The 71,520-nt window shown below is 50.3% G+C and overlaps 1 protein-coding gene across 1 annotated transcript; it reads left to right on the forward strand.

The window, feature by feature from the left end:
* Window positions 1-1,489: 1,489 nt before the first annotated feature.
* Window positions 1,490-24,965, forward strand: LOC140914615 (acyl-CoA desaturase-like). Its single transcript, XM_073352906.1, is given in 8 exon segments — window positions 1,490-1,672; window positions 1,674-1,875; window positions 1,877-2,008; window positions 6,652-6,925; window positions 13,868-13,998; window positions 17,338-17,543; window positions 18,975-19,207; window positions 21,234-24,965. Coding segments are annotated over 8 exon segments (1,518 nt in total). The 5' UTR covers window positions 1,490-1,532; the 3' UTR covers window positions 21,434-24,965.
* Window positions 24,966-71,520: the final 46,555 nt, after the last annotated feature.

Here is a 71,520-nt window from a genome sequence, read left to right on the forward strand (position 1 = left end):
TGCTGCTGGGTGACTGTGGCTCAGATTCCCCACCTGTAAAATGGGGATAATGATACTGACCTCCTGTGTAAAGGACTTTGAGATCTAGGGATGACACCTGCTAGATAAAAGCAGTGCATTGTTATTTATACTAGGACTGGTTGACAGTTTTCCCTGGAAACTGTCTTTCTGGATTAAACAAAACTTTTCATAAAAACGTGTCTCTTTTTCATGGAACACTTTGATTTGTTGTTGAAAAAATGAGAATTTCCAGTTTTCAGGCAAAAGAACTTTCAGGTATTTTTTTGTTTTGCTTGTTGAGGCAAAGTTGGCATTTTCAGCAGACTGCTTCCCAACTCCCTTTCTGCCTCGCTCTATTCCTGGCCCCACAGCGCCTGCTGACAGCAGCTGAGAAACCTGATGAGTGGGAGCTCCTATGTGCGGAGCAGGCTTTGAACATCTCATGATTGCCAACGCTTGTGGTTCCATTGCAAATATCATGATGTTTGGGCTTTTCCCTAAAGCCCTAGCTCCTGGAGTCAGGTGATTTCAAAAGAATCCCAGCCTTCCTCTTTAAAAGAACATGTCCAGCCCTCGTGATTGCTGAGGAAAGCTTAGAAATGGGACCCCCAAGGCTCAAACACCAGAGACGGATGCAAAGAAACTCGAATATACCGTTTAAAAATCTCTCATGATTTTAGAGCCAATCTTGCGATTTGGGGACATGACTCGTGGTTTGGGAAAGGCAGCGATACTGGTATCCAGGTGACTAAATGCAGATGGATTGTCTGGAAAATTTGGTTCCAAATGTCCTAGCCAGCTTTGCACCCTGATCAGCGGCACGTAGAGACCCAAGGCTTCCAGTTACATGCCCACCCATCGCCCATGTCTGAGCTAGCCCCACGCCTCCAGCCGCCCTTGCACTAGGTTGTGTCCATTGCTCCCCAGGTAGGCCCTTCAGGGGCACAGGAAGCCTTTAGCAGCGGCCCTGTTAGCTGGAGGCAGCTCTGTTCAAACCAGCTAGAAAGGATGGTGCATCAGAGAGGATGCAAAGCGGGTCCCCCCTGGCTGGACTTTGCCAGGGAAGGCAGCTGAAGGATGCTGTCCAGGTGCTGGAAGAAGGGCAGTGGGAGATACTGTGAGCCCAGCTCCGTGGCAGGGTTAGCATGAAAATCACCCCCCAGGAAACTCATGGCATTTCACTGGCAGCTGTTTCCTGGGAATCCCCCCAGGGAAGCCCCTTTGGAGGAGCCACTCACCCCCCCCCCCCCCAGCAGCCTCCTCCTCACCAGCCACAAGCAGAGGAATGCAGAGGGCTCAGTTCTAGTCCCAGCGCAGGCGGGACCTCCTGACCCACTTTCCACCGCAAGGTAACTCTAGGTCATCGCCTTCTTGCTCAGCTGAGGCTGGCAGCTGCGCGTTTCTCCTCCCCCTCGGGCAGGGCCCCGGCTCCCAGCCTGCGCGGGGCGCATGGCTGAGATGGCAGCGCAGCTGCGCCTAGGGCAGAGCGCTCCAGTCCAACAGCAAAGCGAACAGCAGATTGCTGACAGCCAATGGCGAGGGCAGCCTTAGGTGGCACCAAATTTCCGCCAGCCAATAGGATCCCCTGGGCAAGTCTAAAGGCATCATTAGCGATTCCCCCATCCTCTTCCACAGCATCGTCCTCCTCACCTGGCACTGGGCTGCCCGAGCCAAGAACCGACAGCAGCAAGCGCAGGGCCCCGGAGAGCTCCCCTACCTCAGCCCTGGCCGCGGCAGCCTGCTCAGCCACGGAGGGGGGGCGCTGCTGACGCGCTGCGAGGGCTCCCTGCGGCGCTGCGCGATCCTTCTCCCGGGGTCACGTTACCACGGGCACCAGCCCAGGCGGCGCGTTCCCTGGAGCGCCGAGCGGACCTGCCCGCAGCCCGCAGCTCTCCCCGAGGGGGCCACAGCCGATCTCCGCAGAGGAGGCCGCCGGCGGCAGCTAGACCTACAGCTCTCCACACACGCGCGCAGTCCCCAGATGCCTGCCGGCGTACTCCAGGAGGAGGTGAGCTCGCCAAAAGAGAGAGCCCTGGGTAGTAACTTCTCGAGACCGGCCTGACTAGACCCTCTCATGCCGCCAGCTCGAAGCTTTTCTTTTTTCACAGGGGGTTTAGTTAACTAGAACTGGTAAATTCGGCGGGAAGGGGGGGGGTTAAAATCTCCTTGCTTTTGTGTTACTTTCACTTTTAAAAATCGCAATTTGGTGCGATTCTGAGAACGACTGAGCCCACATAGGTGGAGCAAGATCTTAAATGGCTAAGTATGCCTCCGAAATCTCCTTGAGGAAGGGGGTGACCGCGTGTGGAGAGAGGAGTGAATCATAAACTGCTGGTTTTGCGGGGAGTTTTTTCTTTTTAACAAAGCCTTCCGAGAGCCATAGAAATGGTTCCATGCGAGTCTCTTGTGCAGATGGCCTATGTTTTTTATTGAAACTCCCAACAGAAATCTTTTCCTGTTTTGAAACCGACGTTCTCCTGCAGTGTTTGTAACCCAAACATTGCGGCACTGTGCTAGCCTAGGACACGCAAGGTGAAATTGACTAGAAACCAAAGTGAAATTGACTATGCTGTGAACAAGGCAAAAGTAAATGAGAGGTTGCAAATGTCTAGTGTTCAGTCATCCTCGGCTCTTAATAATAACCGGGAGTGGGGGTAAATTAGCCTTTTAAAAATGAATGTTCTCCGGGCAGTTTCTGTTCTAGGTAGATTCAGCTGATTTTCCCCATTTAACGCCTCATGTCTACAGCCACATCTGTGCACAGGGGGAGTGAAATGCAACCAGCTCAGAATGGCAGGGGGTTCCCGCCCCTTTTCAGGGGTGTAAAGGACGACAGGAGGTGCGAGGCTATGGAGAGCCCTGCTCTCTCTCCAGCAGAAATGCATGCCAGGGCTGATGTTTTCGTTTCCTTTTTTAATATTTATTTAGGGACTAGATTTAACTGACGCATCTCCTGCCTTCTCACTTTTTCTCAAAGTTCTGAATGACCCTGCGCTAGGTTGCTCGTGGGGTACTGCCATATGCTGGCCTGAGATTCTGTGATTGGGATCTGGCCGTGAGTCCAGCTCTATAGGGCACATAAACTCTAGTAGGCTGTCTATGCTGGCTGTATACCAGGCTCACCTACTAAGTGCTTAATGTTGGCAGTGAGTGGGGGTAAACATTGGGGAATCATGGGAGCTACAGAGTCATTCATGAATGAGGGGGCACTCTTGTAAATGATCTAGCCACTTCCCCACCTCTGGACCCCAAAGCAGCTCTGTTCAATCCCCATCGTTCTCTCAGGGCAGAGGCAAGAGGAGACAGCGTAGCCCTTAGGCCAGGATATAACTCCTCTCTCTCTCCTCCCCACCCCATTGGTCTCCAGCCAAGTGAGCCCCCGTGTCCTATCTCCCAGCTGGATTTCAGAGCTGTCTGTGGGCCATATGGCCTATCGAAGGCCTACGCAGGAAAGATGACCAGCATAGCTGTGCTGCTATAATTATATTGATGTCAGAATTTCCTATGGGGCCAATGTGTGGAGTTTTACCGGTGTAATTATACAGACATAGCTATGCTGGTAATTTTCCGGATGTAGACAAGCCCTGAGCCTCCTTGCCCAACTATCATTCAGCCAAGGAAGTAATCTGACCTGGTAGGAGGTCAGATGGGTATATCTGACGTTTGGGCTGGGCAGAACCCTAACCTGCCTAATATCTGGATTATAATGCATTTCTCAGGCACTTTAGGTCTGTCCCCAAAACCTTTGGATGTATCATTACTATGAACATAAAGGCCATACTGGCTCAGACCAAAGGTCCATCTAGCCCAGTCTTACGACAGTGGCCAATGCTAGGTGCCCCAGAAGGAATGAACAGAACAGGTAATCATCAAGGGAGTCATCCCCTGTCACCCATTCCCAGCTTCTGACAAACATAGGCTAGGGCAGGGGCGGGCAAACTTTTTGGCCTGATATTTTCTGTCTTATTATCTATCCTTCCTTAATGATTCTCAACATTCTGGTCGCTTTTTTGACTGCTTCTGCAGATTGAGCAGACGTTTTCAGAGAACTATCCACAATGACTCCAAGATCTCTTCCTTGAGTGGCAACAGCTAATTTGGACCCCATCATTTATATGTATAGTTGGGATTATGTTTTCCAATGTGCATTACTTTGCATTTATCAACATTCAGTTTCATCTGCCATTTTTTTTGCCCAATCACCAAGTTTTGTGAGATCCTTTTGTAGCTCTTCGCAATCTGCCTGGGACTTGACTATATTGAATAGTTGTATATCATGGGCAAATTTTGCCACCTCACTGTTTACCCCTTTTTCCAGATCATTTATGAATATGTTGAATAGAACTGGTCCCAGTACAGACCACTGGGGGACATCACTATTTACCTCTCTCCATTCTGAAAACTGACCATTTATTTGTATCCTTTGTTTCATGGATTGGTAACTGGTTAAAAGATAGGAGAGAACCTTCCCTCTTACCCCATGAGAGTTTACTTTGCTTAAGAGCCTTTGGTGAGGGACCTTCTTAAAGTGATATTGACTAGAAGAGAGTTGTGGGGAGACAGGGCCCCCAAGCTGAAGGCAAATAAGCCAGCTCTCCAGAAGTAAAGCTGTCTGGCAGCATGGATTTGCCCAGGCTATTCCTTTTAAATGGAAATGGCTGTAAGAGAACCTGTAGGGTGCCTGGGGATCCTCCAAGGGGAATTTCTCAGCCTCTATAACAGTCACTGTGGGGAGGTATTGCTGAGGCTGTGGATTCTGCCCCTGGGAAAGGGAGGTGTTGGGTTGCCACATAAACAGTATGGTTTGCTTTTAATGCCTCCCTCAAGAAACTAGGCCATCAGGAAGAATGTGTGTGTGAGCCAGCTTCTAATGCCCTGTCACCAAAGATACCAAATAGACTTTGGAGAGGCAGAGCTGCTTGTATAGGCTTCCTCAGCGTGTCCAGAAATATCAGGCCTGATTCTGCCATTCCAATTGGGTAATGTCTGTACACCCAGTTTGCACAGGTGGAAATGGCTGAGCAAGGCATAGGACAGCCCAGGCCCATTTGGGCTGATTCTTAGGGGTCAGATGCTCTAACAAGTGGTTGGCCCCTCTGAAAATCAAGCCCATCATGCCCAGATTCAAACCTGAGATGGGAACCCGGTGCGCAGACATGAAGCAACCACACCTGGTTGAGAGGAGGATCAGTTACTCCAGATTTAATGAAAGGATCCTGCCTTGTGAGGTCACTCATGCATGATCCTTTCATTATGCATGTGTGACCTGGCACTCCTGCTAGTACAGAGGGGTAGGACGTGTGACAAATGAATGTTGTGTCATGCTTGCATCCGGGGAACTGGGAGTCAAGACTTCTAAGATCTATTCTAAACTGTGCCACTGACTCACTGGTGACCTCGGGCAAGTTACTTCTCTCTGTGCCTCGACTTCCCCATCTCTGAATGTGGGGGATAATGATACTGACCGGTAGTCATGAGGTGCCAACTTCAGGGTTTTAGCTAGGAGCATTCAACACTATCCTTATCCGTCACTATCACTTAAGTGCACTATCAAAGCACTTAACACAGTTTGGCCAGTATCTCACTGGTGACCTCGGGCAAGTTACTTCTCTCTGTGCCTCGACTTCCCCATCTCTGAATGTGGGGGATAATGATACTGACCGGTAGTCATGAGGTGCCAACTTCAGGGTTTTAGCTAGGAGCATTCAACACTATCCTTATCCGTCACTATCACTTAAGTGCACTATCAAAGCACTTAACACAGTTTGGCCAGTATCTCTCTCCCCACTGGACAGAGAAGGAAAGTAAGGCAGAGACGTGAAAAGGCACCACAAATGGGTTGTGAGGCTTAATCCAGTAATGTCTGAACTGCCCTGAGATCCTCCATGGAAGGGGCTGTGGAAGGGAAAGGATTGGTATTAGGAGAAGCCCTGGGAACAAAGTGTGAATCTCCTTTCCCCTTGTTGCTGGTTTGCACAATGTAATTTATCGGTGGCTGAAAGAAACGAGCCCAGCCCAAGCTCTTAGGGACCCGTGAGTGATCGATGTAAAACACCCATTGAAAAAGCCAAATGAGAGTGATTCCCTGAGCCCTACAAATGACCCTGCAGCTGCTCGAACACCAGCCTCAAGGGGATGTCTGCTGATGTGCGTCTTTTAAACACCTTCGCTTCCACTCTCCATGCCCCTCAAAGCCCCAGGGCTGAGATCAACCCTTGTGCAGGGCACCACAGATCCTGAGTGGTGCCTAGGGATGAAGTGGTGTCTAGGACTCGCACTGACCCTGGGGTGAGGGGTGGGTTGCACCAGAGAAGAACAACGTGCCATTGGCTAAGTGCTGCTGGGCCTGGCCGGAGAACCCCAGATCGAATCCTGCTACCACTCAGAGGCTGCTTTAATGACCTTCTCTTCCCCGCACACCCCTTCTCAGGATATGATGCAGGAGGGGGTGGGGCTCTGATGGAGAGGCAGTGTCTGAGTGAGACAGCCAGCCCTGGCCTGGGGAGACCTGCTCCTAATGCCCTGCCCCATTAGGAGATGGGTGTGATGGTGGATCAGCAGCCCAGAGCCAGCCCCTTTTGATCCTTGTGGTGGGGACCAGATTGTAACCATCACAATGTTGTTTGTTTTTAATGTCCCCTCCAACTCCAGCTCTCCAAGGATCTCCCCTCCTTCACTGCCACCACCAGGGTGATGAGGAATGGGGGAGCAGGTATGGAGAAGGCCCTGTCCAACCAAGAGGACTTGGGAGGAGGCCGGGGCATGACGGACGATATCTTTGATGAGAGCTATTGTGAGAAGAAGGGCCCCAAGCCTGCCAGGAGATACGTCTGGAGGAACATCATCCTCATGAGCCTGCTGCATTTAGGGGCCTTGTACGGGTTGTGGCTGATACGTGCAGCAAAGCCCGTCACTTTGGCATGGGGTAAGTGGAGGGGACTCTCCCATCTTCCCTGTATGAGTGTGAAACTGCAGGGGGCAGAAAAATAGGATCACCCAAAGGGGATGAGGCCAGCGCCTGAGGGTAATAGAGTAGAGATTGCAGAAACTGTCCCAAGGTCTTCCAGGAGCACAAGAGGTCAGGCTTGCAGAGCTAGGTGTCTCCTGTGAGTGAAGGCACAGGAATGAGTTAAAGCTGGAGCTAATTCTTGTATCACTTCCCCAAACACACAGATAAAAATTGAAACATGAAGTTAGACTCTCAGGCCAAGTTGTACAACTTCATTAGGCCGTTTCACACGCAGCCAGTTCGTCAAGGCTGCAATGGATGAGAGATGACTAGGGCGAACCCGCTGTGGTCAGATACTCTCTCCCCGCTCAGACCCCCTGGCCAAGGTTAGAACCAAACTCTTCTTCTGAAATGCATGGCTGAGCTGCACCTGGGATCAGGATGGGAGGTGCCAGCTCTCGCCAGAGACGCTGTCTTTCACAAAACTTTTTTCTGACCCATTTTGAAGACTTGAGCAGTTTCGTTAGTCCAGATGATGTGTGGAGAAACGTGCCTGAAGTTCTGACTGCTTCTCCAATCCCAGCCTCTGACTATTACAGAAATGGAGCATTTTAAACTAAAAGGGGGGGGAGGGGAAGGGGGGGTCTCATTCATGCCCAATTTACACTACTGGGTAAGAAAGCGGAGTCAGGCCCTCCAGTTTAGATAGTTCCAGCCAGATGCTCCCTAGGTAACAATCTGGCAAACCAGGCCGCTGGACAGCCCCTTGTGAGATCTGGCTGGGATCTCCCTTGCTGTCCTTCCATGCCACTGCCAGGCTTGGGATGGTCTACTCTCAGAGGTTACCTTCTGGGATGCTTGGGCCTCTGGACCTGGCTAGAGGCTGGGGCCAGAGTTGGGAAGAGAGCTCTTTCTAGAAGCAGGATGGAGGCAGGAGGCTTAATTGCTACCTCTTGGATTTCCAAGACCTGCTGGTTTGACTCTCTGCTCCCATGACTGTAGCAGGCAGTGGCTGATGGGGTTGCCACAGGCATAGTTCAATCTGCCGAAAAGTGGTGGCGAAGGCACCAGTGTGAAGCCAGCATCACTCAGAATGCTGCCATGCACACAATGGTCCCTTTACAAAAGAATCCTGTTGGGTTTTACCCTGTGAAACTGACATGCTCCAAGGACAGTGTCTTCCCCTGCATCCCCGATAATCTGGGAACTGCACATGCTGTCCCAGGGGCTGGCCTCACTGGGGGGGGAAATATGCAGCATCAGCATGTCCTTGGGGGAAGCTTTCAAGGCCCTTGACACTGTTTTGGGCAGCAGAAAGCCTTGTTTTTCGGGCCCTGCTGCTCTCTGGTGCAGCATTATCTGTTCGGAAAGCCCCAGCTCCAGCCTCACACCCAGAGTTCTGGGAGCCTCAGAGACCACCTCCAATGGAGAATCTGGCTGCACCCTAGAGATGGGCCTGCACCTCAGCATTCAGCATGGCAGCCAGATGCCCTCAGAACTAAGTCCGGGTGGGGTGAGAAGGAAGGGGGTTGGCTTGGTGAGCTTCTTCCAGGGAAATGGGACAACCACGTGGTCCAGAAATGGGATGAGCTGGGGTCTGTGTGGGAGTTAAATGTTATCTGTCCTTCTTACCCTTCCCCACCTAAGAGCACTTCTGATGCATCCTTAAGCATAACTGCCCCCTCTGTTCTCATGCCATTTTGCTCCAGTGCCCCCCAATCTGTGTCTCACCTTCCTCTGGCAGTGCCTCGGATCTCTTCCTTGCCACACACTTGTGTTCTCAGTTCTGTACTGTTGCTTTTCTTTGCTGTTTTCTGTTTCAAGTTGTTCTTTCTGGATTTTAATTTCAGTTTAGCAGTGCAAAGATTGTGGTCACTGCTAACACCTGCTGCTCAATATGCCCTACCACCTGGGACAGATAAGCATCCCTTAGTCAGAATATGTACTACAGTTGTAGCTCCAAAGAGGCTATGCTCGACCACTACTGTAAGCTGCGGAGTCTGGGACCAATATCCTATTCTAGTTCTACTATCCTAAACCACTCCTCTGTCGGCTTGATGTTCACATCCCTCAGAGTCCTGTAGACTCTCTGGTTCTATCCCCTTTAATTTCCATCTTGCCAGCTTCTACATACTAAATTCTCATTGCCTTTCAAGCTCTCCAGCCCTTTCCTGATGTTTGCCCTTCTCAGTTCCTGACGGTGTCCTATCACACAATCTCTTTCTGGCCCAGAGTTCCCCAGGACTACATAGTATTGCTGGTCAGGCAATGTCCCTCCACTGTAGCATCTGTGAGATTCCTTTGGTCTCTTTCAGCATTGCTGCTTTCTGTGCATCTCCGCTATCATTACTGTCCAGCCAGGGATTCTCTTTCGCCAGAGGCACTACCTGCATTTGACAAGGCTGACTCTGGACTCTTATGTCCTGACTGTGGCCCTCTGTTGAAGCCAAAACGCACAGAAGAGAAGTCGGGGAGGGTGATATGCAAAAGTGGATGAAAGCACCTACCCTCACTGCCCTGTGCCTGGGGCCATTCTGGGCATGCTGTCCTCCTTGAGCTGTGGTGGAGCAGCCTGGGGGTTGCTTTGATTACACTGGCCTGTAATGGCCATAAAAGGGCTATACATAGATCAGCCTGGTGAAGGGGTGTTTTAACAATGCCCTCCATTTCCTGCAGTGCCAGCAGGGGGAACACGTGGGGCATTTGCTCTGCAGTGCTGTGGGATTGTCCTTGCACTATGGTGATGCCTCCCTGGGCCAGTTAAGCAGTGCTGGCAGCCAAAGAACCCCAGTGGCACAGTACAAACCAGCTATACTCCACCCAGGGATCTGGCCCATATTATCTAACCTCTCTACAGACGCTCCCTTGTTACTCTTTCCTCAAAGCTGTTGGCAACACTTCCTAATTTAGTATCCTCTGCAGACTTTAATGTGCCTCTCCTCCAGCTCAGAGGAGGCAGGATATTTCTGGACAGAGTTGTTATCCAACTGTATCTGTAATTACTCCTTCTAAACCTTGGACTTTGGAAATGGTGTATATGTGGTACATTTATTGCTGCTCCTGGGAGCCTGTTCCCTAGAGGAGTCAGACTTCTCTTTGTCTTCAAGCCCCAGAGATAAGGGAGTATTTCATCCCCAAGTTGTGCAGAGTGGAAGAACAGAATTTTCCATCAACGCCATTGAAGTCAATGCAGTTTCTAGATTCATAGCTGCTTTTTTTTTTTTCTTCAAGCCATTTGGATCATCTTGTCCACCCCACTGTGTAACACAGGCCAGAAATCCTACCCCAGATTCTGTTTGATCTGTAGTGTATCTTTGAGGCATCCAGTCTTGAGCTGAAGACTTCAGATGATGGGGAATTCACCGTGTCCCTAGATGAGTTATTCCAATGGTTGTTCATGGTCCCCAGGTATAACTGAAATCTGAATCTGGCTTGCAGAGAAGGTAAAGCCACCACTTTCAAAGCAGCCATTGAGTATTGGGTGACCTGTAAGAACAAAAAGATGGTCCCTGCCCCACAGAGTCTAAGATTAGCTACAGCAGTCAGGCACAACCACCAGGCAGGGGAGCCCAAGGTTACAGTCTCACAGTTTTGACTGGTATAAACCGGGGTCTCAGCTGCAACTGAAATCAATCGGAGCTGTAGGTGCTCAACATCTTTGCAAAGCTGATGGCTGTCTCATGCTGGGCTTCCAAAATCAGAGGCTACTTACTAACATTTCAGTCCAAGGGCCATGCCCAAGGCTGTGCAGTGAGTCAGTGGCAGAGCTGGGATCAGAAGGGGAGTTTTGGGCACCCAGCCCTGTTTTCTAACCCACTCCCCGCTGCAATAAAACCTACTCTCTTGTTCTAACTAAATTCTTTCCAGTGCCCTGTCTCCCTTTGCTTCTGTGCCTCCCCTGTATTTGTCCACTACTCCCCTATCAGTTAGCTCTCCCGTAGGAGTTGCTATAAGCCAATCACTGCTTGGCATTTGTCTAGCAAAGGGATAGCTGAAGTTCCTGAGCCCCTCTGGTGGCCTTTTGCAGTACCTTAGCCAAGAAACAACATGACCAAGACTGAAAGCAGTGGCCCAGTGCAGTGTCTCTTGGCCCAGGCTCAGGGCTATAAATAGGGCATCTAGTTCCTAACTCAGTGTTGTTTTTTATGCTATTAAAGTTGGCTAAAGATTCTCCAGTTTAATTCTCCAGGGACCCAGCTAGGGGTGCTCTGAATCTGTCCCCTGTATGTTGCCCTGCTGCACCCTTCAACTACTTGTTCTCTTGTAGAAAGCATATGGCCTGTAGTGGTTAGAGCGCAAGCTGGACTCCTGGGTTCTAGTCACAGCACTGCCATGGACAAGCTGTGTGACCTTGGGCAAGTCACTTTGCCTGCCTGTGCCTCAGCTTGTCTGTACAATGGGTATAAAGTCACACAGAGGTTTCATGAGCTGAGGTTTGTAACATGTTTCCATAGCACCTTATGTCTAGGGAGCACTGTGGTCCTCACCTGAACCTGTGATGCTGTATGTGACTTATTGAACCTTCCCACTCTTCCTTTTCCTGCATCTCCCTGGTTCCAGCAGGATCAGCCATGTGGAAATACTGAGAGCTGCCTTTCCTGCCAGAAATAGGAGACTCATTCCCTCAAGGGCTCCTGACCCAGCTTTGCAGACCTGCAAACATTTACGTGTGGTTTTTTTTTTTTTTTTCTGAAGCAAAACCACGCTCCAAACCTTTTGATGCTCTCCTGTCACTAAACCAAAGCTGGACCTGATCCAAAGCTCCAGGCCCAAGCCCCCTCTTGCTCCTGCAGAGCTGTGGGGCAGGCCAGCTCAGAACTCTGTAGCCCAGAGCCGTCTCTATCAACATTGCTCCTACTCTTGTGTCCTCTTCCCGCTGTTGATGTCGGTGAGAGCTTTGCCATTGACTTCCATGGTGCAGAGTCAAGTGCTTTGTTCTCCACCTTTCTGTTCCTTGCCCCCTTCCCCATGCAACCTCCATCCTCCTCACATCACTTTCACCTGCCCTGGGAATCAGTCGCTCACCCGGTGACCCCTCTGCCCCTGGCAGATTTCAGAGCCTCCTTGGGGAGAGGAAGTTTGACAAGGGAGGATATGTAGGGATAGGTAGAGTTACGGAGAGCATTGGTTGTGGTGGCCAGAAGCTTGTTTGATATAATAGTGGCTGGGGAACCAGCGGGGGGATTGGAAGAGAGGAATGATGACTCTAGCAATTGCACCTTTTACAATGTGTGGGGGGGGCACAATGTGCTTGAGACGCCAGAGAAGGATGGTGCAGCAGCTGAGGCTGGACAGGAGGGCCTGAGGAGAGGTGTGGCCCTGAGGATGGAAAGAAAGCCCTATCAGGAGCTTCGAAAAAGTGGCCGGCGATTACTGGAGAGTAAGCATGGATCAGTTTGAACTAAGGATCTGTGAGGAAAACAAATGGGCACTCCTGGAAACTATGGTGACAAACAACCAAAGGCTTTGTATTTAAAAAGAGATACCTGGAGGATAACTCACACTTGTCCTTGTTTCTCCTGGCAGACACTGTCAGAATCCACATTTCTGGGATTCTAGGTGGGGTGGGTTAAAGGCCACTCAGTGGGCACCAGAGGTATTGCCAAGTTTACCTGTGATTCCTGCTTGTATGCACAGGCTGAAATCAGTGCAGTTGAACCATGGAATATTAGGGGTGGATATTAGGGGATATTAGGAGGTGGATATTAGGAGGGGGATATTTTCCCAGGGGATATTAGGAGGTGGATTTTGCACTGAACAAGGATTGACTGGCAAGCACTATGGGAGCATCCCCCATTCTCAGCTGCCTGAGATTACAGGGATGTGGGGGAGAATGTTAAGGTTTCTTCAGTCGTTGTGCCTGAGCTTTTGGCCCTTCTTTCTGAGCACGTTTTGCTTTTCAGGCGCATATCCAGGCTCCCAGTTCTCCTCTGATATTTGACCCCTTGTGGCACTGTTGGGAAAGTGCCACGGGGCCTTAGCTCTAGGACCAGTCACTATAATCCATTGTAAACTCTGTCCTCCGGACAGTATATGGGGATAGACCTATGCACACGGGGACAGGGTGTCATGGGCTTGGAAGAGAGACGAGCACATGCTTTTTATCCAAACAGGCTTTGGAACTCCACCTGAATGACTCATGACAACACGATGGGGGAGCAAACAAAGCCAACTTGGCACTCTTTCAATCCACCACCAATCGCTTGTGGCCTGCATACGACTTGGCGATGAATCTAGAGGCTAAGCAGAGAAGAGAACTGAGGGGTGGGAAGGGGGAAGCTGAGCAGCCTCCAGTCAATGGTGGAGCTGAAGGCATGGTCTAGGATCTGATGGGACAGCCACTTTCCCCAGCCTGCTCCTGCTTGGGTATTCAAAAGGCTGGGGGAGAGAAGATGACCCTGTGTTCGCTTTTTTTGTAACATCTAAAAACACCTGCCAGTCAGTGTGATGTTTAACATTGTAGTGTGTTGGGGGGGTGGGGAATAAGCGTATCTATAGGGAAATCTTATATCTTAAATCTTAAGGGCTTAAACCTATAGCAGGGCCCCTCGGTAACTATGCAGGATAGCTATCCAGGCTTAAGTCATCTACCATGGAAGGGTATAAATGCCAAAGAAGTCTAACTAGGAGAAATGCGATGAAATTAACTAGGAAGAGGAGAATTGATCCAGACTATCAGGGGAAATGCCAGAAGAGAAAGATCTGTTAGCGTTGTTGCCACAGGGCTGTACTGGAAGCAGCAGGTTTACTCATTATTGAGTGTCCATCATCCTGGTATCCAAGCACAAGTGTCTCTTTTGCCTGTGCCTCTTCAGAAGAGAGTTCTGCTCTTGTGTTGGATCAATGGAAACTTTCCAACTGGACGACTTGCTCTAACTTAGCTGACTCATTGTCTCTCCCACCTTTTCTTATGTCCAGGGTTCCTGTGTTTCCTGCTGAGTGCTCTGGGGGTCACAGCGGGAGCGCATCGTCTCTGGAGCCATCGGTCCTACAAAGCCAGCTTGCCCCTCAGGATCTTTCTGGCCATTGCCAACTCCATGGCTTTTCAGGTAGGAACCCCTCTCACTGGTTGTCAGCTTGCCTGTCCATAGAGGGAAGCAATGAGTCCTAAACTGCAACCACACATACAACGGGAAGTAGGTTGCAGTCACATTCCCTTCTTCTGTACCATTCCCCTCTGACAGCTGTATCTCCAAAGTTATCAGAGATCTTCACCTTTCGCATGAGGGGGAGACTCACTGAGTAAACACCGCTGCTGCGATGGGTGAGGGGTATTTGGAGTGGGAGAATGGCTAAGAAAATACACCAATAGGAAATCACTCCAAACTAGGTGGATTTCACTCTCCCTCCAGGGGCTCTTCTCCTCTTGACAGTCATGTCTGATTCCCATGAAGGACTTGGTAGAATTAGAAAGTGCTGACTTATGGGCCTAACTTTCATCTTGCTTAGAAAGTTGCTAAAAAGAAATACTTTCACCCAGCATGTAATTAGGCTGTGGAACTCACTGCCACAGGAAGTCATTGAGGCAGAGAACTTATCAAGATTCCAAAAGGGATTGGACATTTATACAGATAACAAAAATATCCGGAATTACCATCATAATTAATGACAACCAACCTTCTGGCAGACCTCCCGCTTAAGGGTGTAAGCCAGGCTCTAACTATTGGAGTGGAGACCAGGACGAGCCTTAATGGGGGGAGATCTTCCCACATCTGCTTCTGTGTGGTTTTTACACCTTCCTCTGAAGCAGCTGGTGCTGGCCACTGTCAGACAGAATGTTAGACTTGGGTCTACTCTGGTCTGGCAGTTCCTTGCAGGCAGACTTGCTGTATCTCCCACTCTCCAGAACCTTCCCCATCTCTGGAAAATGGATAGTCACCTCCTTGGCCTTGCCCCTTGCTGCTCAGAGCCACTAGCAAACACAGTGGGATCACAAGTGAAGCTCTTTAGGACTGCTCTGATGGTACACGTGCCAGCTAGCAGCCGTCAGAGGCAACCAGGGTGATGGGTACTTAAAGAACAGTCAGAGGTTCACCCATCACTACTGAGTTTGGGGTTAGAGGTGGGAACAGGAGAACCTACCCCAGCTGTGCACTGCCCCTCCCAAGGTCCATTTCTAGCACTGGCATGGTACACATTCCACTATTGCTTGTATGGGGAGCGAGGTTCTGCTGCCACCTCGAGAGCCTATTCTCGCAAGGTGCTGACTGCCCCAAGCTCCAGCTGACTTCTGGGGGAGCTGAGGATACTTGGCATGGCACAGGACGGGGCCCAGTGGTTGGAACTGAGAATTAAGGCCTGGCACTCGTATCCACCCCATCACTAATATGTTGCGTGACCCATAGGTAAATCACATCCTCACTGCAAGAAGGATGGCCTTGTGGTTAAGGCGCTAGACGGGGATGCAGGAGACCTGGATTCAGGTTTTGGCCCAGATTTTTAAAGGTACACAGGAGTTGTGATGCCTAACTGATTTAGGAGCTTAAACCTCATTTCAAATGTTTAGGCTTCTAAATCACTTAGGTTTTGCAGCCACTAAATACCGTTACAAATCTGGTCCTTAGTCTCTCCAGGCCTCACCCTTCCCACCTGTAAAATGGGGCTGAGAGTGATGCTTCCTACCCCGAAGGGTGCTGAGGAGAAATCCCCTGTGCTTATGAGATGGAGGAGCTCTGATACTTAAGCGACAGGTGCCCATAGAGGAGCTGACTCTCACCACCAGTGCCCTCCTCAAGGCTGGGCATGGCAGTGCTTTCCTGTTTAGCGCCCTCAGCTGATGGGGCCCTCCAGCCATGCAGTGGCCGGCCTCTTCATTTCATTCAGCCCTCTGGCCAGGTCACTTTATGCTGCTCCCCTTCCAGGATAACAAAGTGCAACAAATAGTTTCAAGGCCTCTGTGAGGTTTCCAGCCCGTGGGCCCAGTGGCTCTTACAGCCTCTCTCCAGGCTCTGATTTGTCCTTATCGCCTCATGTGAGGGGTTCACCCCAGCCACTGGGAAGGTGGTGGGGAGAACCCAGGCCCGCCCTCTTCACAGGTCCCAGTCCAGGGACCTGAGGACGAGCAGCCAAGGTCTGTTCTGTCACACACCTTGCTGCTGCCTCCCAGAACCCTTCCCCCCCATTAGTCTTCCTCAGCCCTTCTTGCCAGCCCCTTCCTGGACTGTTTGTAACGAGCCACATCTCCCAGGGTTTCTCCTCTGAGGTCTGGGCCCTGCTCTCATGGCAGGGACAGCCACTGCAGCTCACTCCAGGCCGGTGTCTTCCAGAGACGTCTGAGTGCTGCAGAGTCATTCCCTGCAGCTCCTTAGATGTGTCCAAACACCTTGTGGGCTTCCCTGGCTCAGGGTAACCCACCTCTGGCCCCAGGCTTCCTCGGAGCTCTGGACCTTCCAATTCTGGCTCCAAACTTCCTTCTGCATTTAGTCTAGGAAGCTCCCAGCTACCTATCTCCTGCATCTCCCCCAGGTCTTCTTTTCTTACTGTCCTATGCCCCCTCCTTTAGGAAGACTCAGTTCCTTCCCAAATGGGTGTGATCATCAGTGTGTAATACCCCTCCAAGTGCCACCCACTTGCCTAATGGGGCTCAGGCTCCTGTTAAGCCATGGTTAACCATAACCAGTGTGGGGTTTATCACCCTGTCACAGGGCCATAAATGTGCCTGTATAGTGCTTCAGTTTCCCAGCTATAGGACCAAATGATATTTACCCAGCTTTTCAAAAGTGCTGTAAGATCCCTCTGCATAAGAGGGATCATGTAAATGTGAACTGGTCACATTTACAGCTGGTCAAAATGAACTTTTTACATAAAATCATGCACATTTCAACACTTTGAAATCTGGGTTTGTTCCCACAGGGTTTTGCAATGGACTGATATTTTGGGTTTAAAAAAAGTCAACAGAACTTTCTTTAAATGATTTTTTTGAGGGGGGGAAATGTTGGAAAAACTATTATTATTATTATTTCAAAATGGAAAATTTTTAATTTTTTGAGAACATCCAATTTTTTGGGGGGGAATCTCACCCTGGAGCTAAGCTGACACATCAGTATTGGCAAAGCAGCAGAGACCGGGCAAACCAAATCCTGCAAATGATCAAGTTAAAAAAAGTGAATTAACAAACAATAGAAGCTTTTGAGGAAAATGTAAATGTTCTGAGCAAAAATTTCTGGTTTTGAAAAAATGGCCAATTTTTTTCAAAATGAAAATCTAATAAAACCCATAAATATGGACTTAAAGTCAATGAGATTTAGGCACCTAAACCAGTTAAAGCATTTTGGTAAATTCCACTAGGTGCCATTTTGCTTCTTTAGACACCCAACTACATTGTGTATATATAGCCCTAGCTCTAATCCTTGCTGACCCGGTGAGTCATCCAGCCATGTTCATTCCAGAATGACATCTACGAGTGGGCCCGAGATCACCGCGTCCACCACAAGTTCTCTGAGACCGACGCGGACCCTCATAACGCCACACGGGGCTTCTTCTTTTCCCACGTTGGCTGGCTGCTGGTGCGCAAACACCCCGATGTCATCGAGAAGGGCCAGAAGCTGGATCTGGCTGACTTGAAGGCCGACAAAGTGGTTATGTGCCAGAGGAGGTGAGCCGGGTGCGGCCGAGGTAGGGGAAGAAAATAGGGTGATTGTGATGCAAAGTGAAGGGCAGGTGTTGTGACCAATGTATTACTGGGGAACCAAAGGCATGGCATCCAGCTACAGGAATCTCTTGCAGGGGTAGTCAATAGGTAGACTGTGGGCCAAATCTGGACCACCAGACACATTTGAATGTACCTCAAAATCTTTTATTTACTTATCATTATTTTTATATTTTCTCTGGAGTCTGGACCTTGACTAGACCTTGACCAAGACATTTGGACCTTGACAAAAAATAATTGACTACCCCTGCTCCAGAGCAAAACTAACCCTCTTGGGATGGCTCAGGTGTAAGTGTATGGAGTATTGGGGCCATTGTTTGGGAACCTGGGCAGAAATCCATGAGGAAGAAGTTCTGTCCAGCACAGCAGTGGGATATATTACATGTTTTCATTTGTTTGTGGGAGAGGAGGAAATGGGGTCAGAAAAGGCAGGGCTCCAGCCTCGCTGGGAAAGTTGCTGGCACAGAGGGCCCAGTGCCAACCGGCTGAATCTCTCTTGTATAGAACGTGTCCCGCTGCTGCTGCAGCTTTAGCAGTGGCAGTCTGAGGAACAACAGTTCCTAGGTAGGTGGGTGAGAGGAGAGGCTTCTGCTTGTATCTCGGGGCCTGCCTCTTGCCCAACCCCTGCTCCCACATGGAAATGGAAGAGGCACAAGATTCCCTCTTCTCCTCCTCTTCCCCCCCCCCCCCCCAGCTGCACTTAAACTCCACCATCTGGTTTCTCCCCCTGTGCAATCTCTCACTTGCTGGGATTGGGTTTCCCTCCTTCCGCGCACACACAGCCCGGTTCCCTAGGGCAGCCGAGCACCAGGCTTCCCCCAGTGTGAGTGACAAGCTCCCCTGACAGAGAGAGGAGAGGAGTCTGCTGCTCCCAGGGAGGGAGCCAAAGCTCCAGCTGCAGCAGCGTATGCCCTGAGAGCTGGAGGTCCCTGGTTTAATCCCAGGTGTGTCAGCCAAGATGGCAGCTGTCACGCTCCCCCAGTACAAATGTGACCTGGCAGCAATAATGATAAATGGAGCCCCAGGAAGCCTGGCAGCTCTGCTTCATAGCACCTGTATTCCGTTCCCAGATCATCTGCTGAGTCCTTCTTACCCCCTGCCAGCGGGTGTGTGGCTCTTACTGTGTGCCCAGCCGATCCCCTTTATTCTTCTGTGCCCACTTTGTCACTACCCTTGTTTTCCTTTTTCTCCAGGGGGAAAACCAGCAGAGGTGGGCTGGTTCTGCGCTATTTTCTTTGGATAGTTAAAACTAGCACCTCTCCCCCGCCCCGGAGACTCAGCCCTGGTAGATGACCTGAACTGCCCTCGTCCCTCAACGCCCCTCCATGGGATGCACCCACCCACTAACTCTCTCTCCCCATTTATCTTTCCTGGCAGGTTTTACAAGCTTTCTGTGGTGGTCATGTGCTTCCTGTTCCCCACCCTAGTGCCCTGGTGCTTCTGGGGGGAATCTCTTCGCAACAGCTTCTTCCTCCCCGCCATCCTGCGCTACGTGCTGGTGCTCAACGCCACCTGGCTCGTGAACAGCGCTGCACATATGTTTGGCAACCGGCCCTACGATCGAAACATCAACCCCCGGGAGAACCGCTTGGTCACGTTTGGAGCCTTAGGTACGTTGGTGGCGCCCTTTAATTCCAAACCGCTCCACAAACTGACTGTGAGTGAGACAGGCAGAGATCACTGCACCCGCCACTAAAACACAGCTGTGTCTGGGGAGGAACACAGCAGCTGTTCAGTAGTGCATAGCAACAGGGCACGAGAGTCTGGGAGAGAAGGGAAGAGGAATAACGTCCATTTATAAAACTGGGATGGGGGAGATTTTAGGTACATAATATAAAATGGACCAGATCCTCAGCTGGTGTAAATCTGCATTGCTTTGAAGTCCATACAGCTATCCTGATTTACATCAGGATCTGACCTATGAATTTAGGCAGGCCACTGGGGTTAACACCCCGATGTTTCTGCATTCGCATACGGGAAAGCCAGAAGCATGTAGACTCCAGCTGGGTGATCTCGCCCATGCACCTGCAGACCTGCACGTTTACTGGAGTGTCTCATGCTCTAGTCAATAGGTACATAGGGCAGTGGGGTTATCTTCTCCAGTTTGTTGCATGTAGCACCTTATCTCAGCAATGAGATTTATTTGCTTTGCCTGAAGGTCTCACCGCCTGTTTGTTATGATGACAATTGCACCCCGCACTCTCTCTTCACCTCTGGGAAATGATGCTTCTGAAATAGCTGGACACGTGCAGCCAGAAGTGCCCAGGGGTTTCTGAGTGCTAGAGGCTTGAGACAGCCAAGTCCTGATTTTCAGAGGTACTGAGGATCTGGGAAAAATGAGCCCAGAATCACCATGAGCTTTGTACTGCTTTCCTGAGCCAGATTCTCAGCTCGTGTATTGTAGCTCTGTGGACTTTGGCAGCACTCCACTGATTTACCTGAACTGGGGATCTGGCCCCAAACTTTCATTAGCAAGACTCAGAGCTGCACAGTTCCCATCTCGATCTGAGCTTCTCAGACTCTGGGGATGGAAGATGGATGGACGGAGCCTCTAATAAGTGCCTGGACTCACTTTAGATTTTGCCAGGAGCTCAGCCAAAGCTAGACAGCTTCTTTCTGGGAGACTGAAGAGGAATCAGAACCCCGTACAAGCCTCACTAGGCTCTCTGAGGGGGCCCATTTTAAAGGCTTTAATAAGGGGAGGCCCAGGCACAAGCAGAAGTGCCGGAGATATCCTGAGTTTTCTCACCCAATTTGACCGCTTCATGAGGGTCAGGTAAACAGCCAACCGAGCTCTGGCCAGACCTGTGCTGAGATTAACCAGCCATCACTTGTTCTCCCCTCCAGCCTGCTGTGGCCTCCTCACATGCCCTGTACTAACCTTAGCGCCATCCTGGTCCTCCTCTGGTGTTGGACTCAGTGCAGAGGAGACGGGGCTGGTGGGCGATGTTACACATGGGCAAGTGGAGCAGAGGGAGTCCAAGCTGGTGTAACTTGTACACCAAATGTTGGAAGAGGGGAGAGCAGCAGGACAGCCAGCCACCAGGGGCTGCTCAGCCTCTACTCCCCCCCACCTTTCTCTGCTCTCTCAGGGTGCTGTGTGCCTGGTTCCTAGTGTTGTCCCTTTGTGACTGGCCATTTGTAGACGGGTCCCATTGACAGGGCTGGTATTTTCTGACATTCTCCCCGCCTTGGCCTCTCACCGGTGCATCGTCACCAGCCTGTCGATGGGGGAGTGCGCACGTGGCCAGAGCTTCCACCACTGCCTTGTTGCACCCTGCTCAGAGCAGGGTCGATGGCCCAGTGGTGGCAGGGCTCAGGCTCACCCCACGCTGGCACTTCCACTGGTGGAGCTGGGCCAGGGATAGACCAACGCTGGGAGACTTTCTAGAAACCCTCCATGTAGACACGGCCTCGGCACGCAGAGCCTGAGCAGCTCCCAGCAAAGTCAATGGGCTGCAAGTGGAGGAGGACGTGGGCTGTCCCTGCCCCAAGGGGAGCACAGTCTGCATTCGGCACAGGTGGCCCATTCTGGGGACATGGTGCCCGAGCCTGGGGACGGGGGTTCTAGAGCGTGACCGTTTCAAACCCAGGTTCAGGTGTATTTAGTGTCTTGTCCCTGCTCTTCCGTTCCAGGCGAAGGCTTCCACAATTACCACCACACCTTCCCCTACGATTACTCCACCAGCGAGTTCGGCTGGCACTACAACTTCACCACGGCCTTCATCGATCTCATGTGCCTCCTGGGGCTGGCCAGCGATCGCAAGAAGGTCTCCAAGGAGACCATCCTGGCTCGGAAAACTCGGACTGGCGATGGGAGCCACAAGAGTGGCTGAGGACCTGTGTCAACCCCCCACAACCTCTTCACTCACCCCAAGCGAGCTGGTCACAGGGTTTTATGTTCTATTTACTAACCATTGAATAATGCTACCAGGTTGCTTCAGATGATGATGATGATGATGATGATGATTTTAACCCCCTCCTGCACAGTGTATTTTAAATGATGTATTTAAGACCTATAACTTTTGTCTCTCTAATGCTCGGCAGCTCCCTCCCTCTCTTCTTTTGTTCTTCCTTTTCTCTCTCTGGCAGGATCTCTCCCTTTCCCTCTAACTCCTCCATGCTTCATTCTGTCCTTGTCTCTGACTCTCCTTGGCAGGGAGCTGGTCGAAAGCCCGTCCAGGGCAGATTGTGCCGCTGGCTGAACAGAGGGAGTGGAGGGGGGTCTGTACCAGCTGGCTGAAGAGTTGAGCTAAAGTCGGGGACTCTTTTTCCCTAGAAATCCCCCTTTCCTGCCTCTGGTTCTCCTGCCCTCCCAGGGCTGCTGACTCAGGATATGAATGAGTGTCGCTCTATGACAACAGCAGCAAAGGTCTTTCCCAGAAGGAGTAGCAGCCCTGTCCCCTTCCTTGCTATCAACGAGAGAGCACAATGTTGTCTCCTTGGTGCTGGGCCTCCTTTGGCTCCTGTACACCAAGGAAAGGTGATGCTGGGGATGGGGAGAGGAGACCCCTGAAAGCCTCTTCTGGAGGGGGTAGCATCAGCTGCAGAACATGGCGGCATGCATCCGCTGCCTTCTCACCTTGCTGGAGTGTCACAATGGCTCCTTTGACCACCCTGCAGAGCCTCTGTGCTAGAATTGCTTTGGAACAACTCAGGCTGGGCTCCTAGCTGCCTGCGTGGGAAAGGAGCAGTCAAAGACATCTTGGGAGACGAGGGGCTTGATGCCATTGAAATACACTGGCTTGGGATGGGATGGAGTGGAGCCATGGGCAGTATTTCCCAGGAAGAGACTCTTCCTGAAGAACGACAGCAGGAGAAACCAGAAGGAAGTGACACAAAGCCCCCTCTGTGTTTAAGCTGCTTTGTGTGTCAGAGGAATGAGGTCCCATTTCTATGGAGGAGATCCTAGTGTGTATCTGTGTCATATGGATTCTTCTTACTGAACACAGTTGAAAGGGGGAGACAAAGGGGCAGCTGATGTGGCCACATCTAAGTGAATTGATCCTGTGAGTGACCAGCTAGAAAGCGGGGATGATGCTATGTCAGAGACCCAGGGGAGCCTTGTGTCTGCAGATGGGCTTCCTGAAGCCAATTAACAAGTACCTGATAGAAACCGACACCAAAGCAGGGGACACTGAGAGGGTTAAAGCCTGAGAAAGTTACAGGATCCAGCCCAGTGCTCTGTGTGACCCCCTTCCCAGCATAGCCCCTCTGAAGTCAGGGGGTGGAGCCACATCTACTGGGCAGATCCAGGCTGGAGATGGGACTGAATTGCCCCACTGTGCTGGGGGCAGGAAAGCCTGTTAGGGGGCTCATGACCAGCTCCCCAGCCTCTCCCAAAGCAAATCAGAGTTGCCCTGGGGACAATGGCTGCCTGATGCACACGGTGCCGTGGGAAGTGCTGATGCAGCCGCTGCTGCTGGCGGCCATTCCCATAACTCCCCCAGACACACGGTGCTAGAGCAGGGTGCTGGCTGCTGGGCTGTAAGTAATTCATCCCCTGCAGACAGGGCCTTCCCTCCGGCGAGGGGGGTCCGCTGCACAGTGCCTGGGCACAGAAGGTGCCTGTTTTCACTCCTTGGCAGCACTAACAGCAGAGGCTAATGGGGGGGAGGGTTAAAACCCTTGTGTGTTTCACCCCATAGCACTTGCAGATGCCGCAGACAGGCTTGGCAGGGCGAGGCCCCATTCCCATCAGCCACTCACCAGATAGTGCTGCGGTGCTGGGTGAAAGCTCACGAGGTGTCCAGGCTGCTGGATCCTGGGGTAGAGCTGGGGAAGGCTGGGCTGGGGTGGAGGAATGACGCTGAGATGCTCCTTTCCCTGCCCCAGCTGTGCTGTGTATCCTGAAGAGCAGGCTCCAGCCTTCCCACGCCAAGGTGACCACAGCACTGCTGATGTCCTGCTGCGGTCGCAAAGCTCTTGCTGTCAGCCAAGAGGTCTTCCCTGGCCTTGTTCCTGTGCATTACCGTGACCAGAACTGTCCAGCTTTGCAGCCCAGTGGAGCCGCCTGCCCTCTGACTGGTCTAACGAGATGAACAGGCTCAGGAGCGGGCCATCAGCAGATAAGCCAGTTGGGAAGCTTTTAATTCCTGGGCTCTAAACCTCGGGAGGTGGATGGCTGGGTGAGGATTCCCCAGAGCTGAGATTTATAACTGCCCAGAGGGTGGCTGTGGATAGTTTTATCCAACTGGATACAAAGACACCTGCATGTCATAATCCTGGGCCAGATCCATCCCTGGTCCAAACCCCATTGGCTGGAGTCTACACCGTGGGTGAATTTGGCCTCTCCTAATAGTTCTTCCCTCACCTCATGATCCGGACATGTGTGATGCAACCTACCATTCAGATACATGACACAACATGGTATGGCATCCACCATCGTCTCAGGAGAAAAGCAAGGGGTTGATTCGGGCATTGCCTCTAGATCCCAAGAGTATTGATCAGAGCCAAAAATCCTGACAGCGTGGGGAAGCGGAGTGGAAGTAACCAAACAGCGCCGGTGTTTGCCCAGTCACTTTGTCGGTAGAGTGGCATACGTCTCTGGGTGCCTTAAGTCTTTAATACACATAGGAGTATTGACAGCTATTTGCAGGATGTTTTTTTCTTTCTATGATGAATTATGGAAATTTAATTATTTAATTGCCGTCATCAAATTGTGGGTGCAGGTGATTTTGAATGTATTGAGTTAGAATTTGTTAGATACATCATTTTAAAGGTAACCTTGTTTGCTTTATATTTTTTTCTTTGGTGGCATGTTTGTATCCAAGTGTGTTCTCTGTGAGTTTAGTTAAAGTGAGTCAGAGTGAGAGGTGGACGTAGACAAAGCACCAGCATGTCTAGTGGCTAGAGCAGCAGGCCTCCTGAGCTCGATTCCTAGCTTTGCCACTGACTCACTGTGAGATCTAGGGTCAATCAGTTAACTTCTCCATGCCTCAGTTTCCCTCCCTGTAAAATAGGGATAGCACCCTACCTCACAGGGGTGTTGTGAGGTGTAATTAATACTTCTAAAGCACTGAGAGATCAGGGTGTGGAAGGCCCAATATACCCACTAGTGGTGGCAGTGGTAGTAAATGACTGGATTTCAAACAGTGTTCCCAGCCCCTCTGGTATCCTGGAGACGGGACGTGCGAGTGTTGGATAAGTAGTGAAGGATTGGAAGGTTGAATTTGTGCATTGTCTAAGCTCTGTTGCTATTGAAATGTGAGTGGGATACAACTTTCCCAAGTCAGTTTCTGCATTCTAAGATCTCCATGTTTTGTCTACTGAAAAACTTTTGGAAATAATTTCTACTAATTTGGAATCAGACGGCTGGTTGTACTGAACTGGTATTTGTTCATAATAAAAGTTTACTTTAAAACTTGACTGCCTGACTACAAAGGGCTTGGCAGGCTGGAGCCTTCAGACTGCTGTTCCTCCAGATATCCCCTCCTATGGGAAGTGAGGGGGGAAGGGAACCTGTCTTTTTAAATCTGGTGAATGAGCTGGTTTTGAGGGCGCTCACTCCCAACCACGTACTGTGCAGCCACACCCCTGGAAGTGGGACACTAGCCATCCCTTCTGCTAGGGGTTACTTCAGTTTAAATTCCACCCAGAGCCTCTCACCAAAACACTGCAGCAGCTGACCACTATGCATGCAGCAAAACACATAATGCCAGCAGCTTAGCTCTGGGCACAGCTAACCATGACACAGGACTTCAGTTACCTCATGTTGCAGGGGAGAGAGGAGGAATTTTTCTTCTATGACAGAGCATCACTGGAAAATGCAGTGCCTTGCATAATGAAACCCATCACTGGAGAGTGGTCCTGACCCCTCTCCTCCTGCAGCTGGGCAGAAACTGGTCAGGGCAGGGACGGACCCATTTAATACAGGTCTATAGACTTCCCTACTCCCCCATCACTTCAGTTGTCTCAGAAGCTGTAGGCGGGCTGGACCATCATTAGACAGCACTGTTTGGCTTCTCTAGAAGGGATCTCTGCTGCTGTTCTCGTGGCCACTGTTAATCACCGGATGTGGCTTCTAGATACGCATTGGGAAATCTGGCTCATCAAGAGCTCAATGCTCCTGATTGCTGTCAGATTTTCAAACATGTTGAGCTCTTCTGAAAAATCTGGCTCTGCAGGCGGGCCACTGGTATAGACTGTGTGCATGCAGGGGAAGGGAGCAGTTTCATCTCATTTCTGAGGTTCTCATTGTTCTCCCCCTTGTACATGACAACCAGGCCCATGTGCCACAAGGCTGTTCTGAGCTATCAGACAGCTTCTGTTCTTCAGCCATGGGGCTATGCATGCCAGTCCCCAAACAAGCTTTGAAGTGGAAGAGACATGGCAACGCCTGCCTGATAATCTGATGCTCCTTTTGTCCAGGCTTTGCAGCATATACCTGTGTCAGAACAGGACACTGAGTGCATTCTCTTCCACTTGAGATGAAACAAGAGTCTGTGATGGCAAATTTCAAAGCCTCGGATTACCCATTTGGTAATAACGACCACCCTGCATGGATTCATCAACATATTGAACTCAGATTGCCGGCTCTCCCTCTGGGTTAAGGTTATTAAATTCCCTTTCCAAATTCCTTTTCCAAACAATAGAACCCCTCCCCACAGCACCAAATCAGCAGCTCACCCTCTTCCCTCAAGTTGATTCCTGCATTAATACTGCTAGAGCTTTAAAATGTAGCTACAGGGGGAGATTTTCAAAGGTACAAATGCGATTTAGGGCCCTCAATTCCCGTGTGCCTAGCAGCCGGTTGTAACTCTGAAATCTTCCCCCCCTGATTTCCTCCCACCAGGAAAGAAATATTTAAGCTGCAGAACACAGCCACATTTGAAAGAAGTTGCTAGCAAACACACCCATGCTTGTTAAAGGTTCTGCCCTGATGTCCTTCCGTCAGGGCCCAGGCTATGAAAACCAGCACCAATGTAATCCAAGCAGTGAGGTTAATGGGTTTGCCATGTACATTAGTACTGGGCAAAATGCAATGGAACTGCCAAGGAATCCACAGTGGAAATTCAGTCTTCAACTGAGAATCTACCTCAGTGAGTACAGGATGCACCACAGTAACTGCACAGATTTCACTGGGGCTGGAGGAATTTGCATTGTGTCACCCTACCCTGGTGCCACACGGCTAGCACATCACAGTGAGGGCAGAATCTGGCCTCCTCCCCATAAATCTGGGCCGAGTAGACATGTTGCATTTTTGCCACTTTTATGGCGATTGGGGATACTGACCTGTTAGACCTTGGTGGAAGGCAGGGGGGCTCCCACCACAGAAGTGCCAATGGCCACCCCATCAGGAGAGGGGAACTGCCATGAAGAAGCCAGGGTAAGCTGATTACTGGGGGCAAATCGACAGTGCAAGGACAGGACTGGGGTCAGAGGAACAACAAGAAGGAACCAGCAGTGGACAATAGTGGCCTAGTCTGATCTCCAGTGGGGTCCACTCAGATATGAGATTGGCTGCCCCCAAAGGAAAGGGGAGGAGCCAAAATGGACCAGCCTAGGGGACAAATGAGAAGGCTCGGGGAAGAGAATGGATGGAGTCAGAGGCACATCTCAACAGCATGAGCACTGGAAGGCGCTGGATTCGAGGGAAAACACCTGTCAGCAGAACTGGCAGCCTGGGACATGCCTGCCCCACAGGCACTTCCTCCAGCGGGTAACAGGGCAGGTCAGCCTCCACTGCCCATGGCACTTGCTTTGGCTGGTGCTCATTGCAACGTGGACACCTGTCCCCTAGGAAGTGGGCTGAAGCCACAGACTCATGCACTAAGAGACCATCGAGTGGGAAAAGGGGAATAATTAATACTGTGACGGGGCCAGGTAGCCCATAATGGCTGATACTCTCCTTTCCCAGCAGAGGCCCACCACTGATCCCATGCAACCATCGCCCATTAGTACAGGCCCTGGTGGCTCCCAGTGCTGCCTCCATATGGCTCTTGCATTTATTTCACTGGGAGGGGGCAACCCAGCTCCAGTGCGGCAGGAGCTGTAGGTAGCTGGGATGGATCCACAATGCTTTTGGAGATAGGAGTGTGGCAGCAGTTTCTGCACAGAGAGAAAGGCTGGGTTGTTTTAAAGGGGCTTAGGGAATTAGGGAACCAAATCCTATTAGCAGTCAATGGGATTTGGGTGCCTGATTCCTCCCAGCCCTTTTGGGAATCCCAGCCAAAGGCTTTAGTGGTGACACAGGGTCTCGCGTCCGCTCCCCCCAGATTAGGCTGCAGTTCGGCTGTGGGCAGCTTTCACCAGGCTCCCGTGCAAGTGCCAGCACGCCGTGCACCTCAGAACCACGAGTGGGCGGAGCCAGGCCTGTTTATCCCCCCCACCCCCCATCGTGCCCTCTCCGTCCCTGCCCTCCACTGCAGCGGCGCCTGGCACGCTCCCCTCCTGCAGCCCCTCGCCCACAAGCAGAGCACGGAGCTGCGAGGGGCCAGGGGGTGGCAGTGCACTGGCTGGCGAGCCGGGGCGGGGCTGGCACGCGGCCGCCCTGTGCCACGGGCCGGGCCCGGCCGACCGAGCGCAGCAGCTGAGGTTACTGTCGGTCATTCAGCGCCTCCCGCAGCGCGCGCGCACGGCGCCCTCTGCAACAACCTACAGCGCCTGACCGCGCCGCGGCCAATCCGCAGCCCAGCTCCTTGTCTGATCCGGGCTCCGCCAATCAGGGCCCGGGGCGGCTGCTCTCGCCCCTCCTGTGAACGCCCGAGCCGGACGGGCTGCGGGTTAACCCCTCCCGCGCCAGGGGGCAGAGACGCCGCACCTGCAGCGGGAGGGGGGACGGCGTGTCTGCTCGCCGCGAGCTCCCTGCTCTGCCCTGGTGCCGCTCCCCTGACTGCAGCCAGGGCGTGACCCAGCCGGGCTGCCCACGGGCTGTGCGGACTGGAGCCTGGGTCCCCCGCCTCCCCGGGGTGCCCTCCCTGCCCACTGCGCTAGAGAGCCAGCCTCAGCGCTGGCCCCCGTCCTAGTTAAGCGTCGGCCGGCCGGGAGCAGTCCTTGGGCCGGCGAGAGGCGCGGTGGCCCAGTGGTTTGGGACCCAGCCCAGTAGGCAGCCTCCACGCACCCCAAGCCCGAGCGCTGCGCACGGTGGGGCGAGCCGCACAGCGGTTTGTGAATTGCTCTGCGCCCAGCGAACACCCCGAGTCCAAGGCCAGCCCAGATTCCCCAGCCAGCGACTTCTGTGACCAGTGAAACCGAATCGCCCTTTGCAGCGGCCTCTGCCTGTCCTCCCATAAAGGATTCAAAGCAGTTGCAATTGCAAATGTAAATATTTAACGCAGTTGAATCAGTGATGGGCAGAGATGCAGGAGCTTCTTGTGCCTGCTTTATTCCCTGCGTGGGTTCTCATCAGAGTGTTCTGGCCTGGGCTAATACACAGCATGGCGCGTTGTTAGGCATGTCTGAGCCGTGGGAGCTGCTCCGAGATCCTAGACATTGATTATCTGCTAGCAGGCATATTGCGGCTCCCTCCTCCGCCTCCCATTGCACTGCATAGGGCAGGGATTGCGCTTTGTCTCCTGTGTCTGGGCCAGCCGTTTTGACACAGCTGACTTTCCTCTGCCCCTTTGGATCAGTGTTTGCAACTCTCAGGGTTTTATCATCTCACAATATTTGGTTCTTTTCTCAAACCCACAGCTCCTGGAATCAGGTGAATAGGAGAGAATCTCAGCTTTGGGTTTTTTTCAACAAAGTCTCTGGCCCTTGTGAAAAGCTTGAAAATATGACCTCTAAAGACTCAGACACCACAAGGCAAAGACAACAAACCCAGTACTTATTTGCAAAAAGAAAAGGAGTACTTGTGGCACCTTAGAGACTAACAAATTTATTTGAGCATAAGCTTTCGTGAGCTAGATGCATCCGATGAAGTGAGCTGTAGCTCACGAAAGCTTATGCTCAAATAGTCTCTAAGGTGCCACAAGTACTCATTTTCTTTTTGTGAATACAGACTAACACAGTTGCTACTCTGAAACCTGCCAGTACTTATTTGTTACTCTCACAATTTTTAAGCCAACCTCATGTTTGCAGGGGGTCCAATCACAGGAGTTTTGAACACTTGGGCTTGGCTATATCCCTGTAAGTGGCTTCTTTCCAAAATTAATACACAGATAAAATAATACAAACTGATCCTGAAGATACTAACTATTCTTATTACTGTGTTTAACCAATGGGACTACTCATGGTACAGCCTAGTAGTGGATATTTTCAGAATCAGGTAGTTATTTTGCATAAAACATTTCCCAAGCAGCCCATTTGTCACTATGTGTCATGGAGTTACTGGGGCGATGCTCTGGAACTTCTCCCTATGAAGCCAGTCAGGACTCTCTGAGCATACTGTCTCCAGGGAAAGAAGCTTACACAGCTTCAACCTTCCTGGGTCTGACCTCGGAGCATTCAGCATCCCTTTCCACACCATGCACTTCTGGCAGTGAGTCCGCCTGGGCGGGGCTCCTGGGGAAGCCAGAGGGCCCTGCACCCCACCTCCGCAGTCAGACGTGACTCTCAGCCTGCCGGTAAAGAAGGTTTATTAGTTGACAGGAACACAGCGTAGAATAGAACTTTGTAGCACAGAAATCAGTGACTTTCAGCCAAGTCCATCTTGGGGGGAAGGGAGCCCAGAGCCAGGGCTCTGGTCCTTCTGTTGCGCCCCAAGCCAGCCAAGACTGACTCGCTTCCAGCTGCCTGGCCCCTGCCCTGCCCATTGCTCCTCCTCCGGTCTTTGTCTCGCTCCCTGAGCCAAGAGTCACCTGGTCACATCCCCCTCCTGGGTCTCAGGTTACAAAGGGGCAGCCATAGCATCCCTGCAGGCAACTGGAGCAACCCCTGCAAAAGTCACACACCCTTATTCCCACCACCTAGACGTTGGTGCAATACACTGGGAAACTGAGGCACACACAGCATTCATGCAAAACAGTAAGACTGACAGAGGCTCACATACAGTACAACATAACAAGGGAAAATCACCACTTCGTCACACCATGCTTTACAGAGATCAAATGCAAATAACTCAAGAAGGTGAGAGAAATTCAAAGGCATGGGCAAAGGGATGCTTTCAGATTGAATGGAGGAGGTGGGGGAATGCAGGATGGCTGTTCCAGATGGCAGGCACTGCAGGGGAGAAGGCTCCTGCACCAGCCTGGGGGAGGGGACCCAGGCTCTGCTACAGAGCAAAGTGCATGCAGTGCAAAGTACCAAACAGATACGTGCATCGTTTGTCTTGTGCTCTGTAACGGCACTGAGGTTCTGTTCCGGGTACATTTGCAACTAGCTGCAATGTATCTGGTGTCCTTAAGGTATAATTGTGACAGATATGGATGACTATAAGAACGGCCATACTGGGTCAGACCAAAGGTCCATCTAGCCCTATAGCCTGTCTTCCAACAGTGGCCAATGCCAGGTGCCCCAAAGGGAATGAACAGAACAGGTAATCATCAAGTGATCCATCCCCAGTTGCCCATTCCCAGCTCCTGGCAAACACCTCAACTGAATTATGTTAAGTATCATGGGAGTTCGTTGTATTAAAAATGAAAGTGCTTATGTATTATTGTGGGATTGTATGTAACGTCTCTTGCAGGGAGACATGACTAATGTAAATGCTGGGAAATGCTTTGCACTTCAAAGGACACTTTGAAACAATGTGCCAGACAAGAATGAATTTTTAAAGTTAAGTGGGTCTCCCAGTATGTCTCTAGGAGGAGATGTGTGCAAACGGACCCCCTCCAGTTATGCACAAACTCAACCTTTTGAAGCTACACCTTGAGGTGGGGACCTTTATCTGCTGCTCACCTGTTATGTGAGGACAAGATCAGTGGCCCATGCTGTATAAAGGGACTCACAGATTCATGGGGGTGCTTGTAACCACAGGAGAATCTCTGTGTAGGGTTTGAAGGACTGTTCACCTGCCACAGCCCTTGTTGGAGTTGGGGTGAGCTCTGGTGTACTTACTAGAATGGACGGAGGTGCTCTTAGGGTTGTTACTATGGTTTCTCTGTGATGCTTTTACCTTAAGAGTAAATGTGTTTGCTTAGGAAAAGCTGTGCAGGAACTTTTAACTGTGGGCAATAGGGCTGTGTATAGCTTCTGAGGAGACAGCAAAGCAGGCCTGGTTAGGCAGTCTGTTCTGCTGGGGAATTCACAGTGTGGACAGGGAACCATGCAGCCTGGAAACATCCTGGTAAGGAAGGGGATTGATGTATGTCTCTGCCCAGCTGAGGTGATGTCTGGGGAAATGGAAGCCTGAGCGTTGCTGCCCGTGGTGGAGCACAGAGTGGGAATACAGCTGCAGGTGCCCTGAACTGTGACAATGCTGTGCTATTGATATAAAGACATCCAGGCCTGATCCTGCAGCTCGTACTCAGGTGAATAGTTCCCTTGACTTCAGTGGGCGTTTTCACCCCAGGAAGGGCTGGAGGACCAGGCCCCTCTACTGATGATCTAATCTAATCCCAGTGTAACTACAGAGTGGAACACAAACCTCAGCATGGGTTGGATGATGGCTGAGAGCAAGGGAACAAGAGCTGGGGTAGCAGGATGGGCTAGTGGTTCACCAGACAGTCTCAGGAGAACTGAGTTCTTGGCTCAGCCGCAGACTTCATGTGTGACCTTGGGCATGTCACTTAAGCTACCTTGTGCCTCAGTTTCTCCTCTGTAAATCAGAGATGATACATCAGGGGAGCTGCGCTGATAAATCCAGTGGATGGTTGTGAAGGGGCCTACATACTGCTGTCATGAGGCTAGATAAATGGAAGCAGTGATAGGTTAGCACTTGAGTGGGTTTGAAATTAGGCAAAATGCATTCAGTGACCTCTAACAAAAGTGTTCAGAGCAACTAGGCCAGATCTGCAGTTGGTGTAGAGCAGTATAACTCCGGAGAAGACAAAGGGGCAGCCCAAGTTTACCCCAGCTGAGGAACTGACCTCTTTGGCTTGGTCGTAGGAAAAGGTTTTCCTTGCACTTTTGTATCCTTTCAGTTTGCTTCTAGGGGAGAAATTACACCATGTTCCCATGGCACCAAAAAGGAGCCAACAGCAACATCCCTCCAGAGGAGAAGCTGCAGCTCCTCCCCAGCCTAGGGGCAGGTTGGTCATCCGATGGGCAAGCTAGAATTTGCTGAGGAGTCTCGTTGAGCCAGGCACCTACAAGTACAGAAACCGGACTGAAGTGCATTCCAGATGAGGGCCTGGCTTAGAACCTACAAAGCATGCATGCTGTGCCGGGCGGTGTTACTGCACTGACATTACCTGATACAAGGACAAGGTGCGTGGCCCCCTCCCTTCCCATTTAAAGCACTAGGAGCCGAGGTCTGGCAGCAGGAAGTTGCATGAGGTTCTCATTACATGGGTTTGCAGTCAGTAGCTCTACAACCGTAGCACATTTGTTGGCTTTGCAAAGCAATCCACATCACTCAGCTGATGGGTGACAGATCTCTAGTCCTTATATCCGCATCACCCTGAACTTTTTCAAACTTCTTGTTATTTATGATCTTGCTTCATGAGTAGGACCCTACCAAATTCATGGTCCATTTTGGTCAATTTCACAGTCATAGGATTTTAAAAATAGTAAATTTCATGATTTCAGCTGTTTCAATCTGAAATTTCATTGTGTTGTAATTGTAGGGGTCCTGACCCAAAAAGGAGTTGTATGTATGTGTGTGTGTGTGTGTGGGGGGGATTTGCAAGCTTATTGCAGGGGGTGTTGTGGTACAGCTACCCTTACTTTTGCAGTGCTCCTGGCGGTGGCGCTGCCTGCAGAGCTGGGCAGCTGGAGAGCGGCGGCTGCTGGGCGGGAGCCCAGCTCTGAAGGCAGCGCTGCCGCCAGCAGCAGTGCAGAAGTAAGGATGGCCTGGTATGGTATGGCCACCCTTACTTCTGCGCTGCTGTCTTCAGAGCTGGGCGCCTGGCCAACAGCCGCCATTCTTTGGCCGCCCAGCTCTGAAGGCAGCGCAGAAGTAAGGGTGGCAATACCGTAACCCCCCCAGTATAACCTTGTAACCCCCCTGCAACTCCCTTTTGGGTCAGGACCCCCAATTTGAGAAACGCTGGTCTCCCCCATGAAATCTGTATACTATACTTTTGCACACAAAAGACCAGATTTCACGGTGGGGAGACCAGATTTCATGGTCCGTGATGCATTTTTCACGGCGGTGAATTTAGTAGGGCCCTATTCATGAGCCACAAACACCATTCCTTTTGAGTTCTTTAGGCAATTGGACTTTAAACTCCTTCCTCATCACAATGGCAAAACACAGCATTCATGCAACAGGCAGGGACAACATTAAGGTTGAATGGGTCATGTTAACTATGCCCCCTGGACTCGTGCTCTTTAACTACATCCTCACATCCCAATTTGCAAAAAGCAAAGTAATACCAGATCATTTCCCCCATCATATGGCTGTGTTTGGATTCATCATTCACCCTTCACCATTACCCCCAAGCCTGTGGGAGGCACATAACTGTTCTCCATGATGGTTATCTTATCTCTGCAGATCATACCTCTTAACTGTGTGTGATTACCAGGTATGTACTCAAATTCCTCTCCCTCCCACTGGGATACACTAGAGCAGACTATGGTCAGCGGATCCCTTGCTGGTTGCCCTGGGAGTTGCTTGGTCACATGGTGCTGGCTCTCCTCCCTCATTTACAGCTTTAAAATTGCATTAAAAAGCAGCTACAAATACACTCTTTCCTTATAGCTGTGGCTGCCACAGAAACACTGTGCATCAGGACAGGGTGTGGTCTGCGTAAAGGCAAATGGGAGAGGAGATGTTTCTCCCGCCCAGTGGGAGAGAAACACATCTCCAGTAAGATGAGGTGCATGCTATGAAAGTCTCTCATTGTCCATTCCTCTCCTGATTCCTTTGGTCGCTCAGGCGCTACTCCACATGAGCCCTGTGGGGATCAGACTCCTAGGGTTTTAGGAGGCAGGGCTGGAATGGAAAGGGGCAGCTGTTCACACCACTCTCCCCTTCCTAGCTAGTGGACATCCAAGCAGGTATCTGCAACCACGTTAATGCTGCTTGCTTGGACAGGCTTAAGTCAGACTCTGGGCCTCCAGCCCCACCACTGCGGAGACCTCCATCTCTAGGTGCAGACAGAAAGGTGCTTCCTTTTACTGCAGCAGAGAAACCGAGCGTCCCCAGAGCTGAGCCAAGAAAAGCCAACCTGGTGGGGCCACTGTAGCAGGAGCAGGCCAACCCAGCACTGCTGAGAGCAGAGGAGCCAGGCTAGCTGAGACCTGCCAAGGGAGGGAGGCAGATCAGCTGGGTAAAGCCATGACCAGCCCATACATAACCCAACGGCGTATCCCATGGAAGACGGAAAGAACAGTAAGACCTCTCTGGCTGGGGGTTTGAAGGCTAGGGGTTTCCAGGTCTAGCTACCAATGCTTGCTGCCTCCTGTGCTGAATTATCACACAGTATTTGCAGTGCTCACCACGGCCCTTCTGACCCTCAGGGTCTGTGAGTAAATCTGTTAGTTAGCTTCAGCCAGCCTGAGTATCAGCAGCCTGCCAGGGGGTCTTCCAGAGAAAGGTTGTTGCTGTGTACAGACGTGCCCCGTACTAAGACCCTTCTGGGATGCTCACCCCATCTCCGTGGGGCTGTGTGGTCCCTGTATCGCAGGGAGGAGATTAATGCCCTCCCGAGAGTAATGCTGCAGCTGGGCGCAGCCCTTACAGCGCATCTGGAAGGGCATTACAGCACCAGACAGGGGGAAGTGGAGGGCATCAGCAGTGCCTGCAGAACAGGAGCCTCCGAGCTCTCAAGAGTGGGTGAAGGAGCCAGACTGATTCTCACTGGATGAGGGGAGAGGCAGCGAGGCCCTTTGATTGTTCTGAAACCCAACAGAGTCCCCCAAACCGTGGCCAGGATGGACCAAGTCAATAGATAAGAATCCGTGGACATAAAGGTTGTGTGGGCGTGAGTTTGGAACAATGGAGGCAGGAGAGAGCCATGCGGCGTGTCCTCAACAAATACTGCTTAAAACCCTTCTACCATTGCACCACGTACAGGTCACATGAGCCAAGGGGAAATCTGGCTGGCAAATGATCCAACTCTTTGGGGCTACTTCTTACCTGTCTCTAAACCAGGTGCCTGATTGGCATTAGCCCAACTGGACAGGGCTCCGATGCAGAGAAAGGATTGCATTTAAATCACCTCTAAAAATGACCTGGAAGATCAACCACCAGCCCATCTCCCTGCCAGTGTAGGAAAGACTGCTTAGCCAGTCGGTCCCCATTAACTGCTACAGTCTGGGGACTGACTGGCTAAGCAGCAGTTCTGCAGAAAAGGACCCTGGGGATTACAGTGGGTGAGAAGCTGGATATGAGTCAGCAGTGTGCCCTTGTTGCCAAGGCCAACGGCATATTGGGCTGCATTAGTAGGAGCATTGCCAGCAGATTGAGGGAAGTGATTATTCCCCTCTATTCGGCACTGGTGAGGCCATGTTTGGAGTGTTGCATCCAGTTTTTGTCTCCCCACTACAGAAGGGGATGTGGACAAATTGGAGAGAGTCCAGCGGAGGGCAATGAAAATGATCAGGGAGCTGGGGCACATGACTTACGAGGAGAGGCTGAGGGAACTGGGGTCATTTAGTCTGCAGAAGAGAAGAGTGAGGGGGGATTTGATAGCAGCCTACAACTACCTGAAGGGGGGTTCCAAAGAGGATGGATCTAGACCGTTCTCAGTGGTACTGGATGACAGAATGAGGAGTAATGGTCTCAAGTTGCAGTGGGGGAGGTCTAGGTTGAATATTAGGAAACACTATTTCACTAGGAGCGTGGTGAAGCACTGGAATGGGTTACCTAGGGAGGTGGTGGAATCTCCATCCTTAGAGGTTTTTAAGGCTGACAAAGCCTTGGCTGGGATGATTTAGTTGGTGTTGGTCCTGCTTTCAGCAGGGGGTTGGACTAGATGACCTCCTGAGGTGTCTTCCAACCCTAATCTTCTATGATTCTAAGAGCCTCCAACAGCAGAGTGACTGCTGCGGTGTATCAGGTGTAACCAAGAACAGTATACAGTGACTCCTTAGAGAGGAAGGATGGCCCAGTGGTTAGGGTGCTAGCCTGGGACCTGAGCTGTACTCCTGGTTTTGCCACAGGCATCCTGTGTGAGCTTGGGCAGGTCACAGTCTCTCTGGGCTCCAGCTCACCCTCTGTACAAAGGGGTTAATAGCACTGCCCTGCTTCCTACGGTGTTATGAGAGAAAATGCATTAAAGACTGTCAGGTGCTCAAATGCTTTGGTAACAGGGCCATATACATAGCAGCAGTACAGAACAGCTTCTTCAGCCAAACAGGTCACTGGCTCCTGGAACAGTCTGTCCAAAAGCAAATGAAATCCTGGAGGCTCCCAGCACTGTGCGCTGACTGTGCTTCTGAGTCTGAAGTGTGCCTGCAGGTACTGGGCACAGGAGATCTCTGGTTCTCTTCCCTTGCTATGAGCCAAGTCCTGCCCTCAACTTCAGCAGGAGTTGCATGCCCGTATCTGAGGGCAGAGTCTGGCTGTAAGCATCTAGATTTCTAAAGGAAACTGAAATGGCTTTAACTAAGATTTAGTGGAACCCCCTTGGCATTCAGCTTGGAAGCCCCCAGAAATCATAGAATTGTATGACCGGAAGAGCCTTGAGACCTTGAGAGCTCATCTAGTTCAGTCCCCTGCACTCATGGCAGGACTAAGTACTACCTAGACCAGGGGTGGGCAAACTTTTTGACCTGAGGGCCACATTGGGGAATAGAAATTGTATGGCAGGCCATGAATGCTCACAGAATTGGGGTTGGAGTGTGGGAGGGCATGCAGGCTCTGCGGTGGGATGGGGATGAGGAGTTTGGGGTATAGGAGGGTGCTCTGGACTGGGACTGAGGGGTTCAGAGGGCGGGAGGGGGGTCAGGGCTGGGGCAGAGGGTTGGGGCATGGGGAGAGGCTCACGGGGTGCAGGCTCCGAGCGGTGCTTACATCAAGCAGCTCCCAGAAGCAGTGGCATGTCCCTTCTCTGGCTCCTATGTTGAGGCGTGGCCAGATGGCTCTGCACGCTGCCCCATCTGCAGGCACCACCCCTGCAGCTCCCATTGGAGTGCGTAGGAGTTGAAGCAGGGCCATGCCGTGGCTTCTGGGAGCCGTGTACTGGGCCCCTGACCCTATGCCCCCGCCAGAGTGCTGGAGCAGAGCCGAACCACGTGGTGCGACCCTGACCCAGCGCCCCAGCCAGAGTGCCAGAGCAGGGACAAGCTGCGTGGTACGGCTTGTGGCCCAGATCTGGCCTGCGGGCCGTAGTTTGCCCACTCCTGACCTAGACTATCCTTGACAGGTGGTTGTCTAACTTGTTCTTAAAAATCTCCAATGATGAAGATTCCACAACCTCCCTAGGCAATTTATTCCAGAGCTTAACCACTCTGACAGTTAAGAAGTTTTTCCTAATGTCCAACCTAAACCGCCCTTTCTGCAATTTAAACCCATTGTTTCTTGTCCTATCCGCAGAGGTTAAGAACAATTTTTCTCCCTTCTCCTTGTAGCAACTTTTAACAGGTACAGCAGGGGGCTGGGAGACAGGAGACCTGTGATCCTTCCCCAACTCTGCCACTGACTCCATGACCTTCAGCCAGTCACTTGGGCCCACATTTTCAAAATAGGACAACCATAATAATGTCCAGCTCTGGTCTAGCACTTTTCATTGGTGGGTCTCCAAAGCGCCTTATGAAGCCGCAGGTCAGTATTGTTATTAAAAGTGCCCACTCATTTTGGGGTGTCTCATCCTGAGATGCCTCAGGCTCCACCTGACTCCTAAAGCAGCTGCAGGGACTCAGCACCTCTAAGAAAGATCAGGTGCCAGGTGTCTCACAGTGAACAGCCCAAAATTAAGAAGCACATTTTAATATGGAGGCCTCTACCTTTCTCTGCCTCAGGTTGTTCTGCCTACCTGCCCATCTTTCTAGGGCACATGTCACCACAGCATCCAAGTGCATCAATTGTGTAATAAGAGGGATAACAACTAACCCGCCTTTGAAAAGCACACTGAGGTCTTTGGATGAAAGATGTAATATCAGTACTGAATGCCACCTTAAGTAAAAAACACAGGGACCTGCACATAATAAGACAGCCCCTGCCTCAAGCAGTTTATAGTTGCAATAGGCAAAGGAAGTATTACTAACCCCCTTGTCTACACAGGGAAACTGAGGCACAGAAAGATCACATGATTTGCAAGAGGCCTCACAGGGCATCTATGACAAAGCTGGGAATTCAGCACAGATCTCCTGAGTCCCCTCAACAGGGCTGTAATTACAAGGCCATCCCTCCAGAGCAGTCAGAACCACTTCAAATGTTTTTAAAAATGAAGGATATTCCCAGACAAAAAGTGCTGACAGTTGAACCTTAACTCTCAATTTTGGGTTTTTTTCCCTATTCATTGAAGATTATATAAATATATATACATTCTTCTTGTGAGGATTTTGTGCCTTCAGTTACTGATCTATACTCTCAGCTTTACCTGCACCCAATGAAGTTTTTCCTCTGTTGTCATATGCTGGAGCTCTTATGACTACAGTGAAGAGGTGCTATAATGTACTGTATAATGTAGATTTCTAGGAGCTTTTCCCCACCATTGTCCTCACAGCATAATCCCCAATTTGAAAGCACCCTCTGTTGAGTGTCAGCTTCGCTTGTACCTGCATAAATGAACTGCTGGGTGCAAATGTTAGCCTTTAGACAGACAGCTGACTGATTTCCCTGCAATTCAGGCAGATATTAAAGTGCAAGCATTTGTGCCACACCGATAAGTATGGGTGCAGTGTTTGGATCCCCACCCTAAGAGTTTATAAACCCACATGTTGGCTCTAGACTGGAGCCTGGAGAGAAAAGTTAGCCCCAACTGTGTTTGATCCTATTTAATGTTCTTTTACTAGATGTTACAGCAAAGCATCTTGGTATTCTTGTGCTTCAGGGCAGGGGAAAGCAAGTCACAAAGTTCCATGAAAGTGCCCTTACGCCTGCAAAAGTTATAAGGGTTAACTACTTATCTTCTTCCAACTTGCATTACCCAGACATGTGAAATGCTTTTTCATGGGATTAGAAAGTCTGATGAAGACAGGACAAACATTTCTGAAAACATTATTTACTTTCAACTAGTTCAGTTTTACTAAAACTTAAAGGCAACCAGGGACATTTAGATGCCAACGGGCTTAAGCTGACTGATCCCTTTATAATGTTCTACTGTAAGGCCCGTGTTAACCAGTCCTCATGCTTCAGGGCAAAAGCTAATCACCTCCTGAATCAGGAGATAATTTCCTTCCCACCCCAGCATTGCATAAGTGAGTAGGTGCTTGAGGAGGCTGATTTACAGTCCTGTGAAACATCAGGTGTTGGCCGCTCCAAGAGAAGAAATAATGGAGTGGATGGACTAAGGGTCCGATCTGGCCTGGTGATGTCTAAGAAGCCACAAAGGGTTTAGTTAGAAAATTGTCTCTGGCCATATCACTGCACTTGCCCAACAGCAGCCAGCGGCAACTGGAAGGTAAAGCCCACTGTAGTGGAGATTAAATTAAATGCAATGTAAACAGAATAAAGATAAAAACGAGTTTGAATCCGGTAACTAAAAGCCACACCCATCCTCCGCATGTACGCACGTGCTTTGGCAGCTCAGAGCCCACGTGGTTCTATTGTCAGGAGTGACCAATGGCAAGCAGCTCCCGCTGACCTCCAGGGGAACTGTTAGATGCTCTTTCGAAAGTCTGGCCCCTTCCAGGTGACTGCATATGGCTATAGCCATTTTGAGCATTGCTATGGGTACCCGCATGGCCCCACAGTATGCCAACATTTTTATGACTGACTTAGAACAACGCTTCCTCAGCTCTCGTCCCCTAACACCCCTACTCTACATGCGCTATATTGATGACATCTTCATCATCTGGACCCATGGAAAAGAAGCACTTGAGGAATTCCACCATGATTTCAACAATTTCCATCCCACCATCAACCTCAGCCTAGTCCAGTCCACACAAGAGATCCACTTCTTGGACACTACAGTGCTAATAAACAATGGTCACATAAACACCACCCTATACCGGAAACCTACTGACCGCTATTCCTACCTACATGCCTCCAGCTTTCACCCTGACCACACCACACGATCCATCGTCTACAGCCAAGCTCTGCGATACAACCGCATTTGCTCCAACCCCTCAGACAGAGACAAACACCTACAAGATCTCTATCAAGCATTCTTACAACTACAATACCCACCTGCGGAAGTGAAGAAACAGATTGATAGAGCCAGAAGAGTTCCCAGATGTCACCTACTACAGGACAGGCCTAACAAAGAAAATAACAGAACGCCACTAGCCGTCACCTTCAGCCCCCAACTAAAACCCCTCCAACGCATTATTAAGGATCTACAACCTATCCTGAAGGATGACCCAACACTCTCACAAATCTTGGGAGACAGGCCAGGGGGCGAGGTGGGGAAAGGAGGGAAGAGGCCACATTCACTTGCAGTGCCTTGCAAATAATTTCATTAACTTTAATAACCCCCTTGGGACAGTGACCTCCTCCCCCGTGAACCTGAGTACACGCCGCAGGCCGGTGCTTGCAGCCCACGAGATCATGGGTGGCTCCAGCAGGGCAGTCCTCCCACCACTTGGCAGAAATCCTATTGCCCATAAAGTTCAGTGAACATCTGTTTCCAAGGCAGGCTACAGTTCAGCAACTTCCTGCCCTTGGCACCCACATGACCAGACAGACAGAGCCTCTGCTACGTTGTCAGCACCAGCTACGTTGTCAACCCAGCGTTGCTACGTTGTCAACCCAAGTGCGTTGGTGGCGAGGGGTTTGATCAGCAAACAGTGATCGGAGCCACAACAGCAAATGCAGGATTTCTAACTCGTCCTTGCCAACACCAGACACCTCCCTCATTAGCCCAAGGGCTGCAGGTATCCTAGGGGAAGGGAACTCAGGAGTCCTGCATCATTGTAGTTGCTGCAAACTAGACAGTGAGGACCCTCCTCTCCCTTCCCCCACTCTCGCCTCTCCCTGAAACAAGTCAGCCACCCAGGCTGGGCAAAAACAAACTTGCTGCCTCAGTCAAAGGATCCCTCATCTCATCTTCCCCTGCTCTGCCCTGCGATCTCAGCAGTCGGGCCATTCTACATCGACCCTCCAGTGTTTCTGGGCACAACGGGCCCCCAAACTGCTGGCACCCCAGGTGGGTACCCCCCAGTATATTATGAATTGTATGGTAGGAGCACCTTGGTCCCCAAACCAAGTTCAGGGTCCCGTTGTGCAAGGTGCTGTACACACACAGTGATTAAGAGACAGGCCTTGGCCTGAGAAACAGAGGTAAAGTGATTTGTGCTAAGTCACACAGGAGAGCCAGGATTAGAATCCAGATCTCCTGACTTGCAGCCCAGGGTGCTGTCTAACCAACTGTGTTGTCCAGTCTAAGTGTCTAATACATAGAGTGGGGGGTGGGGGGCGGGGGAGGGAGAACAGGATGCAGTTCCTGCGAGGCAGGCTAAGTCATGGGGGCATCTATAATACATAGGCACAAAGTGGAGAAGGCTCTGGAAAGGGAGGGCATGGAAATCTCTGGCATTCAGCGGTGGCCTCTTATCTGAGGCCCAGCTGATCTGCAGGCTAAAAGACCACAAGTACAGTCGAACCTCGACTTACACGGTGGTTACATTCTTGAAAAAACACCGTGCAAATAGAAATCACGTATAAAGATACCAAGGGTCTATAGGAAATAAGGGTTTAGCTTCCAGGCTCACAAGATGACCTCCCTAATTTATCCAACTCAGGTTTTATTTTAAAAAATTAATGAAATTTAAACTTGCTACTAACCTTTACTGGTGTTGAGGATGAACTGGACATGATGATAATGCTGATGTTGTTGAAGTCAGAACTCCGAGGGTTCATCTGGGGAGGTTGAGGAGCATGGAGGCCAGAGGAATTGGGGCTGCTTCTCCTCACCCCATCCAGCTAGCCTTGCAGGGGGCGATGGACAATCTGGCTAGGGGCCCTCAGGTCCCAGGCGTGCACGTGGGGAGTGGAGTCAGGCTATGGGGGCTTGCCCCACTCCACCCAACCAGTGCTCCACCTCGGAAGCGGGGTTGGGGCGTGGGGGCTCGCCCCGCTTTACCCGCTCCGCCTGCCTGCCCGGCACTCCAGCCTGGAAGCGGGGTCGGGGGCTTACCCAGCTCTGCCCACCCGACATTCCAGCCAGGGAGCAGGCAAGCCCCAACCCCACTCCCCAGCTGGAGTGCCGGGTGGGCAGAGCCAGCCGAGCCCCCACACTCCGACCCTGCTGCCCGGCTGGAGCGCCAGGCGGGCACAGAGGGGCAAGCCCCTGGTCTCACTCCCCAGCTGGAGCACCAGGTGAGTGGGCAGAGTGGAGCCCCTGATCTCACTCCCCAGCTAGAGTGCCGGGTGGTCGGAGGCAGGTGAGCCCCAGCACACCGACCCCGATCCCCAGGTGCGTGCCTGGGGCCGCGGGGGCCCCGGGCCGAGTGTCCATTGTCCCCCGGAAGGCCGACTGGAGCAGGTGAGAGGAGACAGCCCCGATCCCTTCTGCCTCCCCTTCCCCACCATTCCAACCCATCTGAAGTCAGGGCCCAAAGTGTCCCATCCTGACTATGCCATTAATCTGTACATCTTGGTGACTGCACTGCACCGTTTAAAAGTGAATCCATACTGTGTACAAAAATATTTTTTTTTGTCACAATTTATTGTGCGTCACATTTATTGAGCGTGCATAACTGAAACTGTGCAAAAATATACCATGTATATCGAGGCCCGACCACCTTGTTTCCACAGCTCCCTGCAGGAATCAGGTAGGGGTCAGATTCCCCTCCTCCCTCTTGCCCAGGGGAATGGACCTGCTTTGCCTGCTCAGTGTTGGACTGGTTTGGGTTTTGAGAAATAAACCCCTCTCTCTGTGCACAAAGGGACAGGCTGCTGTTGGGAGCTCTGTTTGCTGCATCAGCCGGTGAGGTGGTCCCAGCAGCCTACAGACACTAACAGTGTTGTTACCCCAAATGGACTGGGACCACTATCGCCCTTCTTGGTCACCTGGAAGGGCCCAGATTTCCAGAGTACTGAGCAAGTGGAGGTCAGTGGGAGCTTGCTGGCACTAGCCACTCCTGACAATACAGCCACTCGGGCCCTGAGCCAGCAAAGCAGGTAAGCACCTGGCTAAGCGTCTGCAGGATCCAGGTCGAAGGGTGGCTTTGGAGTGTGTAATATAGGCTCCAGAGGCCTCTGAATGCTGCCCCTCTTGTTACCCCATCATTATAGCACAACATGGCCAAATACCCAGGCTAACCCAGAATGAAATAAAAACAAACAGCCCCCTCCTCCCAACAATAGTCCCCTGTAACAGAGACTCCCCATATCTGGTGTCAGACCCTGCTGCTGCCTGACTTTCCCCATTCTCTGCCAAGGGAACTGCCACGGTCACATTGCTCTGCCCTTCCAAGACCTGAGTTACTAACATCACCAGCTTAAAGACAAAGCTCCAACCCCTTTTTCTCCAGGCTCAGCCGTCCCTCAGTGGTTTTGCACCTGCCCCTCACTGCAGGTGGCTCCAGTTAGACCTCTCCCTCTGGCTGGTAGGGAGAACTTTTCCCTTGTTCCAGCTTACCCAGGGGCCCATCTGGGTCCCTGGCAGGTGCCTCCCTGGTGCCAGGCCAGAGGTGCCGATTCCATGGGTGCTCTGGGGCTGGAGCACCCACAGGGGAAAAGTAGTGGGTGCTGAGGATGCGGTGCGCTCGGGAAGGGGGTGGAACTGGGTGGGAAGAGGTGGGCGGGGGTGGAGTGGGGGCGGGAAGAGGCGGGGCGGGGCCTTAGTGGAAGGGGTGGAGTGGGAGAAGGGCATGGGGCAGAGCTGGGGCTTGAGCACCCTCCGGCACTTTGGAAAGTCGGCGCCTGTTTGCCAGGCCCACTCTGGGCTCCTACAAGATTTCTCCTAAGTCTTTCCTAGCCCCCGCCTTTCTTTTTTCTCTTTTTTAAGGTGAAGTAGAGTTGACTGAATAGTCCATACCTGCCACCAATTCTAATTCCTCAATACTCAGTTTATATTCTCTTGCTCTACCTCGTGTCTTTCAGTAATGTTACACGGCCTTTTTAATAATACTCCATTTCCCTGAGGTTTTTACTAAATAACAATGTAATGTTTGTTACCTTAAGACATTCCAATTCCTGAGCAAGCTTTTCCTTCTCTTTATCAAAGCCCTTACATGCCCATCAAAGGTGATCAATTGTTTCTTCCCCCTTACAGAGTGCATATAGTCCATCGTTGTGTCTGTTTGAAAAAGAGTTTTGGTTAAGCCACAATGGCCAGTTACTACTCTGAACAAAAGCCCTCCATTAGCCCTGTCCAGGCGCAGAAGTATATCATTATCCTCAACTCTAGGGTACAATTCAAAAAATCTTTTTCCTCTCTCTTTATTAATCCAATTTTTTCCCCATTCCTCTTTTCAATTCTGCTGTCCTAGGCTTTTGAACTTCTGTTTGCTCCAGGGTATTCCTGTGTCACTCCTTCCACTTCTTACAGTGCTTTTAGCTGCTTTGTCTGCCATTTTGTTCCCTGTTATCCCAGTATGGGCTGGGATTCAGGCTAATGCTACATTAACCCCCATCTGTACTAACTGTGTTATTTGAAATATAACTTCACTGATTAAATCACTTCTACATACCATAAAACCTGAGACTGAATCAGAAAAAATGACCGCTGCTGCTGGGCACACATCTCAGATCCAATTTAATGCTCGCATTATTGCTACTAGTTTGGCTGTCATGACAGCTACATAGTCATATTATTTTAGATGTACTCATTCCCAATTTTGGTGTACAATATGCCATCTCTACTTTTCCTGTTTTTTCTTTTTTGGACCCACCTGTATATATTTGACAAAATCATCTGCACTTTACATCTTTATAGCGGTATACTTCTGTCTCTTTTTTACCCTTAAGTTTATAAAATAAATCTAAATCCACATTTGAACATGCGACTTTCCATCCATAGCTAATTTTCCCATGATTAAAAGTTTAGACTTCATTAGGTTTTCCTTGTCTTTCAACTTCTGCATCCATATTTTAACTGGAATAGCATGTGGAGTTCTAATATTGCATGCTTTGTTCACCTACCGAATACCTGACAATTTTCACATCTTTGTTTGGTGCTTCCATCGTTGTGGTTCCTGTTAACTTTGACCCAGAACGATAAGGTCAAGTAGTTTCATTTGCAGTCTAACTGGCATTTTGCTAGAAACTTTGTGTAGCGTGCATATAATAAATGCACTGCATGCAATTTGTAGTGCCTGGGCTTGTATTAAATCTAATTTTGTAAATTCTGATTTTGATGCTGACCTAAAAGCTTGGCAGCCATAGTCAATAACTGGTCTGATTAAGGCTCTATATACCATCAGCAGTGCTTTCTTATCTGCTCCCAGTTAGTTCCAGCAAGACTTTTAAGCAGGTTAATCATTCCTGTACATTTATCTTTAACACAGTTTATATGATATTTCCAAAGTAATTTAGAATCAAATATTATTCCTAAGGATTTGAACCTTAACTCAATCTGTTTTCCATACAGATACAGTTTATGTTCCTTTGCCACTTTCCTTTTTCTAAAGATCAACACTTTGACTTTGGCAAAGGAGACCCTGAAACCCACAGGCGTTTCCTCAGAGGTCTCTCATAAGGCTTTGTTGATGATCTTTTGTGCCATCTCAATATTCCTGCTGCTAACCCACAAAGCACAATCAAAGCACGGATCACAATCATCTGCGAATAGACTGACACCTACCTGGGCACTTATTTGTTCTGGGTGATCACGTATCATAATATCAAATAAGGTTGGGCTGATACTTCCCTGTATAATATTAAAAATGGTACACCACAGGGAAGTATCAGCCCAACCTTATTTGATATTATGATACGTGCATAGGCGCCAACTGGCGCACCCATGGGAAAAATTAGCGGGTGCTCTGCACCCACCATCAGCCAAGCGCTCCCCGCCAAGTGCGCCACATCCCCGCTCCGCCCCCTCCCAGTGCTTCCCGCCCACCACCTAACAGCTGTTTGGCAGCTCTTAGGACTTTCCGGGAGGGAGGCGGAGAAGTGGGGACGCGGTGCGCTCGGAGGAGGAGGTGATAAAGAGGTGGGGCAGAGGTGAGGACTTGGGTGAAGGGGGTGAAATTGGGGCAGGGCGAGGGTGGTGCAGGGGCAGGGCCAGGGGCAGGTCAAGCACCCACACGGCAGAGGGGAAGTCAGTGCCTGTGTATATATATAGTTATATCATAACTTTCAACTCTGACCGGCATGGTCCTTTTACTCAAAAATTCTTGACTTCACCCATACATTCTTCCCTGTATCCCTAGTGCACCTACTTTGTACAATAAGCCCTCCCTCCACAGCAGGTCATACACCTTTTCAATATCTAGGACAGCAGCTATCATGAAACCTTTGTGTCTCATACTCTTTTGTATTTCAGTTTCTAATTTAACAAGGTGACGATCCTAAAACCGTTCTGCACCTTGTCTATAATGCCATTATTATCCAGATAGGCAACCAATCTTTCACTCACCATTGTCTCCATAATTTTACCCAGACAGGCCATAAGGGTAATTGGTCTATTGACATCCACGTTTGTGGATCATTTGCCTGGGTTTCATATTGCAATTCCTACTGTGTTTCCACCCTACCTGTATAACTCCTTTCCCCCATATAGTGTTAAATAATTGCAAGAGAACCCTCAAACTGCTTTCAGAGAGAAATTTCAACATTATCTTACATCTATTATCTTTATCTGGGGATGTACTCTTGCTGATATCTATAGCTTTCTCAAGTTCCCACATACAAAACCATTCATTCAGTGTAGTATCTTCATCTTTACCCCAACTACATAATATATCATGACTTTCTTCAATGAATTGTCTTTTAATCTGGTGGAAAATTTCACTTAGATTTTCATCATTACTCACCCTTCAGAAAGTTTTTGCTAAAACTTCTGCTTTCTCATTATCAGAGCTTCTAACTATGTTGTCAGTCCCAATAAGACCTGAGATGTGGCTAGTTTTAGTCTGAATACCATTCATTCTTCTAATTTGCCTGGATATTTCTGATGCCTTGGTATCTTTATCAACCCACACTATTTCTTCCAACTCTTTTTCTTTGATTTTTTTTTAAATAATTCTTTGTGCTATTGCCTTACTTCTATACTTCATTAGATCATCACTATTCACTGTATTTTTATAGGCTTTGTTTCTTTCTTTAGCTGCCATTTTGCACTCTTCATTCCACCATGGAAGTGAGTTTTTAGCTTTGGGGTACTTCAGTATTCTAGGTCTGGCTACAGTAGCTGCTGCTTATCCCCTTTGTTACATCATCATTGAAGGTCTCTGTTATCACTCACACATGATTATTTACAATTTCAGTGCATTTACTAGTAAATAGCTCCCGATTAGCTTTCTTAAATTCCAGGGGGGCAATTTTCCATTACCCTCAACCTTATCTTACCCTTGAAAAGCAATAAGTATGGGGAAATGATCACTCCCTGTTCCTTCTTCTTATAGATTTCCCAGCTGCATTTACTAGCAATATCTGCTGTTATAATTCCCCAGTCCAAGCAGGAAAACCTACCCTGTGCTGCATTAAATCTAGCTGGGGTTCCATCATTTAAAACCACTAGATTGTTTTCATCAATAAACTTTTCAAAGCATGGGAATTTTTATCAGTGGTCTTCCCCACAATTTATTTTGAGTGTTTTGGTCACTGCATATAATATATGGTCTTTTAGTATTCTTCACTATTTCTTAAAAAGAAAAGGAGGACTTGTGGCACCTTAGAGACTAACAAATTTATTTGAGCATAAGCTTTCATGAGCTACAGCTCACTTCATCAGATGCATTCAGTGGAAAATACAGTGGGGAGATTTTATATACGCAGAGAACATGAAACAATGGGTGTTACCATACACACTGTAATGAGATTGATCAGGTAAGGTGAGCTATTACCAGCAGGAGAGTGCAGAGGGGTGGGGAGGGGGGAGACGGGGGACGACCTTTTGTAGTGATAATCAAGGTGGGCCATTTCCAGCAGTTGACAAACGTCTGAGGAACAGCGGTGGGAGGGGAATAAACATGGGGAAATAGTTTTACTTTGTGTAATGACCCATCCACTCCCAGTCTCTATTCAAGCCTAAGTTAATTGTATCCAGTAACAGGACTGCTACTGTCACTATTTCTTGTAACTCTGAACTTTCTAATTGCCCACATGGGTATTAGATATTATAAATCCTTGAACATTTCTCTTCTGCACTGAGATCTCAACAGCATTATATTCTTGGCTTACTTCTTTAGACTACATAGTAGTCGAGAACAATCTTTCCCTTGTGAAAGTACAAACACCTCCTCCTCTTCCTAGTTTTTGGTCTTGCCTAAAGGCAATATACCCTGGAATTTTAAAAGCAAGTTTTTCAGCCAGCTGTGTGTCCTGGCTACATATAACATCTGGTTTAGTTTTCATTTCCAGGATATTTTCTTTTAGTTCCTGACCATGTGCTATCAAACTGTGCACCTTCCAACAAAAGATTGAGATCCCTGTACTAGTCATATTTCACCATTAGCCTCATTCAGAATTGAATGAATACAGTCCATCATTGTGAACACAAGTATTTTTCTCCTGCCCTTGCTATAATTTTCAATTTTTCTGTTTTTTCCCCAGTGGTTGATGGATAACTTATCACTTTGATCATAAATGCAACAAATATTTTTTCCCAGTACTAGTACATTGTCTATTCCTTCTGCAGTGTGTCGTATTCTTTATAGAATGAGTGTCTGCAGTTCCCCTTTTCCTGTGCTGATTGTCTGTTCCTGCTCCTCCTGATGCTTTGAGAATCTCCTTACAGCTTCCTCCTAAGGGTATGTCTACACTACGGAATAAGATCGAATTTATAGAAGTCGGTTTTTTAGAAATCAGTTTTATATATTCGAGTGTGTGTGTCCCCACAGAAAATGCATTAAGTGCATTAACTCGGCGGAGTGCTTCCACAGTACTGAGGCTAGAGTCGACTTCCGGAGCATTGCACTGTGGATAGCTATCCCACAGTTCCCGCAGTCTCCTCTGCCCATTGGAATTCTGGGTTGAGATCCCAATGCCTGATGGGGCTAAAACATTGTCGCGGGTGGTTCTGGGTACATATTGTCAGGCCCCCGTTCCCTCCCTCCCTCCGTGAAAGCAAGGGCAGACAATCGTTTCGCACCTTTTTTCCTGAGTTACCTGTGCAGACGCCATACCACGGCAAGCATGGAGCCCGCTCAGGTAACCGTCACCCTATGTCTCCTGGGTGCTGGCAGACGCGGTACGGCTTTGCTACACAGTAGCAGCAACCCCTTGCCTTGTGGCAGCAGACGGTACAGTATGACTGGTAGCCGTCATCATCATGTCCGAGGTGCTCCTGGCCACGTCGGCTGGGAGAGCCTGGGCAGACATGGGTGCAGGGACTAAATTTAGAGTGACTTGACCAGGTCATTCTCTTTAGTCCTGCAGTCAGTCCTATTGAACTGTCTTATGGTGAGCAGGCAGGCGATACGGATTGCTAGCAGTCGTACTGTACCATCTTCTGCCAGGCAGGCAAGAGATGAGGATTGCTAGCAGTCGTATTGTACCATCTTCTGCCAGGCAGGCAAGAGATGAGGATGGCTAGCAGTCGTATTGTACCATCTTCTGCCAGGCAGGCAAGAGATGAGGATGGCTAGCAGTCGTACTGTACCATCTTCTGCCAAGCAGCCATGAGATGTGGATGGCATGCAGTCCTTCTGCACCATCTGCTGCCAGCCAAAGATGTAAAAGATAGATGGAGTGGATCAAAACAAGAAATAGACCAGATTTGTTTTGTACTCATTTGCTTCCCCCCCTCCCCTGTCTAGGGGACTCATTCCTCTAGGTCACACTGCAGTCACTCACAGAGAAGGTGCAGAGAGGTAAATCTAGCCATGTATCAATCAGAGGCCAGGCTAACCTCCTTGTTCCAATAAGAACAATAACTTAGGTGCACCATTTCTTATTGGAACCCTCCGTGAAGTCCTGCCTGAAATACTCCTTGACGTAAAGACACCCCCTTTGTTGATTTTAGCTCCCTGAAGCCAACCCTGTAAGCCGTGTCATCAGTCGCCCCTCCCTCCGTCAGAGCAACGGCAGACAATTGTTCCGCGCCTTTTTTCTGTGCGGACGCCATACCAAGGCAAGCATGGAGGCTGCTCAGCTCACTTTGGCAATTAGGAGCACATTAAACACCACATGCATTATCCAGCAGTATATGCAGCACCGGAACCTGGCAAAGCGATACCGGGCGAGGAGGCGACGTCAGCGTGGTCACGTGAGTGATCAGGACATGGACACAGATTTCTCTGAAAGCATGGGCCCTGCCAATGCATGCATCATGGTGCTAATGGGGCAGATTCAAGCTGTGGAATGCCGATTCTGGGCTCGGGAAACAAGCACAGACTGATGGGACCGCATAGTGTTGCAGGTCTGGGACGATTCCCAGTGGCTGCGAAACTTTCGCATGCGTAAGGGCACTTTCATGGAACTTTGTGACTTGCTTTCCCCTGCCCTGAGGCACATCAATACCAAGATGAGAGCAGCCCTCACAGTTGAGAAGCGAGTGGCGATAGCCCTGTGGAAGCTTGCAATGCCAGACAGCTACCGGTCAGTTGGGAATCAATTTGGAGTGGGCAAATCTATTGTGGGGGCTGCTGTGATGCAAGTAGCCCACGCAATCAAAGATCTGCTGATATCAAGGGTAGTGACCCTGGGAAATGTGCAGGTCATAGTGGATGGCTTTGCTGCAATGGGATTCCCTAACTGTGGTGGGGCCATAGACGGAACCCATATCCCTATCTTGGCACCGGAGCACCAAGCCGCCGAGTACATAAACCGCAAGGGGTACTTTTCGATAGTGCTGCAAGCTCTGGTTCACAAGGGACGTTTCACCAACATCAACGTGGGATGGCCGGGAAAGGTGCATGACGCTCGCATCTTCAGGAACTCTGGTCTGTTTCAAAAGCTGCAGGAAGGGACTTTATTCCCAGACCAGAAAATAACTGTTGGGGATGTTGAAATGCCTATATGTATCCTTGGGGACCCAGCCTACCCCTTAATGCCATAGCTCATGAAGCCGTACACAGGCAGCCTGGACAGTGGTCAGGAGCTGTTCAACTACAGGCTGAGCAAGTGCAGAATGGTGGTAGAATGTGCATTTGGACGTTTAAAAGCGCGCTGGCGCAGTTTACTGACTCGCTTAGACCTCAGCGAAACCAATATTCCCACTGTTATTACTGCTTGCTGTGTGCTCCACAATATCTGTGAGAGTAAGGGGGAGACGTTTATGGCGGGGTGGGAGGTTGAGGCAAATCGCCTGGCTGCTGGTTACGTGCAGCCAGACACCAGGGCGGTTAGAAGAGCACAGGAGGGCGCGGTACGCATCAGAGAAGCTTTGAAAACCAGTTTCATGACTGGCCAGGCTACAGTGTGAAAGTTCTGTTTGTTTCTCCTTGATGAAACCCCCCGCCCCTTGGTTCACTCTACTTCCCTGTAAGCTAACCACCCGCCCCTCCTCCCTTCAATCACCGCTTGCAGAGGCAATAAAGTCATTGTTGCTTCACATTCATGCATTCTTTATTCATTCATCACACAAATAGGGGGATGACTACCAAGGTAGCCCAGGAGGGGTGGTGGAGGAGGGAAGGAAAATGCCACACAGCACTTTAAAAGTTTACAACTTTAAAATTTATTCAATTTTTTTTTGGGCAATCCTCTGTGGTGGAGTAGCTGGTTGGCCGGAGGCCCCCCCACCGCGTTCTTGGGCGTCTGGGTGTGGAGGCTATGGAACTTGGGGAGGAGGGCGGTTGGTTACACTGGGGCTGTAGTGGCAGTCTGTGCTCCAGCTGCCTTTGCTGCAGCTCAACCATACACTGGAGCATACTGGTTTGGTCCTCCAGCAGCCTCAGCATTGAATCCTGCCTCCTCTCATCACGCTGCCGCCACATTTGAGCTTCAGCCCTCTCTTCAGCCCGCCGCTTACTCTCTTCAGCCCGCCACCTCTCCTCCCGGTCATTTTGTGCTTTCCTGCACTCTGACATTATTTGCCTCCACGCATTCGTCTGTGCTCTGTCAGTGTGGGAGGACAGCATGAGCTCGGAGAACATTTCATCGCGAGTGCATTTTTTTTTCTTTCTAAGCTTCACTAGCCTCTGGGAAGGAGAAGATCCTGTGATCATTGAAACACATGCAGCTGGTGGAGAAAAAAAAAGGGACAGCGGTATTTAAAAAGACACATTTTATAAAACAGTGGCTACACTCTTTCAGGGTAATCCTTGCTGTTAACATTACATACATAGCACATGTGCTTTCGTTACAAGGTTGCATTTTGCCTCCCCCCACCGCGTGGCTACCCCCTCAACCTTCCCCCCTCCCTGTGGCTAACAGCGAGGAACATTTCTGTTTAGCCACAGGCAAACAGCCCAGCAGGAATGGGCTCCTCTGAGTGTCCCCTGAAGAAAAGCACTCTATTTCAACCAGGTGACCATGAATTATATCTCACTCTCCTGAGGATAACACAGAGAGATAAAGAACGGATGGTTGTTTGAATGCCAGCAAACATACACTGCAATGCTTTGTTCTACAATGATTCCCGAGTACGTGTTACTGGCCTGGAGTGGTAAAGTGTCCTACCATGAAGGACACAATAAGGCTGCCCTCCCCAGAAACCTTTTGCAAAGGCTTTAGGAGTACATCTAGGAGAACCGCGAATGCCAGGGCAAAGTAATCCTTTCACATGCTTGCTTTTAAACCATGTATAGTATTTTAAAAGGTATACTCACCAGAGGTCCCTTCTCCGCCTGCTGGGTCCAGGAGGCAGCCTTGGGTGGGTTCGGGGGGTACTGGCTCCAGGTCCAGGGTGAGAAACAGTTCCTGGCTGTCGGGAAAACCGGTTTCTCCGCTTGCTTGCTGTGAGCTATCTACAACCTCATCATCATCATCATCTTCTTCGTCCCCAAAACCTGCTTCCGTATTGCCTCCATCTCCATTGAAGGAGTCAAACAATACGGCTGGGGTAGTGGTGGCTGAACCCCCTAAAATGGCATGCAGCTCATCATAGAAGCGGCATGTTTGGGGCTCTGACCCGGAGCGGCCGTTCGCCTCTCTGGTTTTCTGGTAGGCTTGCCTCAGCTCTTTCAGTTTCACGCGGCACTGCTTCGGGTCCCTGTTATGGCCTCTGTCCTTCATGCCCTGGGAGATTTTGACAAAAGTTTTGGCATTTCAAAAACTGGAACGGAGTTCTGATAGCATGGATTCCTCTCCCCAAACAGCGATCAGATCCCGTACCTCCTGTTCGGTCCATGCTGGAGCTCTTTTGCGATTCTGGGACTCCATCATGGTCACCTGTGCTGATGAGCTCTGCATGGTCACCTGCAGCTTGCCACGCTGGCCAAACAGGAAATAAGATTCAAAAGTTCGCAGTTCTTTTCCTGTCTACCTAGCCAGTGCATCTGAGTTGAGAGTGCTGTCCAGAGCGGTCACAATGGAGCACTCTGGGTTAGCTCCCGGAGGCCAATACCATCGAATTGTGTCCACAGTATCCCAAATTCGAGCCGGCAAGGTCGATTTAAGCGCTAATCCACTTGTCAGGGGTGGAGTAAGGAAATCGATTTTAAGAGCCCTTTAAGTCGAAATAAAAGGCTTCATTGTGTGGACGGGTGCAGGTTTACATCGATTTAACGCTGCTAAATTCGACCTAAAGTCCTAGTGTAGACCAGGGCTAAGTTACGTTAACAGTTTTTAGTGTTTTGTATCTCTTTAGCTTGCCTTGCTGCAATACACCCTCTGTAGGCTGGACTGTCATTACCACTGCAATTACTGCATTTCACCTCTGTCCCTTCTGTACAATTTTCACAGGAATGCCTCCCCCACATTTACCACATCTTGTTTTCCCTTTACACACAGTTGCTACATGTCCGTAGGGAAGCGGGGGATAGATAGCTTGGTTCTGAATTTCTGAAACCCTACTGTTACTTTTGCAAGTAGAGTCCCTCCCTTAAATGTAATCAGTACAGCTGTTGATGGCTTACTTTCTCCTTGTTTTCTAATTAGTCACATATGTTTTCCTGTGCTTTTGGTTATCTCGTCATTAGTCAGTTCTGATGGCACTCCATCTATTACCCCCTTTAGTTCAGTCAAATACTTTGGTAGCTGGCGACTTCTTTTATCTTTCCTTAGCAATTTGGTTTTAGCAGGTTGTCAGCTTGCTCTTTATTTTTACAATCAACTAAAAGATCCCCACCATTTCACAGCTTCCTGACTCTTACAATATGTTTTTTTTAAAAGCCAGTCAGCTACTTTCCCAGGGTTAATATCCACAGGCACCGACTTTCCAAAGTGCTAGGGGATGCTTTACCCCTGGCTCTGACCCAGCCCCCCCGTCTCCCAAGACTCCACCTTGCCCCTGCTCCACCCCGCCCCATCTCTTCCTACCCCCTCCCTAGAGCCTGCCTTGTCCTCGCTCCTCCCCCCATGCTCCCACCCTCCTGCATGCTGGGAAACAGCTGTTTGCAGCGAGCGGTAGGCCTTAGGAGGCATTGATTCGCGGGGCCCGCCAGCAGGCGGAAGGTGCTAGGGAGAGTGGAGGGAGCTGATCAGGGGGCTTCCAGTGCTTGCTCAGCACCCATCGTTTTTCCCCTGTGAGTGCTCCCGCCCCAGAGCACGCACCGAGTCAGTGCCTATGTTAACATCACCTACTTTTATTTCTTTGCCTAGGGAGCTTACAATTATAGCATCCGGGTTTATTCCTTGCTTTTTTGCTAATAGCATCAGATTCTACTTCTACTTTTTTCTCCTCCATTGCTTTGTATTCATTCCCCTCTCTAATAGACTTTTCTTCAGTTTCCAGAGTGACCTCACGCAGGGGTCAGAAAATCACCCCCCCTTTCTTCTTCCTGAGACAGCTGGCTCCTCTTATAGGAAGCCCAGGCTGCTATCATCTGACACTTGGTCACCTGACCCAACCACTGGCCCAAATCCATCACCTGGGTCACCGATGACTGCACAGGTGGGACTGAGCCCAACTCCCCTTAAAGGAACAGTCCATCTGTGACAGCCGGCCACTGAAGTCAATGGCAAAGCTTTCATTGATTTCAATGCAAGCAGGGCCATAACCCTATGAAGACTAGAAGGAAACAAAAGACAATTCTCTAGCCAGGCCTGAAGGGAACTTTGCAGTGTGCTTAGCTGGCTGTCAAGGGTGAGGTTGAAGAGTGTCCAGTTTTTGACCAGAACACCTGGTTGAAAAGGGATCCTGGCAGCACCGGTCTGCACTGCTGACCGGGCCATTAAAAGTCTGGTTGGCAACACAGCAGGGCTGGCAGACTCCCTGCCCAGCTCCGCGCAGCTCCCAGGAAGCAGCCAGCATGTCCCTCCAGCTTGGGGGTGGCCCTGGGGCACTGTGATCTGACCCCGCCCTGAGCGCCAGCTCCCATTGGCCAGGAACCGCGGCCAATGGGAGCTGCTGGGGCAGTGCCTGTGTGTGGGGGCAGCGCACAAAGGCCCATGGCCCCTCCACCTAGGAGCTGGAGGGATTTGACACTGCTTCTCAAGAGCTGCCTGAGGTAAGAGCCACCTGGAGCTCCCACCCTGCACTTCCTCCCACGCCCCTGCCTCAGCTTGGAACCCCCTCCCGCACCCAAACTCAGCACAAAGGGGCCCAATTTCCAGAGGGTGGATGCTCAGCATTTCCTACAACACCCCGCCCCCCCCCCCCCAAATAAATCAAAACACATATATAACCCAAGCCAGGTCACAGCTCTTTGTTCAAACAACAGGGTGGCTTTGGAGTGAAAATGACTTCATTTTCACTGAAAATTGATCCTTACCATATTTTGTAGGGGTGGTGGTAGAGGAAATCAACTTGCATGGAAAAAGAGGTACATACTTTCAACATCCCAAACATTTTCACCGGGAGAATGGCCACAGGGCACAAACATTTCACACAAATGACAATTTCTGGGCTGCAAACTGGCCTGGAATTAAATGAGGACTCTTCACAGGTGACACCGCTTTCACACAGCTGTAAGAAATGCCATCAGAGTGTCACTGTACAGTAATGGAATTTAATAGCCTGGGTGAATTTCCCTCTCTGCAGAGAGCATGCAAAGCTTATGCCCCTATTCTGAGGGCCTCAGTGGCATATAGAGCTTCTGCTCCCCTTCTGCATGGTGGCACAGTAACCCTTGCAAAGGTGGTCGGAGCAATATCAATGGGGTTAGCTTATAAATCATACACTTAAAAAAACCCACCCTCCAGTGTTTAAAAAATCCCTTGCAGTTCACCTTGCAATCAGAGCTATGGGGCAGCTTGCCGCATTGTGGAAGTCCTACACCCCCAGGTCAATCACCCCTAAACCTTGTCCAACTCATGCCCTTTTTGTAGCTTTAGGCTATTTATCTTCACTGGAGCTTTATGGGACAGGGTTTTTCATCCTCTGATGGCTCAAGGGGTGACAGTCCTTCTGCTTTAATCCTATCTCCAGCACTCCCTTGCAGAGCTTTGTGGAAGAAAGAACACACAGTCAAAGGGGCTGGGAGAAGCGGTTATAGCAACCACATTTTAAATTAACTTTTCCTTCCTAATAGATGGGCAGGGTGTATATTTCAGCAGCAAGTAGTGTCTGAAGGCACAGTCTCACAAAGAATGTCTGAACAGTCCCCTGGGAATTCCCCCATCAGAATTCTGGGGCACTTTATTCTCTGAATGAGGTACATGCCCATCACGAGTGTCAGGGGTGTCCTGGTTTTGCTATTGCTGACTGAGATGAATGTTTCAGAGTAACAGCCGTGTTAGTCTGTATTCGCAAAAAGAAAAGGAGTACTTGTGGCACCTTAGAGACTAACCAATTTATTAGAGCATAAGCTTTCGTGAGCTACAGCTCACTTCAAGTGAAAGCTTATGCTCTAATAAATTGGTTAGTCTCTAAGGTGCCACAAGTACTCCTTTTCTTTTTGAGATGAATGTGTAATCTACTGACTTTGTGAGTAGGAGAGATGCTGGCCTCTAGTGGCAGAAAGATTTTCTTCAGGTCAGGAAATGCCTGTGGTTTTGGAGCTGGAGGAGAAAAATTGCACGTGAAAGACTGGAACCTACCTAGCAATTGTGTCTGATGTCTGCAGAGGCGTCTGCGTGCAGATTTGGTCGTCCCAGCTCAAAAAAGAGATATCAGAATCGGAAAAGGTACAGAGAAGGGCATAAAAAATTCTTAAGGAATGGAACGGCTTCCGTATGAGGAGAGATTAAAAAGACTAGGACTTTTCAGCTTGGAAAAGAGACGACTAAGAGGGAATATATTAGAGGTCTATAAAATCTTGACTGGTGTGGAGAAAGTGAATAACGAAGTGTTATTTACTCCTTCTCCTAACACAAGAACTAGGGGTCACCCAATATATTAATAGGCAGCAGGTTTAAAACAAAAGGAAGTATTTCTTCACACAACACATGGACAACCTGTAGAACTCATTGCCAGGGGATGTTGTGAACGGCAAACCTATAACAGGGTCCAAAAAAGAACTAGATAAGTTCATGGAGGCTAGGTCCATCAATGGCTATTAGCCGGATGGGCAGGGATGCAACCCCATGCTCTGGGTATCCTCAGCCTCTGTTTGCCAGATGCTGGGAATGGGCGATCGGGAGTGGGCCACTTGATGATTACCTGTTCTGTTCATTCCCTCTGAATCACCTGGCCACTGTCAGTAGACAGGATACTGGGCTAGATGGACCATTGCTCTGACCCAGTATGGCTGTTCTTATGTTCTAGAAAGCCATGAGGCTACTGCCTGCCAGACCTCTTGAGGTGGGATGGCCCATGGTCTGTGTCCACATTGGGTCATGGATAGTAGAGGGCAAGCTGGTTGCTGCTGCTTCTGGGTGTCAGTGCGGCGGTGTTGCTATCTAACAGTACTGCAAGCCCAGGTTCAAGCCCTGCTGGCCCTTACATAGACTAGGATACAGGAGGCCTGGCTTGAATGCCTGTCCCAGTCACAGACTCTCCGGGTGACACTGTGCATTTCACTGCTAAGTGGGGATAATATTTCCCTACATCAGAGGGGGTGGAAAGGATAAAATCCATCAGTAACAGTGAGATGGTGTGGTGGTGATGGCTAGATACAAACAGCTTTGTCAAGCTGCTGTTGACATGAAGCCAGCTTGATTGTGGTGTTTACTATTAATGACCCTAACTGTGTAAGCTAGGTTGTCATCCATGAACTCTTTTAGCGGCATCCCAGCCTGGACAAAGCCCTCTCTCCTTTTGTAAGTGTGGTTCATTACATGCATGCAGTGAAAGTTTATTTGTATATACACTGTGGGGAGCGCCTCTCTATTAGGGTCTGAGTGGCTTTTGGCTCAGGCCATAAGAGTGTTCCCACTCTCTGAGCTTCCTGTTCACTTCTGAGTGACTGATCGACTGTAGGGGCAGCTTCTTCTGGGCTGGAAAACACCTAGGGTTACCAACTTTCTACTTGCACAAAACCAAACACACTTGCCCTGCCCCTGCCCTGCCCCTTCTCTGAGGCCCCGCCCCCATGCACTCCATTCCCCCCCCCCCCATGTCGCTCACTCTCCCCACCCTCACTCACTTGTTCATTTTCACCAGGCTGTCTCAGGAGGTTGGGACGCGGGAGGCGGTGTGGGCTGAGGCAGGGGTTGGGATGCGAGAAGGGATGAGGGCTCTGGGCTGGGGGTGCAGGTTCCGGGATGGGGCCAGAAATGTGGGGTTCAGGAAGGGGCTCCGGGTGGGGGTAGAGGATGGAGTGTGGGGGGGCTTTGGCTGGGGGTGCAGTCTCTGGTGTGGGGTTGGGGATGAGGGATTTGGGGTGCAGGAGGGTGCTCCAGGGTGGCGCCAAGGGGTTCGGAGGGCAGGAGGGGGATCAGGGCTGGGGCAGGGTGTTGGGGCATGGGGGGGGACTCCCTCTGGGAATGAGGGGTTTGGGGTGCAGAAGGGTGCTCCAGGCTGGGGCCGAGGGGTTTGGAGGGGGATCAGGGCTGGGACAGAGGGAGTTGAGGCATGGGGGAGTGAGGGCTGCGGCTAGGGGTGCAGATTCTGCAGTGCAGCTGGGTTTGGGGTGCAGGAGGGTGCTCTGGGCTGGGGCCAAGGGGTTTAGAGGGTGGGAGAGGGTCAGGGGTGCAGGCTCCAGGCGGTGCTTACCTCAGGCAGCTCTTGGAAGCAGTGGCATGTCCCCGCTCCAGCTCCTATGCAGAGGCATGGCCAGGCAACTCTGCACTCCACCCTGTCCCCAGGCACTGCCCCAACAGCTCCCATTGGCTGAGGTTCCCAGCCAATGGGAGCTGTGGAGCTGGTGTTTGGGCCTGGGGCAGCGCACGGAGCCCTCTGGTTGCCCCTATGCTGCTGCTTCTGGGAGCCACGTGGAGCCATGGTAGGCAGGGAGCCCGCCTTAGCTCCACTGCACTGCTGACCGGACTTTTAGCAGGCTGGTCAGCAGTGCTGACCGGAGCCGCCAGGGTCCCTTTTCGACTGGGTGTTCCGGTTAAAAACCGGACACCTGGCAACCCTAAAAACACCCCCTCTGTGAGTGTTACACCTCAGTAAGGCCTTCCCTGGCGTGACCTAACCCTGATCTGTGGTAAACCTGCATCAGGCAGCGCTAGACCTGCTACCCAACAACAGGCCTAGGCCAATCTCACTTATTGTTCAAACAAAAATGGCCACCTTGGGCTGTTTGTTCAGCTTGACAGAAGGTCAGGGGTCCGAAGACAGGGAGCCCCCTCAGCATTTCCACAGCAGACATCATTTGTGACTCTCACTCAGAATTTCGGAGGGGCACTGGCTCTGGCTTTGCCAGCAGTGCTATTTGTAGAGTGTATTTCATAATGAATGTTAACTTTGGCTGCACTGCTGCTGTGTCTTCATCTCAGTCTGTGACCCAGACACCAGTCAAAGTCCTCACTGGGTGGGTTTATTGGAGATTACTGGACTGGACATTTGGCAGAAGAGACCGACTGATTCATCAGTTCCGGCTGGTGTGAATGACAGCGGTGAGCGCTTGAAGTTCATGTTATCAGCAGCACGAAGAGCTGGCTCCCGTATTAACGAAAGCTCTGTTGCATGGGGTTACATGCACAGTATTAACCCTCTGTGTAGATATTGTGCTTAGCAGGCTACTGGCTATGTGTTGCTACTGCCCTTTGCTGGACCAAATGCAGGCTGCTCAAGCATGCCCTATTCTGGGTGTAGTTAGCAAAGATTCTCCTTTAGCTTAGGTAATTGAGGCCAGTGCTTTTAGAACAGGAAGAGCTGAGTAATATTCCCATTGTTGTTATGAAGTTCTAGAAGCTAAGGGGTGACATTCAGTGGTTGTCTGGGTGACTATGGATTTTATTAGGGTACTTGCTGCAGTCCAGTGGATCCCAAAGCCCTTCCCAGGCTACAGTCTGATGCATATCACTGAATGTAGCCACTCCCTCAATGAAGCAACCAAAAGAGTACATTCATGGGGGAGGGGAGATTAAAGCCAACAGCAGCAGGGCAAAGATCTAGTCCAGGGGTGGCCAAACTGCGCATTCGGCTCTTTTACAATTAAAGTACAACTTGCGGAGCCACCCATGCCTTCCCCCCATTCTCCACCTACCAGACAGAGTGTGTGTGTGTGTGTGTGTGTGGAGCTTGGGGCTTCTGCCCTGCAGTGGGAAGGTGGTATAGGGGCTTCTGCCCAGCGGGCAGGGGGTCTTGGGGCTTCAGTTCCGTGAGGCGCGTCTGCCGGGGCTCAGGGCTTCAACAGGAACATGGAGCCAGAAACAATAAGCAGGAAGGCAACACACACAGCAGTCAGCACAATTTCCTTCTCTTTTCCCCCAAAGTTCAGTAGTACCTTGCTGGAGGCACCAGGTGAGCCCAGGGCCGTAGGTTATACCTCTGATTCAGCTCAGTGGGTGGATGCACCTTGCTGTGAACAACATATCCAAGATCATGCCGTGAGTATCGAAAGCGCTCCCAGACCCTGGCCTAATAGACGCTGCTTGTGCATGATAGGGCACATGGAGTCTCGCATGGATATGCTTGTTGTAACTCACATTTTCTCGTCATATCAGTTGGCTTTGAGGATGGCGAAGGGGTGGGATGAAGCTTTGCCATCAGCATAGACAAGTTGATCCTCCAAGGTTGGCTGAAGAGCTGACAGAATGGGGTTTCTCCAGTACTTTCATGAGGTGTACTCAAATATCATATAAGCATGACTCAGTACAATAGGAAAGAGTGCATCTCGAAGTTCCTCCAGTATGCGAGCTACACACTTCTTCAGAGTCCTAAACAGTCTCTCCACTGTCCCATTTCCTTGGGGATGGCACATAGCAGACTGATAATGTGCTGCACCGATACGCCTCAGAAAGCCTTCAAACTCTCTTGATACAAAAGGTGTCCCGTTTCCCGAAACAAGCCTCCCTGGTAGGCCAAACATGGCAAAGAAAGTGGTTAGGCACGAAATGAGCTCCTGCGAGGTGCCTTGTGAAACTGAATGCAAAGGGGTAATGTGAGTAATAGTCTGTAACAGTCACCAGCGGGTAGCCATGCAGTGCAGCTGAGGGACCAGCAATACCACTGCACTTCCCTGCCATGGTCTGTCTACGACTTTCGGTTTCAAAGGGGCTGGAACAGCAGTAGTTCTATGCACTGTGCAGGCTGAGCCTGCCTTCACATGATGCTCAGTGTCTGAGTGCAGCCCTGACCACCAAGCATAACTACGCAGCAGTTCCTTCATCTTCATAACTCCCAAATGTCCTTCCTGAGCCACATCATCCACTGCTTCTTGCCACACTGCTCATCCCCCCGAGATGATCACCCCCCAGACCACTTTGCATAGCACGTCTTCACCGTGAGCTCACAACAAATGTAGAGTGCAGACAAAGTTCTCTTGAGGATGGGGTCCATGCAATCCACTTGTACAGCACGGATCACCTTGCACAGTTCAGCACCTTGAAGAGAGGCATCAGTGGTCTGCTCTAAGTCTAGTGGCATGTTGTTCAGTAAAAACCATATGGTGTACTCTGCCATTTCTGCACACGAGGGTGCCAGCCCAGCAGAATTTCTCAAAAGAGCCTTGGCAAGTAAATTACACCTTCCTCTGATAGGTAAAGTCTTGCTGCAGCTGAATAAGCCAGTAAGCCAATGGCTTTATGGTAGAGGTCCCAAATAGGCAATCATCTGTTGCCCATGTGAAATGTTTTCCCACTAAGTAGCATAAAGACATAAAACAAAAAAAACACCGGCAAGTATTCTTGCAGAATCTGGGAATACTTTGCTTCTGTTAGGATGAGAGCACGAGATGCAAATATAACCAGCGATCCCTCCTGGAGCAGAGCTGCACCCAGGCCCCGATCACATGCATCAGTCTGAATCACTGTGGGCTTCCTTGGATCAAAATAAGCATGAGATTGGATCTGACAGAGGGCTTGATGCAGGGTTTCAAACCCTGTTTTGCTTCTTTAGTCTGAACCAACTGTCTCTGGCCCTGGGTTATATCCCAAAGTGACTTGGCAAGGGCACTAAAATGAGGCAGAGCATGGTCACCTATGTATTGAGCTAGGCCAAGGAATGAACATAAATGTCTACGATTAGTGGCTAATGGTAGCGAAGCACCAGCTTGTAGCCATTCAGGTGTTGGTTTCACTCCCTGGACCGACAAAGAACGTCCTAGAAACTCTACATCATCTTTTGCAAAACTGCACTTGGTCACATTAAACTTTATGCCAACTTGTTGGAGTTGGGTTAGCCCTGGTCCAGAATAGCATTATGCTCAGAAAGGGTCTTAGCAAAAAAATGAAAAGGTCATCCAAATAGCTGCACACACCATGGATATTATCAAGGAGCTGAAAGATCACTCTCTGAAACATCTCAGGCTCAGAAACTAAACCAAAAGGGAGTCATTGATAGTAATACCTCCCAAATGGTGTGCTGAAAGTCAACAACAACTGCAAACTTTCAGCCTCAGCTATGTATCAATAACTGGACCAGTAATCTAACACTGAGAAAATCCAAGATCCGTTAACCTGGCACGTCACCTCTTTGAAGGCTGGCAATTGAAATGATCCACTTTTCCCATATTTATTAAGTGCCCTAAAATCTGCATGTGAGGTGGTATAGCCGCGTCGGTCCCATGATATTAGAGAGACAAGGTGGGTGAGGTACTATCTATCAGGCCCAGACCCGAAGAAGAGCTCTGTGTTGATCGAAAGCTTGTCCCTCTCACCAACGGAAGTCGGTCCAATAAGACATTACCTCACCTGCCTTGTCTCTCTAAAATCTGTGCAAAGTCCTATGTCGCCATTCTTCTTGTATACAATCACCATGGGTGAGGGCCAAGCTGCAGGCCCTTCCCGCTCCCCAATGATACCACAATCTTTCATGTGCTTCAATTCTGCATGGATCTTGTCTCCAGGTGCAGGAGGTATGTGGCCTGGGGAGGCAGTGCAAAGGGCTGGGCGTTCAAATCCAACTGTGGAGAGTACACATATCCTGTGGACAGAACACTATCACTGTTGAATAAATCATGATGTCTCCAAATGAAACGTCAAGTATCCCCTTCTATTCTAGCCTATATAACCGCACCCGACTTCCTGAGTAATACCAAGCTGTAAGCACAGACTGTAGGACAATAATGGAACACCATTTGCAGCAGCGTCTTTAACAATGTAAAACTGTGCAGCCAAGGCTAGGCCTTTGTAGAGCACAGAGCACACAGCTTCATCCGCTGTCTGCAAAGTGTACAAATTCCAACCTTTTATAACCACTGTAGTCGAGCAAATTTCGAGATTATGACCTAACTCTGGGAGAGAACGTTAACCTCAGCTCTGTACCCACCATGCACTTCAGGGGTGTACTATTAATTTCTGCAATATGGGATACCAGTTCCAGTGCCTTGCCACATGAGAGATCATACCAAAGGAAACATCGGGGTCCCCTGGTAAAGGTGATCTCATGCAGCTCCACATTTACAGCACGCACTTCTGGCCTCCCATCACTGTGAACCAGTGCACCACGGTGTGCTAACAAAGTGTCCTTCCTTCCCACAAGCCCACACATAGCAGTTCTAGCTGGGCAGACAGCAAAATTGGCCAAGTGGCCCACACCACCACAGTGAAAAGAGTGAGGAGCTGAAGACTTTTGCCGTGGAGGTTGTAGAGCGGGAGTAGGTTGTGTCGTGTGACTCTGGGTGATGGAAGCAGGAGCAGCAGCTGACGGTTTAAATGTAGACACAAAGCTAGCAGCAGGCTGAGACATAGAACCCCTTTCAGCCTGAGCCCTCTCACATGCCTCACTCTTAGCAACCACGGCATCAGAATCATAGAATCATAGAATATCAGGGTTGGAAGGGACCCCAGAAGGTCATCTAGTCCAACCCCCTGCTCGAAGCAGGACCAATTCCCAGTTAAATCATCCCAGCCAGGGCTTTGTCAAGCCTGACCTTAAAAACCTCTAAGGAAGGAGATTCTACCACCTCCCTAGGTAACGCATTCCAGTGTTTCACCACCCTCTTAGTGAAAAAGTTTTTCCTAATATCCAATCTAAACCTCCCCCACTGCAACTTGAGACCATTACTCCTCGTTCTGTCATCTGCTACCATTGAGAACAGTCTAGAGCCATCCTCTTTGGAACCCCCTTTCAGGTAGTTGAAAGCAGCTATCAAATCCCCCCTCATTCTTCTCTTCTGCAGGCTAAACAATCCCAGCTCCCTCAGCCTCTCCTCATAACTCATGTGTTCCAGACCCCTAATCATTTTTGTTGCCCTTCGCTGGACTCTCTCCAATTTATCCACATCCTTCTTGAAGTGTGGGGCCCAAAACTGCACACAGTACTCCAGATGAGGCCTCACCAATGTCGAATAGAGGGGAACGATCACGTCCCTCGATCTGCTCGCTATGCCCCTACTTATACATCCCAAAATGCCATTGGCCTTCTTGGCAACAAGGGTACACTGCTGTCTCATATCCAGCTTCTCGTCCACTGTCACCCCTAGGTCCTTTTCTGCAGAACTGCTGCCTAGCCATTCGGTCCCTAGTCTGTAGCTGTGCATTGGGTTCTTCCGTCCTAAGTGCAGGACCCTGCACTTATCCTTATTGAACCTCATCAGATTCCTTTTGGCCCAATCTTCCAATTGGTCTAGGTCCTTCTGTATCCTATCCCTCCCCTCCAGCGTATCTACCACTCCTCCCAGTTTAGTATCATCCGCAAATTTGCTGAGAGTGCAATCCACACCATCCTCCAGATCATTTATGAAGATATTGAATAAAACCGGCCCCAAGACCGACCCTTGGGGCACTCCACTTGATACCGGCTGCCAACTAGACATGGAGCCATTGATCACTACCCGTTGAGCCCGACAATTTAGCCAGCTTTCTACCCACCTTATAGTGCATTCATCCAGCCCATACTTCCTTAACTTGCTGACAAGAATACTATGGGAGACCGTGTCAAAAGCTTTGCTAAAGTCAAGAAACAATACATCCACTGCTTTCCCTTCATCCACAGAACCAGTAATCTCATCATAAAAGGCGATTAGATTAGTCAGGCATGACCTTCCCTTGGTGAATCCATGCTGGCTGTTCCTGATCACTTTCCTCTCATGCAAGTGCTTCAGGATTGATTCTTTGAGGACCTGCTCCATGATTTTTCCAGGGACTGAGGTGAGGCTGACTGGCCTGTAGTTCCCAGGATCTTCCTTCTTCCCTTTTTTAAAGATTGGCACTACATTAGCCTTTTTCCAGTCATCCGGGACTTCCCCGGTTCGCCACGAGTTTTCAAAGATAATGGCCAGTGGCTCTGCAATCACAGCCGCCAATTCCTTCAGCACTCTCGGATGCAACTCGTCCGGCCCCATGGACTTGTGCACGTCCAGCTTTTCTAAATAGTCCCTAACCGCCTCTATCTCCACAGAGGGCTGGCCATCTCTTCCGCATTTTGTGATGCCCAGCGCAGCAGTCTGGGAGCTGACCTTGTTAGTGAAAACAGAGGCAAAAAAAGCATTGAGTACATTAGCTTTTTCCACATCCTCTGTCACTAGGTTGCCTCCCTCATTCAGTAAGGGGCCCACACATTCCTTGGCTTTCTTCTTGTTGCCAACATACCTGAAGAAACCCTTCTTGTTACTCTTGACATCTCTGGCTAGCTGCAGCTCCAGGTGCGATTTGGCCCTCCTGATAACATTCCTACATGCCCGAAGTTAGAAGTTAGAGTTGTAGCATCTTCAGTCAGTAATCGTTCACCCAGGTGCTCATTAGCTACAGCCATTCACAAAAACATCCCTGAGCATGATCATCATAACATCCCCAAATTTGCAGTCCTGGGGTAACCACCACAAAGGACATGCAAACTCACATGTGGTTTAGTTGGGCTGCTGGCAAGCTTCAAAAAATATTTTCCTCTTTAGCAGGCCGGAATTGCCAGTCCCAAAATACTTGTTGAGCCACAGCAAAGGAGGACTTGGGCTCCAGGAGTCCATCATACATATCAGTGCCATCCCGGTCGAAGCAGCTCTGCAGCAAGGGTAACCTAGCAGCATCGGAGAGTATCACCAGTCAACAGCCAAAGGATGTGCAGGGCCGCATGGGCTGCAGGATAGAAGCAATCGTTGCCATGATGTTACGTTCTCCTGCACCCCGGAACAGCAACCCCAAAACACAGGGAAATGGAAACAAGACACACAGGCAGGTGGTCAATCAAAACATGCAAAACCATGAACCAGTTAAGTCAGCACCAGTCTGAACCAAACATAACAGCAGCCCAAATGGCAGGTATGTAACAGCAGGCCTTGGGGATGGCACGCACCCAGCGCTATGTGCTCACAGAGCCAGGAATAGGAACTGGAACACTGAGTTCAGGGAGCAGGAACCAGGCAACAAACAGGAGCAGGAAGCAATATGCAGGAAGGCAACACACACACACCAGTCATCAGCTTTCATTTAAAAGAGTCAGGTTCTAGCCCTCCTGGGAGCAGAAAAAAGCCTGAAAATGGGACCTGAGTTCATCCTTGAGGCTCAGAAACCAAAAGATGTGAGAATGGAAAAATGATTATTTTCAAAACATAATGATTGTCAAGCCAGTCTCCTGATTTGGGGGCCTGACTCCTGGGAGCTGAAAGCTTTGGGCTGGCCCTTCTCCTTGTCCCTAGGAAGAGTAAAGCAGGAAGAATTGCACTGATGTTACACCAGGGCAAGTGGCAAAGGTGGCCCAGTTGTATCAGCTATGCAAAGATGGAGAGCTAAGTCTTTGATCTGCCTGCCTGGAAAACCCAGACCCGGAGAAGAGCTCTGTGGAAGCTCGAGAGCTTGTCTCTCTCACCAACAGAAGTTGGGCCAATAGAAGATATTACCTCCACCACACTGTCTGTGTGGAAAACCGAAATCTGTGGAGGAAATATGATCTTGAAGGGACAGAGGCTGTGTTCCCAGTCCTTTTCTTCAACCTATTGGGCATAGGACCGTCTCTTCTGGCCTCTAACCTTTGGGGAGTCTCCTAATTTGAGCCCATAGAAACAAGTTTTCAGGAGTGCTGACTTTCAACCAGCAGGCATTTGAATCTGGGACAAGACCCACTTCCGTTAGCCAAGCTGTCACAGGCTCATCAACCCCATCTGTGGCTCCACCACCCCTAGATGGGACTGAGTGCCATCCTGCGCGAGTGCGGGTTACATCTGCTATTTCCGAGTGCCTCAGGCGGGCACCCATCGGGATACAAGCCAGGATGTCAGGAGTCCTGAGCACCTGCAACACCCAGGGCGTTCAGCTGGAATATGGATGCAGCGCCCCTGAAAGTCATGCCCAGGATTCCTCAACTCGAGCAACAGCCAAAAGTCAGTGGGCTCGTCAGAAAGTTTTGGCCAGAGAGCGGGGTGGCAGCTTGGAGCCACACAGGCCTGGCGCGCCCTCTGGTGGCTGCAATAGTGATAGGCATGATAGTAAATATTGACATCCCTTGGGCCAGTTCCTATAAAACCACGGTTCTGAACTAGAGGTGCGTGTAAGCCAGGGGGTACACAGAGGTCTTCCAGGGAGTACATGAGCTCATCTAGATATTTGCCTAGTTTTACAACAGGCTACAGGAAAAGCACTAGCCAAGTCAGTACAAACTGAAATTCTATACAGACAATGACTTGTTTATGCTGCTCTATACACTGACATGGAAGCGCAATATTTATATTCCAATTGATTTATTTTATAATTATATGGTAAAAATGAGAAAGTCAGCAATGTTTCAGTACTAGTGAGCTGTGACACTTCTGTCTTGTTATGTCTGATTTTATAAGCAAGTACTTTAAGTGAGCTGAAACTTGGGGTACGCAAGACAAATCAGCCTCCTGCAAGGGGGACAGTAGTCTGGAAAGGTGGAGAGTCACAGCTGTAGAAATATGAACGTTCACAACAAAAATCCCCAGTCGCAGGCAGGGCTCCTCCACACCACTGCTGTCAGGAGCAAACCCGGCCCCAGATGAAGTTCTGCCCTTCTGTAGTACAAACCCAGCCCCAAACCGAACAGCTCTCCTCACTCTGCACCACAGCTCCCGCTCCTCCAGCCCTGTGGCCCCAGCTGCCCCTTCCTGCCTGGGGCCTAAGCAGCTGGGCCTGGCTGCCTGACACCTCCAGACCCTTCACCCTTCCCGCCCTGGGCCCCAATCCACCAGCAAGCACAGTCGGAAGGGTTGAGTCGGACTCTTCTTGGGTGGCCTCAAGCCCAGTGTCCAGACTCCTCTCAAGACCTAAATGAGGAGTATAGCACATTGCAGACCTATGAGGTGACATTCAGTTTGGTGCTCAGGTCCCAGCGCAGGGTGGTGCCCTACAGTATATTCCCCAGTCTGGTTAAAATGTCCCAGCACCAGGGCTCCTGCCATTCCCTTAAGAAACATTTCCATCTTCTGGTTCATCCGACCATCAACACTGAGGGAGTTTCCTGCTGCTTGGCCTAGAACGTGCCTTTGAGCCATTTTATCCCACCTCTCCCTAGTCGCACCCTGAGCAATTCCTCTCTCTCCCTCAGAGCGCACCTTAGCCTCCATTTCTTAGACCAGCGGTGGCCAACCTGTGGCCACATGTGACTCTTCAGAAGTTAATGTGCGGCTCCTTGTATGGGCACTGACTCCGGGGCTGGAGCGACAGGTGCCAACTTTCCAGTGTGCCGGAGGGTGCTCGCTGCTCAACCCCTGGCTCTGCCCCCACTCCACCCTTTCCCGCGCCCTCCCCTGAGCCTGCCGTGCTCTCGCTCCTCCCCCTTCCCCTCCCCCACGAGCCTCCTGCATGCCATGAAACAACTGATCGGGAGGTGGGGGAGGGTGGGGGGAGGTGCTGATTGGCAGGGCTGCCGGTGGGTGGGAAGCGCTGGGAGCGGAGTGCGGGAGCTGATGGGTGGCTGCTGACGTATTACTGTGGTTCTTTGGCAATGTACCTTGTTAAATTCTGGCTCCTTCTCAGGCTCAGGTTGGCCACCCATCTTAGACAATTCCGATTTGGCCAAAATGGTGGCCAAAACACAACTGGGTCCAAAAAAGAACTGGATAAGTTCATGGAGGATAGGTCCTGCCATGGCTATTAGCCAAAATGGTCAGGGATGGAACCCCCTGCTCGGGGCAGCCCTAAGCCTCTGCCTGCCAGAAGCTGGGAGCAGAAGAGAAGGGTGGAACCCTCCATCACTGCCCAGTTCTGTACAGTCCCCATGAAGCTCTGCTATGGGCTATGGTTGGAGACAGGATACTGGGCAAGACGGTCTATGGTCTGACCCAGTATGGTGGCTCTTCCCCCATCGGCAAATCCTGCCAGGCACATAATGATATCGTGCTACTTTATTTGCCATGATTCTTCAGCAGGTACTGAGCGGAGCAAGGGTCTGACACCAACTTGGGTCCCCTTTCTCCTGAGCTCCTATAATTTCTTTCCCTCTCTCTACTCGCTGCTTCCGTGCTCTGCTCTGGTGGCTCAGTCTGAGAGCCCCACCTGCTTCCTGGACTTTAATCTGGGGGAGAGCGTGGCCGTCCCTCCCTGTCAGTCTCCAAGGGAGGCCACTCCCACTTGCTCTCAGGTCCCTAGCAAGGCAAGGGTTATTGGGGAACTAGCACTCTCTAAGGCCTTGGCCCTCTAGGCAGGGCCAAGCAGCAAGAAGTCCAGGACTCTGGCCTCAGGCACAGCAGAGCAACCAATGGTCTAGTGTGCTCAGGCCCTTGGGTAGGGAGGAGCACCAAACAGTCTAGGACCTGATGTGCTCACTCTAGCAAATGTCAGACAAATGCAGGACTCTTGGCCTAAGGTGGGGGTGGGGCAGCCACAGGGGGTAGGGAGTCCCAGCACAGTACCCTAACAGTGGCAGATGATTCTGCCACTGGGATCCAGCGGGGATCCAGTCGAAACATGCTGACCTGTATTCAGGCAACAACCCAACCAGACTGTAGTCTAGTGTCCCTGGGCTACTTTCCTAGACTCCCCTCACGGTGTACCTGTGTCTCAGGGTCACCTTCCGTCTCCCAGAGGTACACCGCTAATGGCAGTCCCAGAAGCTTCTTGGCGTCCCTGGCAGCAGGCAGCTCTGGCAGCTCCTGCAGGTCCTCAGCGCTGTAGAGGTCTCTGTTGGGCTCAAGCCCCAGCAGTGTGCAGGAGTCATCAGTCTCCTCTGCTGGCTCCAGTCCAACTGAGCTGCAGGGCCCCTTTTATACTTCCTGTCCCACCCCTCTGCTTCCCTCTGCCCTGACTCCGCCAACCAGGGGGTAGGCGAGGGTTCCTCCCCATCAATCTTGGAGGGAGGCCGCACCCCCTCACTACATCATCCTAATCCAAAAGGTTTTCACACAACACAGTTAGCCTGTGGAATTCATTGCCACAACATATCATTGAGGTCAAATGCTCAGC

Source organism: Lepidochelys kempii, chromosome 7 (assembly GCF_965140265.1).
Source record: "Lepidochelys kempii isolate rLepKem1 chromosome 7, rLepKem1.hap2, whole genome shotgun sequence".
NCBI classification, from domain to species: domain Eukaryota; kingdom Metazoa; phylum Chordata; order Testudines; family Cheloniidae; genus Lepidochelys; species Lepidochelys kempii.